The sequence below is a fragment of the Protopterus annectens genome, chromosome 15.part0 (assembly GCF_019279795.1).
Source record: "Protopterus annectens isolate FY-2018-M chromosome 15.part0, PAN1.0, whole genome shotgun sequence".
Taxonomy (NCBI): Eukaryota; Metazoa; Chordata; order Ceratodontiformes; family Protopteridae; genus Protopterus; species Protopterus annectens.
Genome location: NC_056749.1, coordinates 607,129,802 through 607,201,890, shown reverse-complemented (window position 1 = coordinate 607,201,890; position 72,089 = coordinate 607,129,802).

Genomic DNA, 72,089 nt, shown 5'->3' with positions numbered 1-72,089 from the left:
ACATATGCCAACCTGGTGATGTATCACTGGGAGAAACAATATATGTTCAGTCATGAGTTGTTCCAAAAGGTCGTCATCTACAGGAGGTTTGTAGATGACATACTGTTAGTATGGGATGGACCAAGACATGAATTTGAAACATTTCTTATTTATTTAGAAAGTACCAGTGATTTCCTCAGATTCACTTCAGAGATATCCCCCACTGAAATTAATTTTCTGGACGTAACCTTGTCCATACAGGAAGGTAGACTGGTCTCAACTTTATATAGGAAAGCATGTTGGAAAAACACGCTTCTATCCTTCAACAGCATGCACCCCAGACATACGTTTCCTGGTATAGTCAGGAGTCAATTTACGAGGATAGCTAGGTTGTGTAAGAATGAAACATCAAGGTATTTGGAAGCTAATTCAATGCAAGATTTATTTTTACAAAGAGGATATGATTCCAACATGGTAAAGAGAATTAGCTCTGAAGTTTTGAATGAGGCAATACCTGTTATGTCTAACAAAATTTTCAGTCAAGCACCAAAGATGAACTTGAAAGATAATACAGATGTCATTAGGATCACCATCACTTACACCAATGACAATAAGTCACTGAAGAACATCATATGCAGCAATTGGAAATTGCTGATAGTAGATGATCAAACCAGGAGGTTAGTAGGTGATCAACTTAACTTTGCATATAGGAATCACAGAAATCTTAAAAGATTGCTTTGTAATAATCCAAGAATAGATACTAATGTAGGAGCAATAATAAAAAATGTAAGTAAGACTGGCACCTACACATGTGGGAAATGTAATATGTGTAGGTATGTAACCACAGATCAGATCTTTGTGCATCCCTATTTGAACTTCACGTTCATTCTTAGATTTTATGCCTGCTGTGATACTGAAAGCGTCATATACCTGGCAAATTGCAATACATGCCCGGCGTTTTATGTAGGACTCACTAAGAGAAAATTAAAACAAAGAATTTACAACCATATCTATGACATCAGACAACATAAAGAGCAGAATGCATTAGCGAAACATGTCATGGAATATACTACACACATGTTTAACTTTAGAGTCCTAAAAGTAGTTAAACACAGTATTAGAGGGGGTGACCACATGAATTTATTGGAGAGCATTGAACTACAGTGGATCTTTAAGTTAAGGGCCCATCTACCACCGGGCATTAATCAATATGTATCCCTCAGATCAGTACTCAAGAGCAGGTAGCACCTGCTCTATTCACCCTCTATATTTTAGACCCTTAGTGGATTAGAAGGTATTTATTTGTTTCTGCAGCATGATTTTTATGCCTATATGGTCCATCATGTATATGATAGTTTTGTATTAAGTATTTGTTGATTTTATCATGGTTTTAATATAAAATATGCATTTTACTATTCATTTTTTAAACATATATGCTATGTCCATTGTTTGTAGTTTATATATGTCATAGATCTGTACAGTATATATATATATATATATATATATATATATATATATATATATATATATATATAGGCTTTGGGGCTGTGCTACTAATATTTAGCATTTTATTTATGACATCAATGTATGTTTGGTGTCTTTAAAACTAGAGCTTTCATTCAGCATTTAATTGTTTAATTGTTTAATTGCTTAACTAACTTGCATTAAAACACTGATTGAGTTTCCTTAGGGTATTTAAACTCACTGTTTTATTGTTAAAATAGATCTGAAGAAGCGTGTGTTACTACAAGCGAAAGCGCTTATCTCTTTGTGTGCTGTACTTTCAATAAAAGACTCTGAATTTTACAAGCTGGATTTTTGATTTTTATAGGATTGTTACAGGATTTTGTGCTGTGGTGAGCCTTCCAGTGTTTGGTTCCTTCATACTTGTACTTACTGTGGAGTGAAATGAGTGCGTGTGTTATGTCTCGGATTCTGGCACCTGATAGACAGCTAACTGTTACTTTCTACTTATTCAACCTAGTGAGTGGGACATCTGTGTGCCTTACTATTGAGTCACCTATGATTAGTGTATTTGGCAAGGTGTTTAGCCTTAGGAGCTTAGGTTGAGGGGCACATTGTGGAGGTGAGCTATGTGTCCTGTAGTTTGTGCTGTGTTGTGATGGCTGAATGCAGTTCTGTCTTGGAAGTCTCTGCTGTTTGGGTAAATTTTTACTGAGAGCCTCAGTGAAGGTGGGTGTGTGGTTTGTGTTTTTATGTGAGAGATGTGATGGTGGGTGTTCTGGAGGGCTATGTGTTCCATGTGGTGTGGTGCAAGTGTTGACCTTCTCCTCTTGACCAGCTAGTCCGGTCTTGGCTGGAGAGTGCATAGCTTCCAATTTGCTGATATAAGTGCATCTCTCACAAGTCTGACTGTAGTTTGGGTATTAGGGGTGTGGTGTCAGTGTATAGTGGTGCGAACTGATAACCTGGATACATAGAGGATATGAGAGGTATTTATCTACACCTCTTACAAATGGACAAATGGATTGTGTGTCTGGTAGCAGTAAAATGTTATTCAGGAGCATGGGGCAGACTCTACACTACCTTTTTAGTGCATTAAGCAAGTAAGCCTACCACACAAGGGGTACTGGCAGACTGTCATTCCACAGTGTCTAGAAGTCAAATGGGGTTGGCAAGTACAGCAGGCTCTATGTAGTACACTAGCTACAATGCATAACTGTAGATGTCAACTTTTACTAGGCTCTCTATTATTCATACTTAACTCCTAAGCCATTTCACAATTGCCAGTCAAGCTTATAAGAACTCTCCCACATACAACCTTAGGAATCACAATAAATCTGTTCCCTTCATACAAGCCACCAACACCAAGCTTTACTGCACAGACCACAGTTTCTCTATTTGTGGTCCCAGATTTTGGGAATCCCCCTACCTTAAAGAATCAACTTAATGCTCACCTTAAATTAGCAGCCAAATGCTATTGCCACATTTCTGACATTACCTAACCACTTCAAAGTCCTCTTACTATATACCTGGCTTCTCTGCTAAACCCAATCACATAACCATGCTGCATATTCTTAACAACTGTGTATGTATTTGTAAATAGCTGCATAAGCCGGCTATTCTGCTTACAATCACTATTATGCTTATACTATATTTTACTCTCACTGTATTTTGCTAGTAGGCTCTTCTCTTATTTTTGCAACTGAAGAGTTTTACAGTATTTTGCAATTCTGCTGAAGCTGAGGCTGAACTCGATCAATTATTGTCAGTGCTATACTACAGTTAACAAATTCAAGTAAATACATAACAGTAGCTTAGATGCTTAGCTGAGAGTCACAAGATTTAGCATTAGTAGTTTGGTGTAATACAGAAGATTACACAACCAGTAATAATGTCAGAACTATATTCCCAGAAACAATGCAAGTTATAGGAAAATGAGTTACACAATTGGCAAGTATTATATGTCAGTTATGACTCAAAAACTATTAACTCATTTATACAGGAATGCAACATAGATGCCACAGTTGTTTGCTCAGGATTACAGGTGTTTAGGGTTACAGGCTGCTGTCCTAAGCACTAGTAATTGAAAGCTGGAGTTTTGATTATGTGAATTAGTGAGATAGAACCAGGGGTTCAGTAGCTAATGTATAGCTTCAGTTGGTGTGGTCATGTTCATAGTGCCATGTGATGCAGCTCTGTAATAGAGCAATAAATAAAGCAAACCGAAAACAACAAACAGTACTATTATAAAGAACATAAGGAGTGCAGAACACAAGGCAGCACCCTGCCCAGTAATGCCAGCTGCAGCAACCTTCTGCAATGATGCAGAAACTAGGAGGAGATCACAATAAGTCTAGAGAACAGTATGTAAGGGACCAAAGAGAGCTATAACAATGTAAAAAGAACTTATTGTGACTAAGACCTTGCAATTTCCTGTTTTTTTATTACTCTAAAATGCAAGAACTGTTCTAAATGCATAAAACCTTTGCACAAATAAGCAGTCACAGGTTAGCAGTTTTTGCATTTAAATAGCATACTGATTGCACTGAATCTTAAAGCTATATAAAGCATGGAGCAAGCAGACCGAGCATTAGAAGTTCTCTTTCTCACAAATAAAGTAACAAAATGTTCTAAATTAATACAATTATCACAAATAAGCAGTAGTAACAAATAAGAAATATTTGCCCTTACCTTGGACATAGAAGGCAATACATCATAAAAGAGTCACTTTTATGATGTTTGGACAGGTAGAAGATCAAATCACATAAAATAAAGTAAAGTTTTAGTACTATATGTGTGAAACTACAGCCATTATAAGCCCAGAGAGTAGAAAACTTAGCAAGTACTATGTGGCAGTCATGACTTGTGTTACAGACGTGTGCCACAAAAAATAGCTACTGAGTGACACAGGCACAGATGCACAGAGTTGCAGGCTCTTGCTCTAAGCATGTGTAATTGAAGATTAGATTTTAGATGGTGTGAATTAGTGAGAGAAAACAGTCACTCAGTAGCGCTACTATGTAGTATTGGTAAATATGGTTGTGTTTGTAGTTCCATGTGGTGCACATTTGCAATAATGCAGAAAGTTAAACCAACAGAAAACAGCAAGCAAAGCTATTGCAAACAACAGGGAGTGTACAACCTAGTGCAGCACTGCCCCTGGTGCTGTCACCTGTGCCAGGCTTCTACAATAATGCAAAAATTAGATGGTCACTGAAATATGACTAAAAAATGTTAAGGGGGCTCCAAAGAAGGCTGTATCAATTTAGATAAACTGTGTGTGTTTTGAGCTTAGCAGTTTTCACTCTTTTACAACAAATGTTCATGAAGAAGAGGTAGTCGCAGATTAATAACATCTGCACTTAATTAAATCACAGAGACATTTCAGTGGATCCTAAAATGTAAGGCCTGGAGCAAGCAGTCACCCAAAACACTAGCAAATATCCTGCACATAAGTAAAGTAGCAAAAATTGTTCTAAATAAACACAGCTAGAAGAAATAAGTAGTAGTAACAGCTTAGCAATATTTATCTAGCACTTTATTATTATCTATCACATTATCTTAGCCATGTTTAACTAGCACACAGATGGCAATAAATCATACGAGTTACTTCTCTGTGCTGATTGGATTGGCAGAAGAGTAGATAATGTAAAAGTAAGTCAAAACTGGTTAACAACTGTAGCATCTATGTGCATCTCAGAACATCCTCACAAAATGACTGCTACTGAAGGACAAAAAGTGCTCCAGCCTTCACAGCTCCAGTTTTTATTCATAAAGCATTTAAAAAAAGGGCTGCACCTCACCATAATAAAAATTAATGGGCCAAATTTCAAAACATTAAAGCTTGGTTACTAGATGACTAATTGGGATCCTACCTGAGCACAGCAGTCCAACCATCGACTGACCATACACATCAAAATCTAAGGTGGTTACAACAACAGTAAGTTACTCTAGATATCAAAATTTCCACTATCAAATGACAGCATGAATTGCCCAGTATAGTACAAAAAAGCTCACCTAAAAAGCATTGTAGCAGGAAAAAAATACCATGTGTGCCCAACCCCCTAATTATTTTCAACTTAAATATACTAATTCTAAGATCAGAAATTGCGCAAACATGAAGAAAGAGAAAAAAATGTTGCTGTGTAATACCAGCTGTTCTACTTGGGTTGCAATGGGTGGTTCCCAGTCAGTAAGGGTTCATTGCATGGCCTCACAATATGATGCCTTGTTATCCTTTGTGCAATCCGCAACATGCTGTAATAAAGCACTGAGTGTATCCAAGATGGCTGCATTTCCAAAAGAAGTACTACAGACTCTTTATGTAAATGAAGAAATGCATAACCTTGTTTTGATGATCTAAAGATTATATGCAATTTTTTGATGATCTAAAGATTATATGCAATTCTCTAACAGTATAAAAAGACATTGAAATCTGAAGAAGTAAAAATTGGAAAAAGTTGCAAATATTTGAAGTTTTTCATAGAGAAGAAAAGCAAGAATGTTTACATTTGCTTCTACTTTGATAGTTGATGAATTTATACAACTTGCATCCCACTCAGCAACAAGGTGGTTCCCAGCAGGGCAGTACCAAAGAAAGCTGAATCAGTTCTCTGCACAGTCATAGTACCTGTACATCAAGCTGGCACAGATGGTTTGTCAAATAAGTGCAGTTCCACTTAATGGCACATATTCACACTAGAATCAGCAGTCTGTCTGTTGTGAGCACTCCTGCACCATATGGCTGACACTGCTGGAGTGTCTAAGTCTTTATATTTCCTGGATCTTGAACCACTTACTGGTTTTAACATGTGGTGAAGCAGGAAATAACATGAAGTTCCTAAAAACAGCATTTAAAATAACAGCCAACCATGAAATGGTTGGTTGAGGAAGTGAACCTCTCACAAGTAGTCAGTATGGATTATTAATTTAAGAGCAATTTGTGGTTTAGGGCTCAATGAAATGTTCTGAGATCTTACATTTATTTTTATTTTTATTTTTAGAGTGATGAATATCAAATGTTCTCTATATACATATACATTTCAATATATATCTGATTATAAATGTGCTTATGAAGATATGGGTTCTTTAAATCACTCCTTTGATGTTTTGAATGGGGTAATTTTTTGTAAGCATCATGCACAGAAGAAGCTGTTTTTAGATGGGAAACCTGGATTGCTTTGGTTGTGGAAGTAGCCCAATAAAATGCAATCACTGGTGAGATCTTCCCAGCGGGGTACATGTTTGATAAGATGCATGCCAATTGGAGTATTATATTCAATGAGTAGCTTAATTAGGGAGGAATATTGGGGGGACTAACATGTCTTTAGATCCTGAGGGCATACCTGTGATAATAAACTGGACAATGAATACAGATTTCCATACTCTAAATGATACTTGATGATTAAAGGACAATTCATAATTGACAAAGCATCTTGATCTCTAACAAATGTATTGCCCTTAAATAGGCTCCAGTCCATTAATATGAGAATCAAAGGAAAAGATCTGATATGATGTTGTCAATCTTGTCTTTATTCTCACTGGTGGATCAGATCTGATATACTGGATCCCTCTCAGCCATTGCATAAGCTAGAGGTCCTCAAGTAAGTTCGTGGGCATTTTTCACTACCCATAATGCAACTATCTTACCACCTCAGATCTTGTTTGCCTCTCAGCAAAGAGGTTCTGAATAGCTAGCTTTGGGCTAAGTATTTTCTAATTTTATTGCCTTTATAAACTTTTTTAGTTGCTTGTTAGTTGGTCCTTTTCTAATACCTTTCTGTTAGCTAGTATAGTAGAGTGAGTGTTCCCTGCCCCCGTTATCACCTGTTTAAGACAGAGGGTGTATAACTGTTGTCTGTTTTACTTAGAGAATGTTATTTCCCTTTCTCTTTTTTCTTTATCATCCATTTAAGTTAGAGGATGATTACATATAGATATATGTATATATATTTTCCATAATTCTCTGTTTCACCCTGGCATGTTTGGTTGTGTGTGTCCCCCTGTATTCTTTCTTACTGTTGATTCCCTTACCATGTCACAAAAACAGGAAAGGAAACACCTTGCATTTAAAAAGTGCGAGGAGTGTGGGAAGAAGATGCCCCTTAGCGATACACACACTTCGTGTCTGTGTATTGGTTGGTGCCTATTCATCTTCAGGAAATGGCTTCAATCAAAGAGCGCTTATGGAGCACAAAAACAAACTTATTTTAATGGGCTTACTAAAACCCCCTTTTTTCGGAGGCAATTTTTTTCAGAGTCCTTTCGAAAAAGTTCTGACCAGTCCTTCAAATATAGCACACAATCCAAACTCATCGCAGGTACGGCAAGTGCCAAAAACAAGCAAATTAAAAAAAAATAAAAAAATAGGGCTAGCACTAAGGGGATGTTGCCAAAAAATATAAATTTATTAAATACACGTTTTCAAGCAACTAAAGGTGTCAAACATCCTTAGTAAGGCACAAATGCACTCCAGAAAAAGCAAGCAAACCAGTTTTGGCTGTATTAGCCTTCTTCAGTGCACAAACAAAGTCAGTAAAAAGAAATGACATCAAAGCAACAGTATTTATAGCATCTTAATTACAAATCAATCAATTCATTATGTACTTAATGGATTCCTATTGAGCATATATTTAAAGATGTTCATTCAAACCAGGGCTAAAAAGACCACCCAATTTAATTATCCATTTCCTTTCCTTATTATTTAAGATTGTGTGCCAACCACTTTTGAGAGACCTATCTCCTATTATTCTGTCAACGACCGTAAAATAAAAGGAAGCAGAAGGGTGCTTAAGTGTGTGTTTATAAAGTGCACTGGCAAGTTTGTGATTCCATATGTCACTTGCGTTCCAAAATCCTGATCCGTAATGGTCTGGATGTCTGACCCACATAAAAAGCTGAGCAAGAGCAAGAACCCAGATACACCATCCAATCTCAACCACAATTGGCCAGAAACTTTATGTCAAAAACTCTATCAGTATTGGGCTAGTAGATTCCTTGATTTTAACAACTCTAGAACAATGTGTGCAATGGCCACATGGATAAGTACCACACAACTTGTCAGTGATAGCATTTGTTGTATAGATCCAACTGAAACCTGAAAAGAATGTTTATAATGGCTCAAAAGTGAGCCTAAAGTACTACCCCATTAGAAGGAGAAGAAGCATCTCTGACCCACCTTAGAGGCTGATTTCTGACCTGACGACAAAATGTTCCCAATATTTCTGGATAAAATTCATGAAAGATTTGGTGTTGCATCCATATGTAGTGACCATTCTCAAAACATCATGGTCCTCTGATGTTTTATCCTTGTTTTTATATTGTAAGAGATCTTCCCTAGCTTGTGTAGATGCCCAATTACTAGCCATAGCAATATTGCCCACTTTATAATCCCTATTTCGAAATTGATTGGCTAGGTCCAACTTATATTTGTGGAAGGTATTATTGTCAGAACAAATGTGTTTCACTTTCAGGAATTGAGATTTTGGGATGTTATGTGTCACGTGTGGTGGATGAAGGCTGCTGGCATGTAGTAAGGAATTGTACTGGGGATATTTTCTATATATTTGTCTACTAAGAGTATTATCTTCATTTCTCATGATGGTCACATCCAAAAAGGTAATTTTCTCCAAAAAACTGTTTGACTGTCTGCTCCAACAGAAACCCCAAAGCAGACAGTTGTTGCCAGATCTAAGACAATCTTGGTGCCATCCCCTTGACTCTAACATCTTTGGTGCCTACAGAAATTCAACATCAGAGCCTTTCTCCCTCCCTAGAATGAATAACATCACAGCTCCCTTCTCCACTGTTAGCTAAGTCAAGATCTCCAGCACTATCTACTAGGTCAACCAGGAGCTTGTCTGATGAAGATGTGAATAGGGTTGTGCAGAGGCTACTAAAGTCTCTGGCCATGGCTAAACCTTTGCTGGATTTGAGCCCAAAAGAATCGGACCAGATACAGCCCCCCTTCCAGTACCTGTTCCTCCTCTGATCTGTCCCTCGGTTTCGAAGCCAGAAGACTCCGATCTCCAGATTGTCTGTGTTGGCCCCAGGACCTTCAGTTTCCTTGGAGCTGATATCTGTCCTGAGGGTTTCACTGCAGTCAGAGCAGGACACCTCTAGCAGCCAACACTCTACAGTCGGGTCCTCAGAGCTGGTTTAGATCTCAGATCCAACTCTACCTCTGGAGAATTCGACATGGGTAAGTTTGGCTCATACCTCGGTTTCAGAACTTCTGTCCCCAGTGCCACAGATATTTTTGGCTCTGACGACCTCTTTGTCATTTCTGGAGGAGTCCTTGGAGCAGGGACAGTTAGCTTTCGAGATTGTGAGGAGGGTTTTGACTCCTTCCCAGTCTAACACAACCTCTGTCAGATCTTCCTCTCTCTGGCCAGTTGTCTTTGTCTTCTCAGGTTAACCTTCCACAGGATTGCAGAGATCCCAGACCTCAGGATGTGCAGTAAGGGACTGCCCCCTTGGAAAACCTCCCTGGAGTATCCCACTGAGGAGGTCCCTTTGGATGAGGACCTACAAGAGGAAACATCTTGACTTCTCAGAGGAGTCTATCATGTCAGATACTGAACTTGATGAATCAGAAGGATTCCCGTGGTCACCTCCTGAAGATGTCTCCTTTGAAGACATCCTCAAAATCTTAAAACAGAGACCCCCTTTGGCTGAAGAGTCAGTTTACCTGAAGGCTTTCGGGTCTCACCCTTCCACCTCTTGGGTGACCCCTCCTTCCAACGAGCTTATGGACTTAATCTCTCGGAAGATAGAAACAACTTTGATCCAAAACAGTACCAAAACAGCAAAATCTTCAGAAGTCAGGAATCGAAAAACAGGAACCAAAGTCAGATCCAAAAGCAAACTCTTTATTCTCCAGCGCCTCGGTGTAACCACCTCTCGGAAGGCCTGAAAGACACCAGACTCAATAGAGCCCACTCCTAGAAGGCCAAGCAAATACATTACTGCCCCAAAAGATAAGGCTTTTTTGACTAAGGGTGTAGCAGTTGATGCCATGATCGTGGCGACGGCCACTAAAAAGGAGCTATCTGAGACCAGCTCCTCTATCCATCCTGCTAACAAGGACTCTAGGACCATGGATAGATATGGGAGGCATGTGTTTTTGTTAGTGACCTTTGCTTTTTAGTCTCTGAACTACCTTACCCATTTTACTAGGCTACAGAAGGACCTGTTAAATGAACTTACCGACTCCCTCCAAGGAGTGGTAGCTGATGCAGTAGCAGATAAGGTTAATGCTCAGCTTACCACCCTCAATTTGGTTGTAAACTCTTCCCTGAGGCTCATATCTTATGCAGCAGATGGGATGAGTAGGGGTGTGGGTTCAGGTATTGCTCTTTGGAGACAGGCCTGGATGCATCTTTGCAGTTTCGCGGATCCCTTCAAGTCTTCCTTCGTTAACACTCCTTTTGATGGCTCTTCTCTTTTTGGGCCTAAAGTGAAGGAAATGCTCACCAGATGTGAACAGGAATGCAAGGCCTTGTTTGCCATTAGAGTACGTTTTTCCACACCTACCAGACCATTCAATAAAGGTCAGAGAGGTAGTGGGAAGATGTGATTCAGAAAATCCCAGAGGTGTTTCCATTATACACAGGGTGAAAGTTACACCAGAGGTAGAAGGGGGGAACAATAATGGAAGATGCCACTCTCACAGCAGGGGAGGCCTGTACAATCCAGGCTGCAGAGAATTTTTCTTTGGAGGGCCATTTCAGCACTCCTGAGGGAGTGTCCGATTGCTTGCCTATGGAGGCAGTTGGGGGGGTGATTGTCTCTGCACTGAGAGACCTGGCAAAAGATAACTACTGACAGATGGGTACAGGACATAATATCCAGGGGATATGTCTTTCCCTTCTCTTACCCCATTCCTGTAAACAGATCAGTTCCAGACGTTCCACTGAGTCAAAAGGAACACGCAACCTTAGAAATTCAAAAGTTGCTAGAAAAGAGAGTAATCCAAGAAGTCTCTGCAGACCAGATAGGAACCAGAACTTACTCAAGATTATTTAGTTCCAAAAAAAAAAAAAACAGGGGACTGGAGACCCATTTTGTATCTGAGCAATATGAACAAATATGTCCAGGAATCCAAGTTCCAGATGGTGGCACTGCAGTTGATACTTCCATTTCTGGAAAAAGACAATTGGATGTGGTATATAGACCTTCAGGATGTATACTACCATATTCTAATGGGCAGGTGATCCAGAAGGTTCTTACACTTCCGGCTAGTAGCTAGTCACTTCTAGTTTTGAGCTCTGCCCTTTGGTCTCACTACAGCCTCCAGAGTGTTCACCAAGTGTATGGCAGTAGTGGCAGCTCACCTGAGACACAAAGGATTCCGTGTGTTTCCATGACTGGATGACTGGCTCATTACCGCCCCAACCAGGCATCTTCTTCTGCAAGCCAGGGATTATACTCTACAACTCTCTTTCTCCCTAGGAATTACCATAAATTACAAAAAATCTGCTCTAGAGCCATGTCAATCCTTGGTATTCATAGGAGCACATATAAACACAACAATTATGTCAGCAAAACTTCCTCAAGACAGGGTACACAACCTTCGATGTTATGTATGGATACTGATCAGAAAGGAACAGGCTTCTGCCAAGCTAGTTCTACAGGTTCTAGGGAAAATGGTAGCTTCAGTTCTAATCCTGCTAGCTCTGTTTCATATGAGGATTCTCCAGTGGTTACTTTCAACACAATGGTCATTTCTGGGTCTTCCAATGACACACAGGGTTGTAATAACAGACTCATGCAAAAGGGACCTTCAGTGGTGGCTCAACTCTGCCCAGGTGTTTCAGGGCCATCCCTTTACCTCCCTCAGCCACAAACCATGGTGATCATGGATGCTTCCCAGATAGGGTGGGGGGAAAGATAGTTTAAGGTACTTGGCAACAACATGAGGGCCATTTGCACATAAATGTTTTGGAGATAAGTGCAACGCTCTTGGCATTACAAGCATTTCTGGGTTCCCCTCCCTCGAGGAATGATAGCAATTCAGTCGGACAACATGTCTGTAGTCTGGTACATAAACAGGGGGGAACCAGATCTTATCCCCTATGTTGAGAGGCCTTGAGGGTCTGGCAATAGGCAGAGGCCTCCAACCATTTTCTCATAGCAATGCACATCCTGTGAATATCCAAAGTGCTTGGAGACAAACTGAACAGATCCATTCTATGGCCGCACAAGTGGTTCCTCAGTCAGAGAATTGAGGAAGAGATCTTCTGAAAATGGGGGCCAGCCTTGCTGCGATCGCATGTCACCCATCAATGCCAAATGCAGCAGCTACTTTACCCTGATCCCCCCAATGGGGGAGTCACCAAGGGCTGCACTTGCAAACGATTGGCCCCCGGGATTTTTTTATGCCTTTACATCAATACATCTAATCCCCAAAATCTTACAGAAAGCAAGTTCATTGGAGACCACAATAGTCCTAATTGCCCCTATTGGCCTCAACAGATAAGGTTCCTCTTTATTCAGCCTCATATGCGGGAAGGACCCAGTTCCAGATCTACTGAGTCATCAGTCAGGAATGGTTCATTCCAGTCTGAACAGTCTGAAACTAACAGCTTGGCTTCTCCAGCTCCCATGATAGCCAGCTTTCCACTCCAGTTAAACACATTTTGCTATCTTCCCATAAAATATCTACTCGAAAATTGTACAAAAGCAAATGGGGAAAATTTGTGGCTTGGTCCAATATTAATCAGATAGACCCATTCACAGCTGCATTCCATTCCATCCCAGAATTCTTAGTCAAGTTATTCAACGAGGGAGCAGCTGCAGCTACTATTAGGGTACAGTTAACAGTGATATCAAATTTTCACATCAGAGAAAATGGTTCTGCAATCATTTCAAACAGACTTTGCAAATCATTCCTCAGAGGAACTACTTTAATTCAACCCCCATATAGAAACCCATTTCCACTTTGGGACTTGAATTTTGTGTTATCAGAGATTATCTCCCTTCCATTTGAACCATCTGCTGTAAGTGAATTTAAATATATTTCATTGAAAATGCTCTTTTTAGTAGCTGTTAATTCAGCAAGGAGAGTTTTGGAGTTACAGGCCTTGTCTTCTAAGCCTCCATGCATAATTTTTCACAAGATAGATTATCTTTATGCACTAACTCTTCCTTTTTACCTAAAGTAGTTTTGGAGAGTAACCTCAGTCTATTGACTTACCAGTGTTCTTTCCAAATTTTCATAACAAAGGGGAGTACACTTCGCATCTTCTAGATGTTCACAGACAGCTATGTTTCTATTTGCACAGGACATCAGAAATTAGAAAGTCAGATCAACTATTTATTTCCTATTCAGAGATTAAGAAAGGCCAACTGGTCTCTAAGGTAACATTATCCAATTGGCTTTTACAATGTATTTCTTTCATATACAATTCTAACAACAAGACTATAGCTAATCCTATCAAAGCTTATTCCACCAGGTCAGTATCTGCTTCTGCAGCTTTCCAAGCTAGATTACCTTTGGACAACTCTTGAGCGAAAGCACTTATCTTTATTACTCATTACAAGTTGGACTTGGCCTCTAGGAGTAGAGCATCTTTTGGTTCTATTTTCTGAGGAATATTCTCCCATGAGCCACCCAAGAATCAGGTAACTAGGGATGCGTTCCCACCAGTGAGAATAAAGACAAGATTGACAACGTGTACTTTCCATAATGTTCCATGTGTGTTGCCCTTCTCATCCTTGATTCTTACAACCCACTCACCATAACCTCCTACCTACTCTTCTGGGAGACAGAGTAGTTCTAATTGGATCTTTAGAGGAGTCTATAGACTCAGAAATCATGTGGGTTTTTAATATAATAATAAAATTATTCTCCTTGTACTTGAAGGCAAACAAGATCTGAGGTGGTAAGGGAATTGCATTATGGGTAGGGGAAATGCCCATGTGCTTAGCTGACGACCTCAAGCTTGTGCAATGGCCAACAAGGATTCGATGGATCAGATCTGACCCACCAGTGAGAATAAAGGATGAGATGGACAACACACATGGAACATTATGGTAAGTACATGACTTCTTTTTTTCTAATTACAGCGACATTACAATATTGTGCATTAAGTCTGTGTCTATGATTAAAAGATTAGATGCCGACTCTGTTGATCAACTCTTGAAGAATATGAATCTCTGGAGAAATCAGTAATAACACCAATTTTCCAGTCATCCATAAACTTGGTCAACCACAAACATTGGACATCTGTCTTCACACTAGAGAAGTAGATGCCAAAGAAAAAGGAGCCCAGCATATACTGTAGCCTTATGGGATACCCATAGAGACTAGTACATCATCCTGTGTGTACGATCCTAAAGACAGAAGTCTCTTGAATGATATGGAGGTTAACTATCAAACTGGTAAGTTTTTCAGCAGTGTTGGGGGGAAATTGCACTGAATGTCTTAGCAAGGTCGAGATAAGTAATATGGACAGAATTACCCTATCAATGACATCAGTCCCAAGGATGTCAACCAAATTAAGCAACCAAAACCTGCTCTTCATATAACAGTATGGTCTGGGATGGATACCTATTATGTTGTCAAACTTTTACAAGTTCGAACGTCATATGGTTGAACCCATATGTTCGAACTTGTAAAAGTTTGAAAACATAAAAAATAAAAAAAAACAGAAACAATTTACCTGACGGTTGTAAGCAGGGGGGCAAGCACCCCTGCACCCCCTGCTCTTGAAATATACCAACTCCGAGATCACACTTCAATGCAGTACGGTGTGGAAAGGGAAGATTTCCCTTTACTGCACTGTAGTGCGATCTCACAGTTGGTATATTTAAAGAGCGGGGGGGTGTGGGGTGCACAACCCCACCACGTGGGGGTGCAAGGGGGCTTGACCCCCCTGCTTACAACGTCAAGTAAATTTTTTCTTTTTTTTTTACGTTTTCAAACTTTTTCAAGTTCGAAGATATGGGTTCAACCATATGGCGTTCAAACTTGTTAAAGTTCGACAAATTAATATGAACTCGTCTAGGATGAAATATGTGTAAGATGCCAGTCTTACTGCTAGTGAGACTAGGAAGATCCACTCTGTTATGCTACAAACAATACTAGTGAGGCTAATAGGGCAATAATTTCTGGGTCAGTTACCACACTGTACATATGTAGGGGCACAGCAAACACCACACTTTAGAACTCACTGTTGAAAACCTGAAAATGAGCAAACAAACTGGCACAACAAGAGGTCCTGGTCAAAGCAAAGCCCAAAGCACAAAGTAATATTCCTTAACGCAAATTTATTGTGGAAAGACAACAAGCGTTTTCGCTACTCCTTTTTTTGGAGTAGAGAAAACGCTTGTTGTCTTTCCACAATAAATTTGCATTAAGGAATATTACTTTGTGCTTTGGGCTTTGCTTTGACCAGGACCTCTTGTTGTGACACTTTAGAACTCAGACACATAACCTGTAGAGACGCTTAGATTAAAAAAAAAAAAATACTTGAGGAGTTCAGCAGTAAGCTGTGTTGTGATAACAGCAAAGATATCCTGATATATTGTCCAGGTCCATGGAGCTGTTATTTATAGTTTTGTTAATAATGTCCAGAATTGGACCCATACTAGTAATTGAAGAAACAGTATTAAAACTTTCAAGAGAGGGAACACTGGGGTGTTTGGGAAGGGAAATAATTGTGCTAAATTTGTCAGCTAGGACATTTCATACGTCTGTGGAAACAAAATAGATAGGGTGGTTCACTTTTACTTTGGTGCAGTGTTGGACATTAGATATAATACTTCTAATATAGCTGGAAAAGACTCAGCATATGTATCATTGCTTGACAATTCTAAAATAACATGCTTGGTAATACAAAAATAAAAAAGCAGCTTGCTTGACTATACTGTTCAGTATTTTGTGGACTTTGTCTTTTTCCTAGTCTTGTTCAGTCATGTAAATGGCATATATAAGCTAGGGTAGGGCAAAAGGGGTAGCTGCCCTGGGTACAAGGTATGAGGGTGTGTGATCAGCAGATGCCAATCAGGTGGCATTGTAAAACTGGCATTCAGTTTTGAATGCTAAAATTGCATTTGTGGTCAGAGCTAAGGAGCTTCAAAGTTCTAAGTGTGGTCTTAAGTTTAGTAAGGCCCTTACTATATTTGCAGCAAGTGATTTGCTACTGCTCAGATTGTTTTTTTCACTCCTGACTTTGAAGGAGAAGCCCTTTTGTGTTTTTGCTCCACGCATTAGAGTTGGGGTGCTACAACATCTAGATATGGTTCTGAACTGCTGTTTGCTATTTTGGGACTGTCTCCTTTCCCAGTATTGTACGAGCATCTAATTAGCTGAAATATGTTTAGAGGATGTGGAGGTCACCCTCCAAGAAACACTTGTTTCACATATTTGTATTTTCAGTGCTGTCTGCCTATTTGTTTATTCATAATCCTTTATTAATCAACCGATCAGGTTAAAATGATTAAACAACTAATCCAAGTACATTATATCAGTGTCAATTATAAAAAGAATGCATCAAAGATAAAACCAACTCACACAGAAACCTAATGAGAGTTGATTAACAGAAATTGTGAAAGAGTAGCCATCATTAAAGATAAAACAGAAAGTTCCTGAGTAAAGGAAAAAAAGAAATTCATAATCCAATAGCTATAATAAAATTGACTTCTATTCATTCCATCGTTTCATATCTAAACGTTTAGAATTCTAAAGCTAAAATTTATATACTAACAAATAGAATTTATGAACCAGTGGTCTAACTGTGGCTTCCAGTGCTGGAATAATAGTGCTAAGGTCATTGCTCCAACATACCTCATCGACTCTTTTTCCATCACATTCAGCCCTTCACAACTCTTAGGGACACCGAGTAAGCAAAAGTTCCCTTCCTGCCTATCAGGAATATTAACTCTCAGTACCCACTGAACACCCTCCACTACCACATCCCATATCTTTGCTACTATGGGGCATGATCAAATTAGGTGCAGATAATTTGCTCTCTACCCTTCCTGACATTGTCAGCAATGTTAATACCTCATCAGTCTATGGTGATGAATCCAATCTCGTCTACAGTGCCAAAGTTACAACAATTTTGCTACTGAAAAACCTGTGAATAGGGGCCAAGAACTGTAATCCACCAATTCTATTACCAACCACCCTCTTCCTCTGACAGGGATTTAATCAGCATTGCACACATTTGTGAAAATAACAGTCTAAAAATTGCTTGGGTTTGTCCAACACCAGGGGATATAATCCCACTATTTATACCTCCTCCTCCTAGAATTTCTTTATCATTAAGCTTGAACTGGTCCACTCTTGCTCTTGCATATCCTAGACTTTCCCAGCAATGCATGATGAAAGCTGTTAATATTGCCACCAGCATAGCGTACCAGAAGTAAAAGTGTTGCAGAGTTAGATTTAACTTTTAAGCCTCCTGCACATAAATTTCCACACATCAGGAATATAATCTACAACTGATGGTAGCCAGTCTTTCTACCAAAGCATTATATCATAGATAAGTAATAGTGGACTATGCCAAAGGAAGGTTGTGGGATCCAGCTTCCTTTTCCTGCAGGTAGAGGGAAGCAGTGATCTAACCCATCAGGGTCCCATACCATGCTTGAGGGAATGAGTCTCACAGAATTCATGGAGAGATCAATCATCCATCATAACAGCTTCAGAGACTGCCTAAACTGGCTAAAATTCAAACCTAAAACTGATAGACCATACTCCTAAAACAAGGGTAAGCCGAACCCACCCTCACTAGTTTGAACATACATTTTCCTTTGGCTTATCTTCGGAACTCTACAAGCCCACACAAAGTTGGAGACTTTCTTCTCTAGCTTACTGAGGTGTGAGGAGAAGGCTGCATGAGGGAGATGTCTCACTATGAACAAAATCTTTGACAGTACCAGCGACTTGACCAACTGTATCCTGGACAGAAATTCTAGATGCAAATCCTTTCATTTGTCCAGTCTGTAGTACATATCCACTACTAGGGGGATGCAGATTACTGTCTATCTCATCCTTTATCCTTATAGTCATCCAGATGCCTGTATATTTTACCTTACATGAGATCCAAATGGGAAAAATCAACCAAAGGACCCCAGTGTTCCATACACTCTTCCAGTAAGGGAAATAGGGATGTCTTAGCTTAGTTAACTGTGTACCCAGTATACTGCTGTACCTGTTCAATTTTGTGCAATACAACCTGGGCTTAGGTGTGTGGGTCCTCCAGCCATCGCATGCAATCATCCGTGAGCTATGTCATGAAGGTGGCATCACCATTACCCACAGTGATGCCAGATCATCTACAATAATATTAATACCTGTCTGTCATTGAAACTGCTAATATGAACAGCAGGAGGTTGATGGGATATTCCTGCCTGGTATGGGGGGGGGGGGGGGTTGATAAATTCTGGCAGTTGATTTAGAATACAGTATGCAGCACCAGTCAGTAAAACTTTAGAAATCCCATACAACTGCATCACTTTCCAGATGAATGGTCAGCATAAATTATCAGGTCTATATCAGATCATCAAAACGGCTCATTATCGAATGCTGTAACGTCAAACTGCAAAACTCGAACCCTAACAATATTGAAACCTCAAAACAGTGAATTTTTTCCCAGAGAAAAAAATTTGCTGTTCCGAGAAACACACACATACACCACAAGCACACTAAAAACCAGCAATCCATACACATACATTAAAAGTTACATCTAACCCTACACTACACTGCACATACGCTACTATTTATCCACTTACCTTAACCCAGACCCTAACCCTAAGGTCCATCACTATCGCACACTCACCTCACCCGCGCCCTAACCCTAACTCACTTAACCCACCCCAACCCCAGATTCTCACTATCGCACACTCACCTCACCCGCGCCCTAACCCCAACTCACTTAACCCACCCCTAACCCCAAATTCTGTCACAATCACACACTTACCTGACCTGCGCCTTAACCTGAATGTCCGCACAATCACACACTTACCTTAACCCAACCCATAACTTTTAACCACATCACTGAAAACAGCGAAGCCACAACAACGGCTGTTTTCAGCATTCATGATATTGGGTTCGATATTAGATCATTCAAAATTCTGCCATTTTGATGATCTAATATAGACCCTAAATTGTCAAATGCCTTATTAAAATCAATCAGCAGGGTCCTTCCCTCTTTTGGTTATTTTTAAATACTTCTGAAGAGGCAGCCGTGCACTCATTGTATCTCCCCCCCCCCAATTATTTCCTTAATGAAACCCAGGTGACTTGGTGGTATCACCTTAGGAAGTACCTTTTCGAGCCTTCCAGCTAGCAACATGGCAAAAATTTTAAAATCAGTTCTCATTACTGTGATAGGTCGATAAGTAGACCTGCTTGAGCAGGTAAATAACCTCAGCTCTACTCATTTCAGACACAAAAGTCCCCACTAATTTATATAATTATGCAACACAAATAATGTGTGGGTCAATGTTTCCTTCAACTTTTTATAAAACTCTGCCAAAAAAAGGTTCAGGCCAGGTGCTTTCCCATTAGGGAGGTTATCTGTTGTACTTTCAATTTTTCCAACAGATCACAGTCTGATCAAACTAGTGGCCTCCTCCAAGGCAATGGTAGGGAATGAAATGTCATATCATCTTAGGTTGTCCTCCCTTGTACCTTGATATGGGTCATCCCCCACCATTTGACTATATTTTGAGACTAAATAATGATTAATACACTGCAGGCTCAAAATAACATTGTCCCCTTCATCTCTCAAATCAGCAGTAGACACCATCTGTCTTTCTTTACATTTACGATCAAGCATGTTTTAAGAGGTAATGCCTTTAGCCCAAGGAAGCAGTTTTATTCTCTTCCAATTCTCCTGTGTGTGATGGTACTGCATTTGTCTATATTCTTGTTTACAGGCTCAAGCCAAGCACACCCTGGACTGGAAACTGCTATTTTTCAACTGATCCAACAACCTTGACAGTTTGTTCTCCAAATCCTTGAGTTTACTGTCCCTCATAGCTGTGATCTCCATCACCCTTCTTCTGATTATACCTCTACAGTTTTGTAAGAGATTCTCGAAACCTCCCACTGCCTTTGTTACATTATTCATACTGTCTTATTGGCATGTCTTAGCAACTGTTGTCATTATACAGTAAGGGGTCGAATCCACACTGAATTCCTTTGACCAACTGTACTGGCGACTGACAGTAGAGGTTTACCTTATCATGATTAGAAAGAGCTGCAGCAACTATGGATATGTCCAACACTCCTTGCATACAAGAAGCATTCACCAATCAAAAATCCAGCCTAATGGCCACCCCAGCAGCATGAAAAGTGGTCAGTTTTGTTTGAATGCAGAGCCCTTCAGTCATCAATCAGAGCAAACTCATCTATCGGCATAAAGGTTTCCTTAATACTTTGAGAAGGATATTATTACCAGTTTGGAGCCCTGTCCACCACTGGGTCAGCTACAATATTAATGTCCCCTCAAGTCCATAATAGCTGGCCTGGGTGATGACATTTTCTGATGGCTGCTCTAAAACTCTGCCAGGGAGTAGGATTATCCTCATTGGGACCATAAAATTTGCTAAAATACCTACTGCATTACCCATTTCAGCCATAAGGACTATATAGCAGCCCTCTTTGTCAGTGATAGAGTGGGTGACCTTCCACACCATATTAACATCCCAAAGTAAAGCACTAAAATTCTTAGAAGATGTGGCACTTAAGAGCATTTTAAATATTCATCATAACATGCTTCTTTTTAGTTTTAGTTTTTTGCAAAAAACAGATTTGAGCCTTGATGTCTCTCATACTGTGAAAAATAGCCCTAGCCTTGACCGCAGTTGATATTCCTTCAACATAACACGAAAGAAACTTCTAACATGATCCTTTGGATATATTCAAAGCTGTGTTGTTGCCCAACCCATTCAAGCAGCCAGTGGGACCCCATTCAATATTCTTTCATTCCCTAAACCTCTGTCTTCACCTTCCTCTACCATTATGTATGTACGTCACAGAGCAGTGGGTATAGAACACCTTTTCCTGTGAACACCCACTTCAGTAAAAAATAATAAAGCCTGTGGGAAGGAAAGCAAAGAAGAAAAAAAACAGTAAAAATATAAAAATAAAATAAATAACATAAAAAAGAAAACAGCAGAAAGAAGAACTATGCTTTAAATCACCATATTTGCCTATAATTATTAACAAACACACAGTAGCCAACCCCCCCTCCCACTGGCTACACTACTGTGGGGTGATGCAAAGAAAAGACCAGAGTGTAGCCCTTCTGATTAATGAGTGATCATATTAACACACTGTAACCATATGACCTGTCTGGGTGAGTTTGGAATACTGCAGTACAAAACATGCACCTGAAAAAAACAATCCTGAGACAGGTGCGCAGTCACTGTACTTAGCATTGTCTTTAAACCCTGGTTCTAGAATCAGCTACAGTCACTCAACACAGAGTTGAACCAATCCATTACGTAAACTCTCATGATCTCCCTTCTTCCTGGATCACCATGTCATGTCATGATTTCACAGAAACCTCAACCTGTTTTGCTGGAATTTTAAGGTCAACAAACTGCTTATCCCCTATCAAGTCCTGCTCTTCTTCTGACACATTTGCTAAAATGTCAAAGCTATTTGATAGTGGGACAGGGTCTGAGAAGACTTTCTGTTGTGAGGGTTGCTGAATGATATGCACCTAGCCATTAGTTCCTCCTGCATCTCTGCCCTTATGTACCACTGTTTTCAACGGTGAGAAAGACTGAGCATGATGCATCTTCTTTACAGAACCCCCTACGACTGCAGTATAGCAGGTTACATCTACATTGCAGACATTAGCAGATTCTTTTAGAAACTGGTTCACTTCCTGACATGACTGAATCTGGTATTTCATATTGCCCTCAGTAATAAATAGCTTTACAGGGAAACACAGATTTAATGGGAAGCCCAGATCCCTACAAGATCTAAAGAAGGGGCCCATCTCTTTCCTTCTTGCATACAGGGTAGCACTATAATCCAGTGCTACTTTAACAGGAACCCCTGCCAGTTTACAGTTGTTTCCCAGTGCCCTTGCCTTGTGAAGAATTGTCTGCCTCTCATTATAAGTAAGGCATTTGAATATGAAATGCCTGGGCAGGTTACCCATCCTGTTCCTATGCATAATCCTGTGGAACCTTTCGATTATTGACAGTGTTGTCACCCCCCAACATGCCGCAATGCACTTTTTTTGATAAAACCAATTGGATTGCACCTTGTACATTCTCAGGCAAACCAGTGACCCAGAGATTGTTTTTGTATGCTCAATTCTGCAAGCTCTAAATTCTGCCGGAGTGGTTTGCTATAGTAGTGTGGTGATCTGCTAGTTCCCTTTGCTGTTTCTGAAACACTACCCCAGTCAGTTGTAGCTGGGCATCACAAGAGGTTGTCACAAGCTTAGTTTGTTGAATACCTGCAGAAAACTCCTTACTATATTGGACAGGGACTCTAGCATAGCTCAGATGGCCTGAAGTTCCTCTACCACCTTCTCCACTGGGATCAGTTAAAACTGGAATATGATATGCTGTCAGCAAGTACTGTGGGATATGTACAACTGGGTGCTACCAAAATTACTCACAGTTTAACTCATCTGGGGGTGGGGTTTAAAGAAATTTAGAAAAAGTGTGCATGTATCTATCCAATTAGTGCTCCCACCATATGTCACATTCCCAGCAAGTGTTACCTTTCTGAAGAAGTTTACCAGGTTCTTTAGACAGGATCTACCTTTTACAAAACCAAATTGCCATTGATCTAGCCTGAATAAAATGTTTAATCTGTATGTTAATTAAGTCTGTTGTTGTTTATTTTATTTTATTTATTGTTTGTTTACTGGGAAAGTCTGACTTGTAATAGCCAATTTTTACAGGAGGCCCAGGAGAAATGCTCCAGACCATACCTCTCAACCTCTAAGAGCAGGAAATCTGGACAAATCCACAAATAATGGAGAGGCAAAGGCCCAAAAATAGGGACACTTTTTAAATATTGCTATAACAAACTTAGAAAGTTGATAGTCTAACAGGTTTTACATTAGCATGAATTTTCTGAAGGATATGTAGTCTGAAACTTAAATGTCTGCAATTATTTTCTGACTTCAGTCCCAAAACCATGAATGGCGGTTTCCACACAGAGAAACAATTTGTTTGGCTGTTACGCAGATTTTTCTCTTTTTGCAGTGATTTTACAAAAAAAACACAATTGTATGCGAATCAGACCAAAAATACAAGGCAAAAATCTGGACATTCTGCAAAAAATCTGGACAGCTAAGAGGTATGCTCCAGACGCATGTCTTTGTAATGTGGGAAGAAACCAGAGCACCCAGAGGAAATCCACACGAATGCAGGGAGGGCATGCAGAATCCACACAGAAGGCACCTCAGCCGAGAATTGAACTGGAGAACCTCTTGCTGTGAGGAAACAATGCAAACCACTGCACCCCTGTGCCGTCATGAATTGTTATAAGTTATTATGTGTCATTATCAGTTCCACAGCCTTGCAAATGAGACTTATCAGGCAGATGAGCCTATAGCTTTTAGAGCAAGGCCAAGTATATTTTCCATGTTGTGGAAATAGAGTAATTCAATCTAGAATGGTGATATTAATCAACTCTGGGAAATGCGTGGTGTATTTATTGCTAGTAGTATAAGTCTACTGTTCAACAGATGAATAATTGAAATTGGTTAGAATTCACACGTTACTATCTGCAGATATGAAATCCTTCTTGTTACTATACTTATGGTGATTATCAGATGGTATTGTAGAGACCCATAATTGTCAGTGATATAGAAACTGACTTTATTAAATATGAGCAATATGTTAAGGAACTGAAATTCAGAATCTTGCCTTAGTTGCCAGAAGTTAATACTTGTGCAGATAAACACCCCAACCATCTCCAGTCAGTCTGAAAGAATGAAAGATGATGCACCCTGTTATAGATGGAGTGTTTCCGGAGGATTGAAACTAAGTTTCTGTAACAACATATATGAAAATACTCATGTGTTAGAAAGACTCCCAAATCAAGCAATTTATTTTTAGACTCTAAGCATTGAGTAGATATGTCTTTATGTATGTCAGATTATAATTGACTAGGTTGGAAATGAAACAGTGAACTGTGTCTAATAAAGAAACTATGGGGCAGAAATGTTCTTAACCAAGCTATGCATTCTTTGAGGAGAAAGATGAAGGTCATGCTTATTAATGAGACAGGTTTATATTATATGATCAAAACTTTAGTTAGTTGAATAACTAAAGCCTGATCACTAAATGTCGAAGTCCCAAAACAGTGAACGGCACTTTCCACACAGGGAAACAATTTGTTTGTCTGTTACATGGATTTTGCCCTCTCTACAATATGGAGCGATCTAGGAGTTGGTTTAGTTAGGTGGTGTGTGTGTGGGGGGGCACAGGCCCCCCACTTAATTTGTATTTAATGTTTTTTTTTTTTTTTAGTTGGGACAACAACGGCATTGTTTCCCTGTGTGGAAACTGCCTTTCGTGGTTTTGGGACTTTGACATTTAGTGATTGAGCTTTAGTTATTCAACTAACTAAAGTTTTGATCATATAATATAGACCCAATGAGACCAAATTATGAGCCATCACATTGGATACCCCTGGAATAAATCCAGTTAAAATGTCAGTATTTGAAATCTATCATTTTTGTTTGAAACTGTGGCATCTTTCTCAAAGAAGGCAAGACACAGCTTAAGAAAAGTAACCTACCTGCCTCAGATGCATACATATATAGAGCAGCTATATTTCTTTGCATCTCCCCAAGTGTAGAGCATCTAAGTTCTTTCATCTGTGTGTAGGCAACATTAAAAACTTACTCATGCTTGGAATGACGAGACCTAAGGGCTGTGGTCACATCCTGACTCCTGGCATCAGAGAAATAGCTGACCGTGACCGTATCTCCACACAACCTGGTCAGCAGAGAATCAGTCTGTCTAATTATAGATTCACCTGTTACTAATGCACTACCATATGTGGATACACCCTCATCATGGGACATGCTGGTTGACTTTAGTAGTGGATGAAGTTGCAAGTAAATAAGTGTTAGAGTGAGTTTTTTTTTTTTTTTTTTACGAGGCCGACGTTTGTTCAGACTAGGTCATGGTGGTTTAACAAGTGGGACTGTTTTAGTTGGTTGTAGTTTACTGTTAAGCTGCTTATTGATGCATATAGAATATGAGAAATTATGGCTCGAATTTAAGAGGTGTATACACCTTTCACAAGCAGTATCAGTAAATGATAAAAGTGAATGATTGTCAGTAAGCATGAAGCAGCTACCGCATTGCTTCAGAGAGCCTGAAATAAGCAGTCAGGAACAGAACAGGACAGAGCAAACTGTAAACACTTACCAATACAGATCAATACATGGACAGATGTTAATGGCTATCTAACTGGTGAACTATTGCAGAGACTAGCATTAGTTAAAACATTAAGAAATTTAAAAAAAAATTCTGTCTGTACTGTAGTATAATGCCACCCAGATAAATCAGGTAAACTAGATAAAACCCTTTGCCACAGACACCATACGCAGTTTCTATGTTAATTTGAAACGGGTGGAAAAAGGTAACCCATACTGGGAAAAAAATGGATGAAGGAAAATAAATAGATAAATAAATAAGTGAAACATCCTGTAGTGTAGGACACTGGAACACATTTCATAATTCATGGCTTCAACGCAGATCACGAGTACAGCATATTGTCCCATTTCTCACACAGCAGATCCCTACATATACCAGGTAACATGCAGTATGCCCTTGCAACAGCATAGTGCAGTATTTATTCCATATGAACATTAATGGCACTGAAGGGAAACTGATTAAGATGTGATACAGTACAATCTTACAGTGACTGCAACCTTTATAACAATGTACAACCTACGGAGTGTGTTGCAATGTGCAATCTTATACAAAAACAGGTAAGCAAATTCAGTCCGTTTGGAGCACATTACACAAATGCACAGAACACATTTGTGGATTAACTGCTGTCATCTCCAGTGCCTTCTCATCTTTAAAAGTGTTAGGACTGCTTATGTGCTGCACACTAACTGTTAGAATGGTACCAGCTGACTGACTGGACATCTAACAAAGGTGCAGCCTATTCTAAACATTTAGGACACTTTGTCCTTTCTCTTGCTTTCAGTGATTACAGCAACACCTTAAAAAGAGGACTGAATAAGTTATTCTTTACGTGCCATAGCTGTGACTGCCACAGCTGGTTAGTGGTCCTTGGCTTGTGATGTACTGCTTGTACAGTGTGTTAATTCTGACAGGTGCCTGCGTCTGTTTGAGGATCATGCACTATTCAGACCTAAGGTCCTTCTTGCTTGTACACTATATCTGGTTCACAGTACAGAGACAATTTAAGAATTCAACAACCCATCTTCTTAATGTCTTAGAAGTCTGGGGTGTAGCTTCTCCCTTCCACAGAATGCCTTCATAACATCACAGATGGTGTAATAAATAGAAGTTGTTATATGATAGTTCCAAAAACATCCAGCCAGTCTTCAAAGAACATTGGCAATCAAACTTAAATTATTTCTTTGTAAATGACAGTCTTGATCAGAAAAGCGTGACATTTAAGTGTATATATTTTCAGGTAAATATATATTTTTAGGTAAATATCAGTGCATACTTAAATATTTAGTACCCACTGCTAAAGCATTTAGTTTTTAAACTTTAGAACCTGGAGAAGTATTAAAGTAATGCATCATTAGAAGCAACCTTGATGTTAAACTAAAAATGTGAAGGCAAGAGGCAAAATTTCTGTTATACATGTATGTAAGGGACTTGTTGAGAGTTTTTTTGTTGTTGTTGTTTTTCATACCGTTATTGAAAAAAAATTAAACTAGCGTCTGGTACGTTATACATATCTTTATTGCAACAGGGCCTGTAATTATACTCATATATTGTTTATTATGCTCATTAATATGCTTTCATTTGGTCATTTGGTTTCTGCCATCTAATTTAGGAGGATCACTAATTCATCTATTAGTAGGCCCTTCCAAACTCCAACATGGACACAAGGAAGGCACACTGGCTCTTCACAGAAGGAGTATGTTTATGTCATTGTGGCTTAATATCAATGAATATTCCATCTATCCTGGCATATTGAGTGCCCGGACACTGAATGAAAATTAAAGCAAAACAACACCAATATCAAAAGGAAAGCAATTTCCTTTTGCAGTCAGTAGCACATTAGCAAAAACACCCAGATCACATGTTTTATATGGATTTTTTTGCTCACACACCACACTCCCGGATGTGAGAGCTTTGTCCACACACCCTACTTAAATATATTGTCTGTGGTCACACACAGATATAGCCAAAAGGGAAACTCCATCAGTAAGCATAAGTCACTCTTGTGCGATTCAAACACTCCTGAAGTCAATTACAAGTGCATTCTTTAACTTGTGACAGGGCTATTGACTTTTGACATGTGCAATCAAAAAGTGGCTGAAAAAACCCACAGAAGGAACTCCAGCTGAAAACTAAGCATAGACAACTATAACCATAGTGTGACAGCCCCTTCTCTAATACTTTCAGTATTTTACAAGTAAAATGTAAACTTTATGTACTTTGTTGCTTACTATACTTATATTAAGTATGTCTGCTTAAATGCATGCTGTTTAATTAGACAGATGTCGATAATACTTAGTCTCACCTTGATTATATTAATAATATGACATTTTACTGAACTTTGATGAATGTACTTCATGTATGGAGTTCTGATTCTCTGTTATATTTGCATGAAGGGATACTAGGTTATTTACCTTTGTTGTATCATGTCAGTTTTGTCTGTAAAACAGGAGCTAATATGTAGCATGGTATAAGGCTTCAAATTGGGAGAAAAGATGAGGTTGTCAAGCACCTTTCTGATGCCAGAAAGGTGCTTAACAAGATGTTCATCGTGCATACAGCTGCAGTCATAACAGATGACTTTTCCTGCCGTCAGGCGGGTCCTCGGTCGGCCGAATTCCAAAGTCTAGGTCCGGCGTTGGATGTCGTCGCTTCTTCCCTGACATCAGTGCGACAGCGGTATAAAAGAACCAGCCAATGCCATTTTCTTCAGTCTTTCTTGCCGCACGGTGCCCGAAGCAGAAGCAGTTCGCAAGTGCCGGTCGGCCAGCTCCTGAGATTACGAATATTTTTCAACCGAAGTCTTCTTGAAAGCTAAGTACCCCGTTGGGGAAACTTTTCTTGCCTCAGACCGATGTCAGACAAAGTTAATAATTGCATTTCATGTGGGAAGCAAATACCACATAAGGATTTTCATTCCCTCTGCATTCCTTGCTTAGGCCCAGACCACGACGTCTCGGCCTGTTGTTTTTGTGCTACATTCAACAGACGCACTATTAAGCGTCGGGCGGAGTTCGCCCACACTATTTTGGCAAAAACTTTAATTACATTATGTCGTCGGATACTCCGACTCCTGTTTTGAGTAAAATACGCAAAGATAAGGACCGACGCACGAGGTCCGTGACTTCTACCGACATCACGCCAAAGCCGACTACAGGTGGTCCGGTTCTCAGCGAGGCACCTACGCAGCCCCTGACTACCGATGACACTTCATTGGCGGTGTCTTCTGTGCCCAAGGTCGCAGGTTCTTCGGCCCACACCCCGACTACAGATACCGAAGCCACTCTTGGCGGTGAAACTCAGAGTTTAGACAGGCCTGCCACCTCTCAAGGTGTCTTCAGGCCTTCCTCTTCTTTTTCCATCAAGGCTTTCACTAAGTCTAAAGCAGCCATGCATACCAAAAGACAAGCTCCACAGGGCCCCTCTCAAGGCCCCATGCCTAAAAAGCAGATGCTCAGAATGGCTGAGGACTTAATTACTCTTATCAGGGGTTCACAACATTCTGAAGACCAGGAACATTCATACTCCCCTTTTGAAGATTCTGATGCAGAGGAGTCCATTCCCTCTGTCTCCCCCCCTGAGGATTACTCTTTTGGGGAAACCTTACATACCTTGAGGGAACACTTTCACTGGGAAGGCCAAGAGTACTCAGACTCCAAGAAAAGGCTTAGGGATTTCCTTTTGCTCCCTCAGCACAGGCCTCTAGCTATACCTCCTGTCTTAGACATACTAGATGATGTGTATTCGGAGGCCTGTCTTAACCCAGATTCTTTACCTCCAGCTCCAGTCAAGCCTGACAGGTATTACCGGGTTCCTGATTCACACCAATTCCTATACAAAAGCCATACGGCTGACCCAAAAACTATTTCACAGGGTTCCAAGGGAATTAAGGCCTCCACTGCTAAAAATCCATTACCTTCAGAGAGAGATTCCAGAGCTTTAGAAAGGTGGGGGAAAAAGGTATACACCTCGGCCACCTTAACCATGAGGGCATTAAACTGTCAGTTCCATATGTTAAAGTGCCAACAGTTTCTGTTATCACAGTTGAAAAGCAAAATGTCACAACCAGAACAACCAGACTTGAAGGAGTTGCAGGATGTGTTACATAGTGCAGAACAAGTGGGTAAACATACCTTGCAATGTGGTTTTGATGCTTTAGAGGCCTCATGTAGAGCTGCTGTTACAGGATCAGTCATACGTAGACATGCTTGGCTCAAAGAGCAAACCTTGCCAGATCATGTCAAAGCTAAATTACTAGATGCACCTCTGCAAAAAGATGTATTCTTTGGTGTTAAAGCTGAGGAGGTATTAAAGAAAATGGAGGAAAAGGCAAAATCAATGCAAACAGTGAAAGATTTCCTACAGGTACAACCTCCACGTTTCAGTAGAAATTGGCCTTCAAAAAATTGGTCCTTTCCAGCCACGAACAAACCCCAAAGAGGTAGATACAGGCGCCCGAGGGGTAGAGGGCAATCTCAAGGATCGTTTAGAGGCAGACAATGGCAAGCACCTACTCAAAGAGGTGGTGAGGATAGTTCACAGCCATTCAGAAAGCAGAACCAATGACTTTTCCCTTTGCATGCCAAGCAAGGCTCAAATGGCAGCACCTTTAGGTGGAAAACTGGCATTATTTTCAAAAAATTGGTATATTGTCACAAAAGACAAATGAATCCTGGACGTTATAGACAGAGGCTACAGATTCCACTTTCACACCCTTCCAAAAATGCGAGGCATGCCAAACCTGCCACACAATCAAAGGGCAGAGGCACAAAAACAAATTTCAGATCTCATGGACATGAAAGCTATTCAAGAGGTACCTGCACAAGAACAGGGTCAAGGTTTTTATTCCAGACTATTCCTGGCACCAAGGAAGGGCAAAGATTGGAGACCTCTTTTGGACCTATCCATCCTAAACACATTTTTACTCGTGCCAAAATTCAAGATGCTCACATTACAGCAGCTTCTTCCCATGCTGGGCAAGGAGTCTTGGCTGGTAACATTGGACCTTAAGGAGGCATACCTGCATGTCCCAATCAGACAAGATTGCAGACGATACCTCAGATTTCCTGCAGGTTCAACACATTATCAATTCTCTGCATTGCCCTTTGGCTTATCTACTGCACCCAGAGTGTTCGAGAAATGTCTGGCATCAGTAATTGCCTACTGCAGACTTCAAGGGATACAAATATACCCATATTTGGATGACTGCCTGATCCAAGCGGACAGCAAGCACATACTTCTGAAACATCTGGCGTTTGTAATAATGTTGTTGAATTCTCTGGGATACACAGTCAACAAAAAGAAATCAAGGCTAATACCCTCTCAAACAATAATTTTCCTGGGTGCCAGCTTGGATACCAACACCCAGATGGCCTACCTCACGCCAGAGAAACAAGGGCAACTAACTCAATACTTCAGAAAACTGGCAACTTTCACCAGGCTGACTGCAAGGAAATTCCTGCAGGCTCTGGGATTCATGGCATCTTGCATCCTACTAATCCCATGTGCAAAGCTGCATATGAGGAAACTTCAATGGTACCTAAAAAACCTATGGTCTCAACACAGCCACAGTTGGGAAACAATAATACCACTGATTCCATGTCTTCAAAAGGAATTTCTGTGGTGGGCTCAAGCATGCCAAAGAAACACAGGTCTCCCATTCTGCAAGCCTCAAGCAAATCAAGTCATCACAACAGATGCCTCGGACTACGCCTGGGGGGGTGCACATGACAGATCGGTGCATTCAGGGCAAATGGTCCCAAAAAGAAAAGCACCTACACATCAATCAAAAGGAAATGCTAGCAGTAACAAATGCTATTATAGCTTTCAAAGACCTACTGCATCCAGGCCAGCTATTGATAAGGACAGACAACACCACAGTAATGTGGTACATAAACAAACAGGGAGGAACCCATTCATACCCCCTATGCAGGCTAGCCATGTCTCTTTGGAACATGACTCTGGAATTACAAATCGAACTTCAAGCACAGTGCCTGCCAGGTAAGGAAAACACACTGGCAGACAACCTAAGCAGAAATATGACAGATCCACACGAATGGAAGTTGCATCCTCAAGTTTTTACAAAGATAATTCAAGCATGGGGAAGGCCAGACATAGATCCCTTTGCCTCCCACAGAAATCACCAATTGGCAAAATTCTGCTCAAGGGCCTTTCATCCACAGGCCTGGAAAGTGGACGCACTCTCTTTCAGTTGGACAACAATGACAGTTTATGCCTTTCCACCTCTTCCTCTGCTGCTCAAAGTTCTATTAAAAACCAGAGCAGACAGACCAAAGATGATTCTCGTTGCTCCAGACTGGTCAAGACAACACTGGTACCCACTCCTGAGGAGCCTGACGCATTCCCCACCATGGATCCTGCCTCTAATGCCTCTTCTACTGACTCAGTACAACTTCAAAACTCTTCACAGTCAGCTGAAAACACTCAATCTAGCCGAATGGAAGATTCCTTAAAATCACAACAGACCCTACTCTCCAAGGAGGTGCAGGATGTCATTTTGGAGGCCAGAAGACATTCTACTAGAAAAGCCTACTCCGCAAAATGGAAACGGTTTTGTGCCTGGAATGAGAAAAAGGGCCAGAATCCTGGAATACTGAATTTACCTGAAATATTACAGTACCTAGCTGTGATGCTAAGCAGTGGACTTTCATTCTCCTCCATCAAAATCCATGCCTCAGCCATTTCTGCAGAATACAACACTGATCCTCCTTTATTCTCTCACCCCCTCTTAAGACAGTTCCTCAGAGGGGCTAAGAATATAAAACCCCCAAGGAAACAACCAGTACCTGCTTGGGACCTCAAATTCATTCTAGAAAAACTGACCTTGCCTCCTTTTGAGCCAGTTGCTTCAACAGAACTGCAATATTTGTCCTGGAAAACAGCCTTCCTGCTGGCTATCACCTCAGCTCACAGGGTTTTGGAACTACAAGCCCTCATGGCTGTGCAGTCTTTCATAATTTTCCATCAGGACAGAGTTTCCTTACGAACTAATCCTTCCTCTATGCCAAAGGTAGTATCCAGGGTAGCCTTGAATCAGGCTATCTACTTACCTACCTTTTACCCTAATCCTCAAAACAAAGGGGAGAGACTACTACATTCCTTGAACATTCACAGACAGCTACGTTATTATTTGGACAGAACAAAGCCTTTCAGAAGGCAACTCTTTGTGTCCTATGCTACAGGAGCTCAAGGGAAGCCTATTTCCAAACAGACAATCTCAAAATGGATAGCCCACTGCATACGCTTTTTTTACTCTTTTCATGGTAAATCTGTACCTACAGGCATCAGATCTCACTCCACAAGGGCCACAGCTACCTCTGCAGCTTTCCTCAGGGGGGTTCCTACCAAAGATATTTTGGAAGCTGCCACTTGGAGTTCTGTACATACTTTCTCCAAGCACTATCACCTACCATTATACTCCAAATCTAGAGCAGGCTTTGCCACTGCAGTCTTGCAGGGCATCCTGGCTCCTCCTAGTTCCACCTAGTGCCTACCACCCCTTTTTTAGCTTTGGGATTCTACCCATCTGTTATGACTGCAGCTGTATGCATGATGAACATAGTACAGTTTTGTACCTACCATAAATGTAGATGTTCGAGTGCTTATACAGCTGCAGTCCAGGTTTCCCTCCCTCCTTCCCCTCTTGGGACAGGCCTAATGGCTAACACCTCCTCATACAACCTGATTGGGGTATTCTTTTATGGTGTATTTGCTTGCAACTACTGTTTTTTGATTATATTGCATTACATTATTACAGAATTTTATGTATTGCCTTCCTTCTGGGGGCACCTGACATCTGGGGCAAGAAAAACTGAAGAAAATGGCGTCGGCTGGTTCTTTTATACCCCTGTCGCACTGACGTCAGGGAAGAAGCGACGACATCCGACGCCGGACCTAGACTTTGGAATTCGGCCGACCGAGGACCCGCCTGATGGCAGGAAAACCCATCTGTTATGACTGCAGCTGTATAAGCACTCGAACATCTACATTTATGGTAGGTACAAAACTGTACTTTTGTGTTAAGCTCCCCTCACCACTGTTCTGATCTTATGCTGCAGCAATAACAGTAAGCAATTGCGATTGCAGAACACAGGGAGAACCAGAAAGAAGCAACTGCGAGTGCAGAACACAGGCAGAACCAGAATGGCCTTTAAAATCTACCCAAGCACTTAATTTAGTATGAAGTATTTGAATATGTTTTGAAACTCTTCCTGCTTTGTGAACGGTTTTGTGGTGGCCTCCCTCCTTGTCTCTGTGGCTTCAGTTAGGGGGTTACAGGTTTAAATCTGTAAAACACTTACAGCTCCTAGCCTTTTCCTCTAACTTTTATAGTACATAAAATCAGATGAAGAACCACAAACTGCAAATAATTATGATCCTGCCTTTCCAATCATAGCCCTGATTATTGTTTGTTCTCATAATGAATGTCAAGAGTTGCCTTTTGAGATTCACTGCTAAAGTGAATCTTTTGACGTCTATGCGTTCGAATTTATAACAAGGTGCTTATGACCTGATCATAATCCTGTATGTTATGTTCAGGGCAGAATTCAAAAACAGTAAGAGGAATGTTCTATTAGTGTTCCTTTGCAAAATATTGCAGGGTTACAGTACAAAAGACTTTCGTGACTGGAAAGGAAGGAAAAAAGCAACAGCAATCATCATAGAGACGGAAAGAGTTGCATTTCAGTTATTAGAAAACAAAAGGTTTGGAAAAGGAGGGGGCAGAGAAGACTGAGTGCAGACAGTAACAGAAGATAAACAGCATCAGTGAACGACATTAAGTAGATAATTTAGGCTACATGTGGACAGGCACAGCAAGATCCAGTCCAAAAACAGTTTCTTCCTAGCAACTGATAAGGTTTGGATAGTTAAATACTGTATTGAGTGACTGGTGATAACAACAAAGGACTATGGTTTAATTTAGAAAGAAGACTGGCTGTGAATCAAGATTCATGAGAATGTTACTAATACAGTAGCCAGATAACAGATAAACAATCTGAGAAATAGCTATTCCAAAACAGTATGAAAATCAAGTGTATCTTTATCCTGCTGGTTACTGGACACAGCCCACTGGGTAGAGATTCTAGCTTTTTTAGAGCTGATAATCACATACTGTGTAACTGTGTAGGAGTAGCTACAGGACAGCATAGAATAAGGTTGCAGAATGAAGCACAGCTCTAAAAGTGTAGCTTGTCACAAGCCGTAACCCGACACTTGACTGCACATGCCAAACCATGGTACAATTATTTGGCAATGTTCATTATTAATTACATTTTGGCTCCACTGAAGAGTTATTATTTTGTGTAGCATGGATGGAATTGTAGAGAGGATAACTTACCAGGCCATGTATATGATGACCTGAATTTAAATAGTATTAGTGCTTGTGTGCATATTTTCTTACATTAATATTAAACAACAGCATTGATCTTACCTGCTCTTACTAGATAAAATGGTTTGTGATATCCCAGAGTTTATTTAACTCTTAGGGTATAAGAAATTAAAATCATGCATAGGGAGATGCATTTTATCAGTATTATTTTTTTTAATGTTAAAGAAATCTGCGTGAGTTGCTGTGTTAATATTTTTTCAGTTAATAATAACAGTGCACATGGTTACTATTTAATTATTATTAACCGTAGCACAGTGGCTCATTTTCGTGAGCTGAATTGGAAGTCATTGTTATATACAAAGAAAGCCTTTTTAGTACAATGATTACTCTCATACAAAGGAAACATGTTGGTACTGTAACTCTTGCCTAACAGTTCATTATAGTTACTCCATAGCTATTTAAAGAAGCTCATTTGCTGTTAGGTAGTTCATAAAGTACATATGCCATATTGTCAGTAATGTGACCTCATAAATTCCTCCAAAACTACTTGTAATGGCTGGTTTGCTAGCATGTATTTCCAGTAGTAAAACCCATCAGGCAATAATGGGACCGCAGAAATGTCCTGCACTGTGCTCTGTGTGTGTGTGTGTGTGTATATACGTATGTATGTGTATATATATATATATATATATATATATATATATATATATATATATATACATACACACATATATATATATATATATATATATATATACACATACATACATACATACATATATATATATATATATATATATATATATATATATATATGGGTCCCCTTCAGTTGATCGACACGCCGAAACACCGACGCTAAGAAAACTGACTCGAGGAGACAGATGATCGACAAGGTGAAATCCCGGCAGCCGAAACACCGACATGGGCAACGTGTGAGCGCGAGTCGGTAAGTGTGCGATAGTGAGGGATTTAGCGTTAGGGAGCGGACAGGTAAGTGTGAGATAATGTGGGATGTAGGGTTAGGGTGCGGGAAAGGTGAGTGTGCGGTAGTGTCAGACTTAGGGTGCGGGTGAGGTAAGTGTGCGATAGTGACGGACTTTAGGTGTAGTGGTGGGTTAAGTGAGTTAGGGTTAGGGTGCGGGTAGGGTAAGTGTGCGATAGTGACGGAATGTAGGTTTAGTGGCGGGTTAAGTGAGTTAGGGTTAGGGTGTGGGTAGGGTAAGTGTGCGGTAGTGTTGGACCTTAGGGTTAGGGTTTGGGTTACGGTTAGTGCATGTATAGTTGTGTGTAATGTGTAGTTTACATTTTGTGTGTCGGTGTTTTGGGTGTCGGTGTTATGGTGTTCGGTTTTGAGAGTTGTCGGTTTTGTGCGTTTTCAGTGTTTTGGTGTCAGTGTTTTGAGTGTCGGGTTTGTGGCGTGTCGGTGTTGTGATAGGGATCCATATATATATATATATATATATATATATATATATATATATATATATATATATATATAGATCTACTGCTTTTAGTTGAATTACATTTGGTTGAAAATGATTTCAGACAGCCCACTTCACTGAAAGCATATTTGACTGAAAGCTCATTTGGTCGAATCACATTTGGTCGAAAATTGAATATAGCCCCTGCCCCACTGCAGTGCAATCCTGGAGTGAGAATATAAAGTTGGGGGGTAGCCCCCACATTTTGTAACTAGTTTTTACTGCCGTGATATGTTTCAATGCATTTTTAATGGATACACATGTATGTAATAGTGCATAAGCTGCAATTATGTGGGGGGCTACGCCACCACACCCCCCATTACTTTATATTCTCACTCCAGGGTTGCACTGCAGTGTGGCAGGGGCTAAATTTCATTTTCAACCAAATGTGATGCGACCAAATGAGCTTTCAGTGAAGTGGGCTGCCTGAAATCATTTTCGACCAAATGAAATTCGACTAAAAGCAGTAGACCCCCCCACACACACACACACACACACACACACACACACACACAGCTATATATAGATATTTAGATATAGATATTTGTTTATATCTTTATCTATCCATCTCTCTCTCTCTATACATATATATATATATGTGTGTGTGTGTGTGTGTGTGTGTGTGTGTGTGTGTGTGTGTGTGTGTGTGTGTACGTGTATTCATGAAATGCAAGTTCTTTTGCTGAAATAACAATAAATCTCTTTTCATTCCACATCTCAGGAAAGTATTAAAAGTCAGGATTGCATGTATATAAACTGCATCTGGACAATGAAGGCTACTCTCATACAGCTAATGATTCATGCATGATCCTCTGATATTGTATTGAAATGAAAATGTAAGCAGAGTGTGTGTGTGTGTGTGTATACACACACACACACACACACACACACACACACACACACACACACATATATAAAATGTATTTATTTCATTTATTTATTGACATTTGATTACCAGAAAAGCCTGACTGGGTTGGTGCCTGTTTTCATTGCAGGCTCAGTAAGAGAAGCTTCGAAGTATTACAAAATCATTTTAAAAACAGTAATTTTACAGTCTTAAAAAATAATACAAAAACATCTACAGTTTAAATAATTATATCAAATCTGACATAAAGTGAAAATTTGGTTAAGAGCAGATATAACTTATATTTCAATGATTTAATATTTAGAGACATTTTAGCCAGTTTACTGAAGTTAAAGGTAAGTTAGTATAATATAAACAGGAATTGCTATATGCTGCTTTTAATAGATAAATAGTTTCCTCTTACTTAAAGAAGGATTCATCCATTGATGATTGCTTGCATTATGTGCAGCTTTATGCTAGCCGAGTTGCAGAACTTTAAGAGCATCTGCAGCTCTGGTCATCCAGCTCTCCACAGAACCAAATGAAGAAGCATCAGCATGTTTTCCTGGTGTGGCTATATTTTTCTGAATTGTATTTTGCAATGGAATTACAGGCCTTGTCACAGTCCAGTTAAAAAAAGAAAGAAAAGCTTAGTGGACAGATGGATGCAGGTAACAGCTTGCAGAAGAAATGTGTGGTTTTGTTAATGGATGTTTTATTGAGTCTGTAAAGATCAAAAATATCAAAATCTAAACCAAGGGGTGAAAAGGTCACACAGTAAACCCAAGCTAGAGTCTTAACTGTACCTAAGACTTCATGTAGTGGAGTCCTTTGGGACATATGCAAATGGCAGTCTTTCAGCTACATCCTTTTTATGTGCCCATGATTTTATACTTTTTACATTTCATAGGTAGGTACTAGGCTATGGCCCTAGGGCCTATATAAGCCTAGCCAAAAAGGTACCCTGGCTTTCGCCACCCAAGAAAATTATTTTCCTGTGCCCCTGTCTAGCAGAGCCACAGAGGTGATCCCCGAGGTGAATTTCCTATTTCCCATCCAATCATCAAGATCTCTCTTGAAGAGTGCTAATGAAGAGCTTTGTTTGATATAGATAGGCAGTCTGTTCCAGAGTATGGGAAGTCTCTGGGACAGAAATCTATCCCTCCATGTCCTGTTTATTGTGGTGACAAGGTTTAGGTCCCGAGAGCGTGTAGCTCAGAGGGATTGGGATTTCTTTAAGTGGAGCATGTCCAACAGCTCTGGGTTTGACATAGCTTGGTATGTAAGGCAGAGATCACCTCTGAGTAGGCGATATGCGACAGAGTAAAGCTGGAGTTTTTTGAGACGGTCTGGTTAGGGCATCTGTTTGAGGCTGTAATTCTTTTTGTGAGGTATTTCTGTGGAATTTCCAGTTGTTGTAGATGTCTTGTGAGGTACATACCAAAAGGGATGCTGTACTCTATAATGGGTCTAATGAGTGATGAGTAGAGGGGAACAATGACCTCTTTTTTCCTGGATGAGAAACCCTTTTGTGATGAGGTGTGCCACGTAGAAGGATTTCCTGACCACTGTAGCGATGTGATTATCAAAGGAGAGACTACTGTCCACCTGTGTCCCAAGGTCTCATCACACTTTCGGTGTTAAGTAGACTACCGCCTATGTGGTAGTTCACGAGTACAGAGTTTTTACCAAAGGGATGACAATGCACTTTTTGGCATTGAGCTTGAGGCCATGGCTTTCACACCAGGTCAGGAGTTTTGATTATGGCTCCTAGTTTGAAGTCATCTGTTAACTTCATTAGTCAAATACCTTCTGTGTTCACCTTTACTTCAGAGAAGTAGATACCAAACAGAAGAGGACCAAGGACTGAACCCTGTGGTACTCCACTTGTCACTGGTCTGAAGTCAGATTTGAAGTCTGCTACTTTCACAGTGTGGGTTCTGTCAGTGAGCCAGTTAGCAACCCATCTTTTGACATAGGGATTTATGCCTAGTTTAGTGAGTCATTGAAGTCTATTTGGGTACATCCAGGTCAGTTAAGCCAAAAAATACTGTGTGTGCATCACTGTTTCAGATATATTTTGTGGATATACGATTTTAGCATTTATGGTCTCTCTTGCATATGTTTTGGAGCTCTTTCGTAAGGGAGCAGGGGGCTTTATTTTGCTGTCTTTGACTTTTGTTAGCAAGTGCACTTCAAATGTATGTATTTATTTGACATTTGGTTACCAGGAAAGTCTGACTGGGTAAGAAACCCATTTTCAGCAGAGACCCAGGGAGAAAAGCTCCAATACAAAGAAAAGGAAAAAAAATATATAGTTTTTACATAATTAGCAACAGAAACAAAAAAAGAAAAGAAAAGTCAACTTACAGAAGAACCCCCCCCCCAAAAAAAAAAAAACACATATACATTACATTTTTACATGGAAAGATAAACAAGCATGTCTAAGCATATCTAACATACTTCATTTTTTACAGAGAAGATTAACAATCATATCTGCAGACATACATTTTAAACAGGAAGAAAACGTGGCAGATAGGACATTTTTATGGAATTGCATAGATAGGCATAAAGGCAATAAAAGAGACTGTATAATTGTTCAGGTTATTTAAGTAAATACAGAGATCCCCACTTATTAGCAGAAGTAGCAGAGAAACATAAAACAGGAGACGGGGTGAAGGATGGTAGTGTGGGAAGGAATGGAAGAATTAAAATGGAGATTAGATAAGAAGGTAGGTTGATTCAACAGCATAGAAAGTTGGTGATTTGAGAGAGTAGAGTAGGGGATCTAAGATGGAAGAAAGAAGGCAAAAATTAGTAGAGGTGGTAGTTACAATTCAGGTAAAGGAGGATGAAAGGAGGAAAGTGGGGAAGAGGTAGGATAAAGTATGTATATAGGTAAGGTAAAGTAGAGGGGGTGGGAGTCAGCTTGGTTTGGAACAGGGACAGATATGTGACTTGAGTAGGAAGTCTTTTAGTTTAAATTTGAATTTCTTGAAGTTAGAGAAATTTCTTATATCTAAGGGTAGTGTGTTCCACAGTTTGGTTACTGAGTAGGATAGACTTTGCCCAGCAGTTTGGTTTATATAGAGTCAGAACTTGTTTGCCTTCAGAGCAGAGAGCCTGGCTAGGTGTATAGATTTGAAGTATTGATTTTACGGCAGGGCAGACTTCAGATTTGTAGATAATTTTATGGGCAATTGTTAGTTGGAAGTAGTTTAGATGTTGTTGGAGTTCTAGCCAGTTAAGGAGGATAAGGGGTATAATATACTTTTTATTGGTTTTAATTGTATTGTTTTTAAAGACAGGCATGTTTTATTAGTCAGGAGCTGTATATGGGAATTGTGGACACTTTTTTTTTTCTATTCTGTGGAGTTAGTAATTTCTTCAGGGTTTTGTTGTCAGTGATTTAGTATATTTAAATAATGAGGTATGAGAATGAAGCCCCTAACATTGAGTGTAGGGAAGGCCCCCCCCCCCTTGAAAAATGCTTGTTTCATTTATGATGTCAATACTCCAATTTAGCTTATAGTGTTCTTGTTGTTACTATGGATGATATAGTGACATAAATCCATTTTCTGCAACAAAAGGAAAATCTGCAGGTGATTATTCAAATACATGCTTATAGTAATTGTTATGATATACCAAAGAGAGACACTGGTTTGCCAGCCATTTAAATGACCTTTTGAATTGCATAGTCTGAGTAAGAATACTTTTGTATATATTAAAAACTTAATGGCCTAAGGATATTTTTTCACACAGTAAGAAATTGTGAACTTAAAATATAGTAGAGCATCCTATATTCTTTTTCACAGAAAGCAGATGCACAATAGTTATCTAATTATATGAGTAACAACCTTATGCTGTGTGTGTGTGTGTGTGTGTGTGTGTGTGTGTGTGTGTGCGTGCGTTTGTGTGTGTGTGTGTGTGTGTGTGTGTGTGTGTGTGTGTGTGTGTGTGTGCTGTGTGTATGTGTGTGTGTCTGTGTGTGTCTCTCTGTTTATGGCTTTTCCCTTCAAAACCTGAGAACTACAAACATTGCAGCTTTGTTTTATGTCTGAGCTGGTTATCTACTTTGGAAATGTGAACAAATGTCAAGCAAGAAAGTCTGGTACAGAAAAGTTTTTTTTACATAAACTGCAAAGGGAGATAAATGTTTGATTGATTTAATAGTGAATAACTCTACCCCACCTTTGTTACAGAACATTTCTTTAGTATACTGAAAACAGTTTTATTTTGAAGACTAATTTTTTTTGCATATTTTCAAAATATAAGGGACTTCACACATGGCAGAGAATGAAAACAGTTCATGTCCTCACATTCACTGCTGCGGTATTCATTACGTATAGAATTTTCTATTGTGGAAGCCCGATGTCCAGCCAGTCTACCAAATCCTACTGTTGCTTTAAAGTACATTGAACATCACCCAAAGGTTCAGTGTGTAGCATAGGGAATAAAGGTAACATCAAGGTGTACCATCCTCAGAATTTCTTTGCTGCCAGTCTGAACGCTGTTTCAAACTGTCAGTCTGTTTGCCTACATCTGTTTTCTGCCTTTTTTACTGCATTTTTGCATTCTGGTGATTACTTCTGTTTTCTGAAGTTCTCACCATTGCAGATAAGTATCTTGTTGGGGGGTTGTTCTTTTTTCTTGAATTTGTTGTGCTGTTTGGGGTTAATGTCATCCATGAAGGGTAAATACCAGTGTGGGAGACAGACTCCCCATAAGGACTGCCACGTTAAGTGTCTACTTTGCCTAGGAGCTTCTCACGACCATATGTCGTGTTTGATTTGTCAGACATTCATCCTGAAAACCTTCATAGTAGGTTTTCTTCCCTTTCATTGTATCTTGAGAACCAGTGTCTTAAGCTTCTTGCTAAAGATACAATGGAAGGAATGTCCTGCCCCGAGAGTTAGCCATCAGAGAAGAAAAATGTAAGACCGGAATCTTCTGCTGTCCATTCTCTGCCAGATGTTTCTCCTGAGTTTGTTACAAACCAAGAGGCTCACCTGGCTGTGTTGTCAAATTTCCCTGCCATGACTGGGTTGGATGCTTGTGAGGATTTGGTGGGCAGCACATCAGATGAGGCTTTGCAGGCATCCATTTCGGCCGTTCAGGGGGAACCATGGTTGATTGTTTCCAAGGGGGGTTCTCAAGATTCTTCTTAGGGAAGTAGTTCCTACTATGGTTGTTGAATGCCGTCTTGAGTCAGAGCCTTCTCAGTTTTCTAGGGGGGATGTTCCCTTAAAAAAAGAAACATAAAACTAACCATGTTGTTTCTGCTCCTAGGGATCCACAAAGTAAGTGGCAGGCCTTTACTCAGGAGTTATTTAATGCTTTACTGTCATTAAGCCCTCCTCAAGGGGTTTCGGCTCCTGCTCCTCCTTCATCCTCTTCTCCTCTTAAAAGGCCCAGAGAACTGAATTCTTCTGAGGAAGACTTGGATTCTGATGAAAAATCCCTTACTTATTCTACTCAGATTCCTTCTCATTTGGACTATGGGTCTGGGGAGGAGGAGGAGGAGTCTAATAGTCCAGATAGTCTTTCTGAGGAAATTTCCTTTGGGGACACAGTCTCTAGGAAGATAGAATTTTTAAGTGGGATTGTGTCCAGTTTTCTGATAAAGAAAAGAGGTACTATGAGTTACTGCAGATGGACTCTCCTAAACCTGTGGCCATTCCTCCTGTTTTGGCTGCTTTTCTGGATGTTCTTTCCAATGCCTCTAAAGCACCTGATTCTCTGCCTCCTGTTCCCAAGAAGCCTGATAGGTTTTATAGGGTTCACGAAGATTGTTCCATTTTGTTTAAATGTCCTGCTGCTGACCCCTTTGTGGTGTCTGTAGCCTCGGATAAGCTGTCTCAGTTGCTTCCTTCATCCAAGTTACTGCCTTCTGACAAAGACAGCAGAACCATGGACAGGTTGGGTAAGAAGGTATATACTTCTGCTACCTTAGCTTTTAGGGTAATTAATTATCATACCCATATATTTAGGTATGTGTTGGTTCTTCTTTCTCTAGCTTGTCAGCATTTTTCTGATCTTTCTGACTCTGAGAGTAAATCTTCTGCTCTTTTCTTGTTAGAGACATCTTCTCAAGTAGTTTGTCATTCTATGAGATGTAGTTATGATGCAGTGGATGCCTCTTCTAGGGCTGTTGCTTTTGATTCAGTACTGAGGAGGTATTCTTGGCATAGGCTTCAACCTTTATCTGAGGATATTAAGGCTAAGTTGATGGATGCCTTTCTGGATAATAAACTTTTGTTTGGGGAAGCTGCTGCTGATTTCTTTAAGTCTCTTCAGGAGAAGGGGAAGGCCATACAGGAGCTTAAACGTGTGTTTATTTATCCTGTGCCGAAATTTCAGAGAAACTACCCTTCGTAGCCATTCTTTGTTCGTAGGCAATCTCGCCCTCCTGCTGAAGGTCAAAAGGGTGGTAAACAGGCCCATCCTGCTAAGTCCACTCAGACTGCAGGGATTCAGAAGTCTTCCTTTCCTGACAAACCAGGTGCTGTCTGACTATCTGCCTGTTACCAGCCACATTACTCTTTCTCTTCACCTTTCTCTTTCTTTTCCTATTTGACTTTAAATCACTCAGGATTCTTGGGTTCTGTCAATCATTCGTCAGGGGTACTTCATGGTGTGGCTATCCCATCCTCCTTTTATGGGAATTACTCAGACTCTTCAGGAACAGCTTCCATTTTTTCCAAGAGGTTCTTCAAGATCTGTTGCCTCATGGTACTATTCAAGAGGTGCCTGTGTCCCAAAGGGGGTAGGGGTTTTATTCAAGAATGTTTCTAGTGCCCAGAAAAGAGGGTATTTGGAGACTGATTCTAGACATTTCTCATCTAAACACTTTCCTGAAGGTTCTTTCCTTTTGGATGTTGTCCCTTCAGTCTCTGTTTCCTCACTTGCTCCATCAGGCCTTTCTGGTGTCTCTGGATATCAAGGATGCCTATCTCCATATTCCTATCCATACTCTGTTCAGGAGGTTTTTGTGCTTCTCTGTTGCTTCTTGGCATTTTCAGTTCTGTGCTTTGCCCTTTGGCCTTTCTACTGCCCCAAGGGTGTTCACCAAATGCTTCACTCCTGTGCTTGCATTTTGCCGGCTTCAAGGAATCCAGATATTTCCTTACTTGGATGACCTGCTGATTTAGGCATCCTCTCCAGAGATTCTTTTGCAAAATCTTCATTTTGCCATTTCTCTTCTTCAGAGCCTGGGGTTCACAATAAACTTCAAAAAGTCTTCTCTGACTCCTTCTCAGGATCATGTCTTTCTGTGCTACAAGATTCAGATGGTGTCAATGCTGGAATCCCTGCCTCGTCCAAAGCCCTTAACTCTCATTTGTTACTTTCAAACTCTTCTTCACCTGGCCTCTATTACAACCAGGGAATTTTCTGAGGGCTCTGGCATTCATTGCTTCCACCATTCTGATGCTCCCTCTGGTCAAATTCCACATGAGAAAGTTCTAGTGGTTTCTGATGTGGCTTCAACAAGTGCATCCCCTAGACCATCTCTGGCAGATTCAACAGTTGTCTCTGAATCCAGGGCTCCCTTTTCATCCCCCTCTTCCCTCTCAGGATCTGTTCACAGACACTTCAGATGTGGGATGGGGAGCAACTTTTGGCTCCTTGAAGGCACATTGAGTGTGGTCGCCTCGTCAGCAGAAGGAGCACATCAATGTAGAAGAAATGAGAGCTCTTATGCTGGCTCTTCAGGCTTTTTATCCTCTTTTCTCTACGGGGCCACTCAAGGTATTTATGAACAATATCATAGTTATGCAGTGTATTAAAAAATGGGGGAGGGACAAGATCTTACCTTCTTTGACAATTGGCACTTCTGGTATGGGATCTGGCTGGTAAGTATCACGTGACTCTTCAGGAAGTTTATATCCCTTTCAGATGATAATATTGTGGTAGACACACTAAGCAGGTCCTTCACTCAATCCCACAAATGGATACTTCACAGGGATGTGTTTCTGGACATTGTTCACTAGTGGGTATTCCTCAAGTAGATCTCTTTGCCTACCCTCTGAACAATTAGCTTCTGTTTTGTGCCAGAGTCCCAGTCCTCTCGTGTGGAAAGTGGATGCCCTCTCATTTTCTTGGAAGGGGATGTTACATTATGCATTCCCCCCTTCCTCTCATTCCATAAGCCCTGTTCAGGATTCAACAGCATGCTCCCAAAATCTTGTTGGTGACTCCCTTTTGGGCACAACAACACTAGTTCCCTCTAATTCTGCATCTAGCCAAGGGCAATAATCACAAGTTACCTCACAGGGTGAATTTACTCACACAAAACAAGGGATCTCTCATCCATTCCCACCTGTCCATGCTTCAGCTAGCATTGTAGATGATGGGGTTTTGATTCCTCATAAACACCTTTTTTTCTGAGGATGTGCTCTAGGTCGTGCAGGAGGCCAGCAAACCTACTACTAGGAAACCCTTATCTAAATGAAAAAAGTTTTCTATTTGGTGTCTGTTTCTGTCAGAAAAATATGTATTAGTATATGTATTGGTAATATGCTTAGTGCATTTAGAGCTTGAAAAAGGTTAACATATTTATTCTATTTTACACTGCATAAATCTGTACAAATTGCAGAAGCTTTCTGACCTTGTATTGTCATGAAATATGCGCAGCTAAAATCTTTGCTTATGCCTTGGAAATTTACTGAGAAGCAGATGATTTCTGCTTGTGTCAGGAAAATAATGAATAGAACAATATCACTTTTATAAATGTTATGAAACTTAGACAAGGAGTTCCGCTTGTGCTGTGAGAAAATACACAGCTGCAGAAGCTATAGATAATTAGAACAAAGACTGCATGAAAATATGATCTGCAATCAGCATTTGCTTGTGTCTGAGCTAGAAAAGTACCTTGAAATGTAACACATGCATTAGAACTATACAATAGAAGCTTGTAACGGGCTAGTGCCCACCAAGGCCAGGTTGTTTTTCTCAAAAAGTTTCTCACAAATCTAGTCATGTCAGCAGAAAATCTGAGTAACATCTGCTATAGAACAATACTGAAAGTTGTGTTTGATTATGTCAGCTATAGAAGGCCATGTCTTGTAAAACAGTATAAGAATAGCATGCTTCCTGTTAGTAGTTAGGCAAAATCCTGTATTTGCATGTTTTTGTCTCCTTGCTGCAAGTTATTAAATGTGCCTTAACTGAACCTTACGTGTATTGGTCTTTGAAGTTTTTTCCTTTGACAGATTGGTCTTTCGGACTGGAAACCCTCACTTCGCCTCGGATCAGACAGGCCAGGTGGCTTGAAACCGTACGGGGAAGAAACCACATTGGTTCTTCTTATTTGAAAAGCCCTCCGACTGAATTGTCGTACAAAAGAGGCCAGCCACTTTCTGATCTGTGACTGAAGGACGGGTTTACACGAATCAGGTGATCAATCACAAAGGCTCAGGTAAGGTGAATCTACCTATTTTTTTCTGTTTTAGATCAGGGACTAGATTTGTATTGTTTTGTTGAAACTTTGTTTTTACAAGTCAGGGACAAAAAGATTACTGTCTTGTCATAGATCAGGGAAACAGAGCAGGTAGGCAGTTATTCTGTAGAGACTATAACAAAATCCGTGGTACCACGTTAAAAAATAAGGAGTTATGTAACGATTAAAAGGATAGAACAAAATGGGTAATAATTGCACAAAAAGGTCCCAAAATCCGCCGTTAACCGAAGACGCGAAATACATGCAGTCACAGCGTGCTGATAATATTAAATACTACTCAAAATGGGTTAATAAGTATGAATTTGATGGTAAATTAGAAAAATCCTTGCTTATCAAACTTGTCAAACAGCATAAAACCAATTCTAAAGGTCAGGTAAAAAAGCAACGTCAATTAGGAATTCCTCAGGCACACAGGTGGATTGAGGAAGTAAACCGTAGGGAACAAAAGAATAATGATTCAAAAGCAATGTTTCTAGATAAGGAGGACAATAACTTAGTAATAGCATCGGCCCCTCCGCCTCCCTTACTAGAATATGAAGCAAGTGAACAAGTTAGTCCACCCCCGCGATATCCTGCTGTCATTGTAAATAGAGACACTAGAAAAGTGAAACAGTTTATTAGAGATCCCATCGAGACCAGATCTCGAACACGGGCAGGTAATTCAAAAGGGGACATTGAGCTATATCAGATGGGTAGGAATTCACGATCTATGAGTGAAGAAGAAATATGCCCACTCATAGAAGTGCCTAATCCTCAAGCAGGGCAAGATTGTCAGTTCCCAACTATCCTAGTGTATAGAACCTGGACTCCAGAAGACATCCGGAAAGCCACTGAGGGAATTCCCCATCCAAAAGTTAATTTTTGAAAGTTCTTAGAAGATTTGTAAGGAATGAGGCTAAGTTATAATTTAAACAGAGAAGAGGTAGAAAAAGTAGTCAGACAAATTGTGGGACCAGATTGGCACATGATTAGTGGCAACTGGAATCCCCATGATGCTGCGCTCAGGCCCCTCCCACATAGCAGTGCAGAGCTAGACAACAGAGTGAAAGTTCTTACAGACCGTATCTCTGAGAAATGGAAGCCTAGAGCAAACTGGTCTTGCATTAATCAATGCATCCAACAAGAAGGCAAAACTGTTGACAGATATTATGCCAGACTGTTAGAATGTTTTAATAACCATTGTGGAATGCAGGTTCCTGAAGATCAGACACAAGATTCCCCATATGAGCAGCAGTTAAATAATGCATTTTTGAAAGGCAGTATTGCACCCATAAGCAGTTTTATTACAAAGCACATGGTAGATCATCGTAAAAGCAGATTACAGTCATTACTTGAATATGCTAGGCATGCCGAAAGGCATTTTAATAGCAAAAAGAAAAAGAAAGCCCAAGTATTTTCTGTAGAAGATGGAGCAGAAGTTTATGCAGTACAGTCCGGGAAAAAGAGCAAGAGAAATGCCTGAGGAAACAAACAATCTGATCAGCGATCAGAGGACTTTGAAGGGCGAAAGAAAAGGGGTGAATGTTTTAAATGCGGTAAAAAGGGACACTTGGCAAGGGATTGCAAGAAAAACAAGAAGGCAACCAAGGAAGACAAGGAGGGTGAGGACTGATTATATGATAGTCAAGAATCACTAGAAGGGGATAGCAGAGAAGGGACAAATGAGGATGTGATAGAAGGAGTAGAAGATGCGACAGAAGAAATGGAGGAATTGCAGGAAGTTATGGATAGTGAAGAAAATGAAATATTGGATTTAGCTTTATTGAGCTTAGAGCTCTATTTAGCAGACATGAAACCATAATTACACTCCTGGTAGAAGGGAGGGAAGTCAGATTATTGTGTGACTCAGGGGCATTACGGACCCTGATACATCCCTCCAAACTGCCAGAGAATTCAGAGTCACCTGATTACATACTTTTGAAAGCAGCTAATGGACAGCTGCATCGGGAGCCCCTCTCCCATAATATTGCGATAACTGATCCTGTTTCAGGATTGACCCAGAAAAGCAAAATTGTTCTTTCTGCAAAGTGCCCAGTGAATCTCTTGGGCAGAGACCTTATGCAGCTATTTGGTATAGCAGTAGTTCCGACTATGCAGGGTATGGAAGCACAGCGACAAATTGATACCTTTGCAGTGCAATCGGGGGTGAAATGTTTTATTGGTACAGCCAGGACTTGGTTATGACTGGTCCAGGGGCAGTAACTGAAGAGTTGATGAACGTAGCCATCAGCAAGTTCCCCTCCCTTGACATTGATAAACAGCATTTGTTGCACTGTATTATTGTAACACACCAGGACCTGATAAGGAATATGAGCAAGAATTGTTTAGAAATTGTGCAAACAGATTGATATTACGTAATCTGTACTGGGACACAGAAGGGAACAGTGTAGCCAGCTGTTCATTGCACCAGGAGTTCTTTGCACTTTATAAATCTAATTGATTACCACATGTTAGCTTAACTAAGGATAAGAATGTAAAATGGGTAGACTTAGGAGAAAAAGTCACGAGATGGGAAAAACAGACAGAGTTAAAACTGTCAGAACAGGGAATACAAATGGAGAAGTTGAATTGGATAACTCAGACCCACCCAGCTGTACACTTGCAGTCTAGCAAGGACAGCTGATTAGCACTCCTATTGAAGGAGGAAGAGAATGCCTTACAGAATATACCAGAAACTCTTTGGTCAACAGGAAAGTCAGATGTAGGACTTATTCGTACAGCGGGACCAGTTACTATTACGCCAAAGTCAGCATTTAGACCACAGAAAAGACAGTATTCCTTAAGAAAAGATGCAGAGGTAGGAATCAAACCTATTATAGCAGCTTTACTTAAGGAAGGGGTGCTGGTGGAATCTCCTGATTCACCATGTAACACGCCCTTATTTCCTGTTAAGAAAGCAAATGGAGAATGGCGTATGGTCCAAGATTTAGAAGCTGTAAATGACGCAGTAATACAGACCCACACACCCTGTTGAATGATTTAAAACCTCAACAGAAATATTTTTCTATGGTAGATATCAGCAATGCGTTCTTCTCGATACCGATACACCCTGACAGCCAGTATTGGTTTGCATTCATATTTCAGGGGAAAAGGTATACATATAAGCGACTACCACAGGGATATTGTGAAAGTCCGACAATATTCTCAGAAGAAATGGCAAGTAACTTGGTGGGATTTACCTCACCGAGAGGTAGTCAGATTTTACTTTATGCTGATGATATCCTGCTGGCGGCCCCCACCCAGCAAGATTGTAAAGAAGATACCATAGCGCTATTACAATTTTTAGCCACTGAAGGACATAAAGTAAACAAAAATAAACTGCAGCTTTGGAAAAAACAAGTTAAATACCTGGGATATGTAATATCCAAGGAGGGTAGGACATTAGATGAGGACTGAAAAATAGCGATTTTACAAGCACCAAAACCCACTACCAAGAAGGAAATGATGTCCTTCCTGGGTACGACTAATTTTTGCCAGAGCTGGATTCCAAACTATGCTTTGGAATCTGCACCGCTGACTAACCTGATTTATAAAAAGCCTATGGCAGCACAGGATTTTTTACAATGGACACCAGAAGCAGAATCTGCTTTCTGCAAACTGAAACAGTTAATAGCGTCCTCATTAGTTTTAGGATTACCAAACTATCATAAATGTTTTTTCCAAACTGTAGATAAGCAAGGTTATATGACATCAGTGTTAACACAACAGCATGGGGACAAGTTCCTTATTACTCATCACAACTGGACCCAGTGGCACAGTCTTTACCTCACTGTGTGCAAGCAGTAGTTGCAGCTGCAATGGCAGTACAGGCTTTGGCCTCAGTAGTTTTGTTCCACCCTCTCACATTGAGAGTGCCTCATGCAGTCGCAATTATTTTACTGCAAGAGAAGGTAGCATATCTTTCCCCTGCTAAGCATCTTTCCTGTATGACTATATTGTTGAGCCAACCTCATATGACAATTGAACGATGCACGACTTTGAACCCTTCTACCTTGCTCCCAACCCCTGCAGATGGCACACTGCACAGCTGCCTGCAGGTGATTGAACAAAAGACACTGCCTAGTAAAGATCTCACGGATGTCCCCTTGGATGATGCCGAGGTGACATACTACGTGGATGGCTCGTGCAAAAGGGGTCCTGCAGGACAGAACCTAGTAGGATATACAGTAGTTTCTGATACTGACACTATAGAAGCGAAATCTTTACCACACAATTTATCTGCACAAGCAGCAGAATTGATTGCCTTGACACGGGCATGTACCTTAGCAAAGGGTAAATGTGTGAACATTTTTACTGACAGTCAGTACGATTTTCCTACTGTACATGTTTTCTTGCAACAGCGGAAAAATCGAGGAATGATAACATCTACTGGCAAACCAATCAATCATGCACAGTTTATTTTAGATCTCTTAGACTCTATTCAGTTACCTCAGAAAGTAGCTATTTGTAAATGCACAGCTCATACCAAGCAACAGGATAGGATTTCAAAAGGTAATGCGAGAGCTGATACAGCTGCAAAGCAGGCAGCTTCAGAAGTATTTCTTTTGAATGAGGAATTACAACCCTCTGAGATTTTAGATGTAGAAATGTTAAAGACAATGCAGACACTTACTATGCAAGCTGAAAAGCAAAGATGGGTAAAACGAGGAGCAATTCTCGAAAAGGGGCTATACATGTCTAAAGAAGAAGAAGTATTGCCATCTAATTTGTTTAGATATGCAGCTTTGTTGAGCCATGGGCAGTGCCGTGTCTCAACAGGGGGGATGGTACAGCTGGTGAACCAAGTGTTCATGACATACGGATTCTTAAACTACTCTAAAAAAATTTTGTTCGATGTGCCACGTTTGCAATAAACATCATGCACAAGGGGCATTAAAGCCCAATCAAGGGAGTTTCCCTATACCACCATATCCATTTCATACTATCTGTATGGATTTTATAGAATTGAACAAATGTGAAAATAAAAAGTATTGTCTTGTCATTGTAGATATGTTTTCCAGATGGGTGGAAGCCTTTCCAACTAAAAATCCAGATGCGGCAACTGCGGCGAAAATTCTTGGTAAAGAAATCATTCCTAGATTCAGCATTCCGGAAAGGATCTACAGTGACAACGGCACACACTTCATAAACCAGACCATACAACAGTTAAGTAAACATTTTGGTATTTCTTTAAAAAATCATTGTGCATACCACCCACAATCTGCAGGGCTAGTGAGAGGCATAATGGGATTTTAAAGAGTAAGCTATTGAAGTTAATAGTAGAAACACAGAGGAATTGGGTGTACTGTCTGCCCCTGGCACTGTTGAGCATGAGAACTGTTCAGAATGCAAAAGGATTGACTCCTTTTGAAAAACTATTTGGAAGGGCTTATTATATACCTCAGTGGAAACCTCTCATGCCCGCAGACCAGTAAGCTAACTGTACACTAGCTGAGTACATGAGAAACTTGTTAAATTCTAAACATCTGTTGCAGTCAAATTCTGTTTCAGATAAAGAACAAACCAGACTGTCAGAAGTGGCAGTGGTCCCAGGTACCTGGATCTGGGTGAACACAATAAAGAAAAATAATTGGGCATCACCAAAGTGGGAAGGTCCATATGAAGTGCTTCAGTCGACACCCACTGCAGTCAAGATAGCAGAGCACACCTCCTGAATCCACCTGACACATTGCAAACTAGTTAAGAACTTTGAACTGGACAAAAATCTTGTCACATGCCAAGAGTAAAAATGATAGAGTCCAGAAAAAACAGGAATGCAGAACAACCCTTTCCTCAGAAGTATTGCATAATCATCCTATTAACTGTACTAGTGATAATAATCTTTTTGCTGTGACCTTTCCTTTTCCCAGCCACACAGACTGAACTGAATAAACGTGAAGCGTTACTTATAGACTGGCATCCAAACTTTAACACTTACCAGGCAATTAAATATGTGTATGCTGAGACTTTCAATGTTTCGAATTGCTGGATTTGCACAGCTTTGCCGACAGTATACGGGAGGTTATTAATTACTACGGTCCCCCTTGGGGTCAATGAGACCTGAGAAAATTTGATTTATGATACCTCAACCATTACATCACAAGATAAAATAGCATTGCACTTGTCTGTTCCACAAAAGGGAACTGTGTGTTTTTATAAAAATGATACTGTTCAGGTGGGTTGGAGCAATTGCAATGTGACTGTTCCTTATAAATGTTACACTGAAGGTAACAATGCAGATTTTCATTGTAATGCAAACTATGATTCATTTCTTGGATTGATGCACAAAACAATTGATGAAGTAAAACATAATTCTGTTCTTTATAAACAACTGTCTGTAATTGATAGAAAAATGTTTCATGCAGGGCAAGTGTATATTCACAGTAAGGTTACTACTAAAGTAGAGGACTGTTATTTTGTGTGTGGCAGAAAGACATACAAATGATTACCTGAGTATTGGTCTGGCAGTTGTTTTTTGGGTTACCTGGTTCCGGCCATACGACACACTGCAGTTTTGCCTCGAGAAAAAATTCTAAATGTCCGAGAGGTCGTCAAGAAACCTGTAAATCCAGTGGGACAAATCGATGCACGTTGAAAAAAACATCATTCTATAGGCAATGGACTGACACATATGGACTTGAGTGATAGTGTTATATCATGGGCAGGCATATTACCAGCATATGGAACAGTGAAATCGATCTGGGAGCTGAGAAAACTGTCTAAACTTCTCGAAGTAATGAGCAATGCAACTTTTTCCGCTCTTGAATTGGTGACTGATGAACTGAATGCCATGAGAACTGTAGTGCTTCAGAACCGCATGGCTCTCGACTTCAACCCTAGTGGCGAGAGGTGGTACTTGCGCTTTAATCCAGGAAGAGTGCTGTTCGTATATTACTGACCATAAAACACGAGATAGACAATCATCTTGAGGTAATTCAGCAAGTGTTGGCCATGACCAAACCAGGCCCAAACCCACTGACAGACTTTTTCCAGAAATGGTTTGGGGGTGGGATACCATCCTAATGAACATCCTGATTGCCATTTGTGTAGGAATGCTCCTACTGGGAGTATGTGTTTGTTGTGGCATCCCCTGCATGAAAAGACTGATTAAAGACTTTATAGACATGTCAGTTTCTGAAACCTTATATCAAAGTATTGAGTTTGAAGAACTGTTAAATGATTGAAAATGCTTTCATAAGTTTAAACTGAATGACTCTCTTAACTGTAAATCCTAAGTGGAAGAGGTTAAGAGAAGAAAACAAACTGTTTATGCTAATTTTGAAAGTAGAATAAAAGTATTAAAAGGGGGAAATGTCAGAAAAATATGTATTAGTATATGTATTGGTAATATGCTTAGTGCATTTAGAGCTTGAAAAGGGTTAACACATTTATTCTATTTTACACTGCATAAATCTGTACAAATTGCAGAAGCTTTCTGACCTTGTATTGTCATGAAATATGCGCAGCTAAAATCTTTGCTTATGCCTTGGAAATTTACTGAGAAGCAGATGATTTCTGCTTGTGTCAGGAAAATAATGAACAGAACAATATCACTTGTATAAATGTTATGAAACTTAGACAAGGAGTTCCATTTGTGCTGTGAGAAAATACACAGCTGCAGAAGCTATAGATAATTAGAACAAAGACTGCTTGAAAATATGAACTGCAATCAGCATTTGCTTGTGTCTGAGCTAGAAAAGTACCTTGAAATGTAACACATGCATTAGAACTATACAATAGAAGCTTTTAATGGGCTAGTGCCCACCAAGGCCAGGTTGTTTTTCTCAAAATGTTTCTCACAAATCTAGTCATGTCAGCAGAAAATCTGAGTAACATCTGCTGTAGAACAATACTGAAAGTTGTGTTTGATTACGTCAGCTATAGAAGGCCATGTCTTGTAAAACAGTATAAGAATAGCATGCTTCCTGTTAGTAGTTAGGCAAAATCCTGTATTTGCATGTTTTGTCTCCTTGCTGCAAGTTATTAAATGTGCCTTAACTGAACCTTACGTGTATTGGTCTTTGAAGTTTTTTTCCTTTGACACTCTCATAACCTGCACCCATTAACTGTGAATGTTCCTTTGGTTCTCTCTTATTTGTGTGAGCTGCTTAATGCTGGTTTGGCTTATTCTTCTATTAAGGCCAACTTATCAGCTCTTTCTGCTTCTCTGCCTTTAACTCCTCCTTTAGCTTCTAGATTTGAGGCTAAGCAATTTCTTAAACATGTCCTTAATATTAGACTCCCATGAAGCTTGTTCCTTCTCCCTGGGATCTTAATTTTGTTCCGGAGAAATTGAGTCAGGCTCCTTTTGAGCCTTCTGTTTTAGCATTGTTCTTGGAAGACAGTTGTTTTGTTAGCTCTTAATGCTGTCAGATAGTTGTCTGAGATACAAGCCATTATGGCTTGTGTGCCTTTTTTCATATTCAATGAGAACAGGGTGTCCTTGCGTACTACTACTCCTTTTATGCCTAAGGTGTTTAATGAGTTGTCACTTAATCAGTCTATTAATTTGCCTACTTTTTTCTCCACTCTGCAGTCTGACAGTGAGAGGGTGCTGCATACTTTGAACGTGCATAGACATCATAGATTTTATTTGGATAAGATTAAAGCTATCAGAAAATCTGATCAGTTTGTTTCCTTTCATCCTAGGTCTTTAGGATTAGCTGTTTGAAAGCAAACTATTGCAACTTGGATTCCAAAGGCAATTTCTTTTTGTTATTCTTTTCGTGGCAACATCCTTCCTTCTTCTGTAAAGGCTCATTCTGCTAGAGCTGTGGCTTCTTCTAATGCTTTTTTCAAGGGCTTAGACATCAAATTTATTCTTGAAGCTGCTACCTGGACTTCTGTGCATACCTTTGCCAAACATTACCAGTTGGATGGTATCTCCAGAGCTTGAGCTGGCTTTGCTGATGCTATTCTTCATGGCTTCTTGGAGGGCTCTGCTGCTTCCTCCTCCCAAATTTCTTCTTTAGCTTTGGCACTCTCCCATAAGTAATGAGTACTGCAGCGGTGAATGTAAGGCCATTGTACAGCTTTGTAAAATCTTAGCATAACAGTAGATGTCCTTGTCTTCACTTCTGCACTATTCACTTCCTCCCTCCATCCCCTTGATCTTTTTCCCTTCTTGGATGTGCAGGTTCTCTTTGGTTTTACTTGGACTGCTGTTCCTACTGGGGCAATCAGTTCTGAGGATGGTATGCCTGAACATCACCTTTATGCCCTATGCTGCATGAAGAGCATTTTGGTGACTTGTAATGTACCATAAAGCAATAGTAGCCTTTGGCAGACTGGCCGGAACGTGGGCTTCCATGGCAGGGAATCCCATATGTAATGAATACTGCAGAGGTGAAGGCAAGGACATCTACTGTTATGGTATGATTTTACATAACTGACTTTACTTGTCATTCAGCTCTCCCTATGGCCAAAGGGTAAAAAGAAAAGACTCTGAACCTTTCTAAGCAAAAAAAAAAAAAGCTCATAGCCCTAAAGGATAGAACAAAAACTCCTTGTGTAAAATCAACCTCAAAAGAGTTAACAAAGAATTCATGAGCAAGATCAAATGCTGCAGAGCTAATTATGCACTAAACTGTTACTTCAACAAAGGAAAACACAAAGACCTTCTTTAATTATGTAAATAACCTCAAAAATAATATCTGCATTGTGACAAGCTTATCTTTACCCAAGGTTAAAGCTAACATTTCTGAAGTTAAACTTTGTTCCAAATTCTCCTCTCTGTCACCTCCAAACTACTGATTACAAAGCATTTAGTCCATACTCCCCTGATAATTACCTTTTGACAGATAATAAAAAAGTAGTTTCCTGGCTAATAAACTGCAGCTCTGTGGGTCCAGATGTCATGCTAGGCTGTTCCTGGTTAGTATGACACACCCTCATCAGACTGCTTCTTAATGACTCCAGATGGCTGAAGAACAGCTGGAGCAGTTCCCCTACACAAGGGAGGCCAAATACAGACCCTGGCAACTATGACACTATCAGCCTTACCAGACTCCTTTGCAAGTTAATGGAAGGTATCATCATGGACATCATAAACAGAGACATAGAAAACCTGAAATGTCTAGAATTTAACTGAACTTTGTAGAAGAGATTATGCCTGTTAAACTTAGATGATTTTCTTGAAAGAGTCACAGATGGTCTAGATAAAGGTAACTCTATGCACCCAACTTACCTCAATTTATATAAGGCTTTTAACACAATAACCTACTCTAGAATCATAAACAAACCTGGGTAAGATAAGCATAATATAAATCTGTATGTAACCCACTAGACTGCCAAATGGCTCACTGATAGGCACCATTCTATGAGACTTAATGGCACATCGTCCTTTAAAGGGGCATCTCCTCTTAGACAAAAGAGGTTATCATTCCTCTCTTGTCCCTCATCAGACCCCACATTAAAGCACAATATGACCTTCAGTATGTACCTGTTCAAACACCTAACCTAACTTGGGAATTCCAGAGCACTCCCACCACTAAAATCTCAGGAATGAGTTCCTTGAGTTACCCAGAACATCAAAAATCCTTGCTTCTTTTCTCTGTTTCCTGCAGATTCTTATGGGACAATATGTGCCTGGGCTATAAAGCTGTAAATAGCTCTCAACTGCAAAGAAAAGGGACATCAGTCTGTATTACAATGAAAATAGGAATTGACATGACAGATTTCTTGCCAAGAATCCCCCACCTGTGGAACAAACTTCTGCTTTCTGTAAAGCATCACATGTGCCTCACTATCTTCATATCTAAATTAGACAAATGAATGGGAAAGTGCAAGTTTAGTTGTGGCCTAGTCCCTTACCCATAATGCACAGGGGGAATACATAGTTTGGCACACCAGTGGGATTGCTGTGGTTTCAGAATGCATGCCTTGTCTTTTGCCTGTTAGCAACCTGTGCATGTACAGGCATTTACAAAAATTGTGAGGAGAAGCTGTGTACCAAGAGGTACATGCAGTCTTTAGCTGGAGCGAGAAGGAGACTGAGAACTTACAGGCACTTGAGAAATTTGTTTTGGTCTATTCAACTTGGTCATATTTTACACTGGAGGAATAAGGAAGACAAATAAGTGGCTAGAGGTTGCATTTGCTGCTGTCAAATTGGAGAAACAATGGAGCAGTTAAAAGGGACCACCCTAAGATGAAGCTATGTCAGTCCAAAAGGAACTTGAGCATGCTTGTTCCAAAGTCAACAAACTCAAAAAGGATATAGCAGACATTTGAAATAATATACATAGATGAGAGAAAACAAGTCTGGTCCCTGAGTCAAAGTGACAAAAAAGGCCAAATTCAGACCTAAGTTGACATTTCGTAATGAGAGAGTAGTAAAGATGAGTTGCTACAGCAGTTGTAGATTTTCAAGAACCCCAGTCTTGATCCGATAACCAAGTACCATAAACCATGAAACAGAACCTGCTTGAAAGATATTAAGTGATTATAAATGTGACTTAGAGATTGTGAACAAATGAAGGATTATGAAAAGTTTTTTGCTAATCACAGTGAAATGACTAAAAAAAAGCAAGATAATTTGGCTCATCTTGTACAAGAGCAAAAAGAAATCATATAGAAACATGCAAACTCCTTTTCTGCATAAAATGCATTAGACTGCACTTCATCAAAAACAGTGTGCAATGTGAATATTAAAAATGAAAGAAGCCTGTATGTGTATGAGTTAAAGGTACACCTCAGCAAAAGCAAAATTTAGATAAAATGTGTAAAATGAATGAAAACACTATTAGTTTGCTGCATAAAATGAAAACATAGAGTTAGTCCTGTAAGGCAGATTAACTTACTGCTAAGTGTAAAAAAATGACAATGCTGAGAACAGGACTCAAGACAATGTCCAGTAGGAAACAATAGCCCATATGGAGGTTGATAGGATTCAGAGCAAGGTCCACAGGGGAAACTGAACCCATCTGGAACCTGAACAAGGTTCATGAGGAAGCATTAGTCCACCTAGCAAAACAGAAAAGCTGAAATGAAGATGAAGCTAAGAAAAACATATCCAAAAGTCTAGTGTCACTAAGACAGGATAGCTTTACGGCACTAGACAAATAGACTTCAAAATGAAATGTCAACAGCAGATCTATTGCTTGAACATATGCAGACACCACTCAGGAAAGAAAGGGTATGTAAATAGCTCAGATGACTAAATAAGCCACTGACAAGAAAACGGAGACAGTTATGAAATTAAGTGAAATAAAAAGCCAAAAGACACTAGGGTTGTTAACAGACGCAATTATATTGAGCTCTTATGTGGCTCTGATCTGATCTAAAAGAGTTGGAGCTTATTTAAAATGCAGAAACTTAATACAGATTTACGAGACTATGATGCAGCATTGACACAGAATCTGCACCATAGCACAGCTGGAGGGGGATCTTTTGGGTATGTGGAAAGATCCTACCCCAGAGGCTAATGAAATGGACTGTGAAGATGAGTCTGGCAACTTGCTGGAAGAACTGAAACTTGTTGACACCCTAACTCAAGCAGTTACTTAGTCTACTAGCCAGCTTGGTGCACTGACATTAGGAAATGATAAACTCAACAATATACTGGGGAATGAAAAGCAAAATATGGAGAAAGTAAAGTCCTCATTAGATTCAGCTTGTTCAAAATTAAGCTCTGCTGTCCAGAAACTAGAGAGCTGTTACTCAGTGCAAGTCAACAGTGAAGATTCTTTATAGAAGAAGCAAGAACAAACAAATGACCTACAGGGTAAAAAGTGTCAGGGACTGTGAAACGCAATACAGGTTGTAAATTCATAATACTGCAGCCTCCAGGTTAAATGCCAGATCCTGTTATTATCTTGGTGGTGCTGCAGTAGCGTTGTCGCCTCACAGTTAGACGTTGCCCGTTCGATTCTCAGTTAGAGCGTCTTCTGTGTAGCGACATGCGTGAATGGGCGTTCCTTCGTTGAAGGTTGTGCGGTAGGCCCGGCAAGCCAGTACGTAAAACTCTACTGCCAATCATTAGCGGACCGGAGTTCCGCTGTGGCGACCCCTAACCGTGAAAAGCCGAAAGACCCAAGTCTTATCATTCAACATCACACACACTGGCATCTCTGCTTTGATTATAGTCTTTGAAAAAGTATCTATATGTTCATTCATTCATTTTCTGATATCTGTCTATTTCAGTGTTGTATGAGAGTCGAAGTATATCCAGGAACTCAGCCATGTGTTTCAAAATTTTGAGTATACAATATATTTTTTTTTCTGCTCTGTATCTTCACAAAGCTATATTCTCCAAAGTCACAAGTTGCATATATTTTAAAACTGCTTTAGATTTCTCTTATTTGACATGATATATAGACATGACTAAATAAAAAATATAATTGAGGGTGTTTAATTTGGCTTTTCATTTTTAATATGTATAACAACATATGTTAATTACATTGAGGCTATATTCTCTGACATATCCTCTAGGAATGGGCTTTACTTTGGCCCAATGCATGTCCATTCTACTTGGGAATAATATATATTTTAAAACTGCACAATCTGTTAATCATTTATTGCTAAATCCACTTACATAATTTGTGTAGTTTTGGTGCATCATTAGCAGATATAGTCTCTTGAGGCCCTGTTGACAGAGTATTGTGGTTGACGTAAAACTGTATCACTTTACTTAAGAGAATGTGAAGAATCAATATGTTATGCTTCTTCCAAAGAGTCAAAGATTTTAGTACTTTCAGGTAAAAGCATTTTGATTCTTGCCGGAAATAACAGGGTAACTTTGATGTCTTTATTTTTAAGCTTTCATTAAAAGTAGGTATGCCTTTCTTTTGTTAATCACCTTTGTAATCATTTCAAATCTCACAGTATTTTCTCTAATCCTAATAGGAGGGTTGGACCAGATTGATTTTAATACTTAGTTTTTCTCCATATTAGACATGAACATTGTAATCATGGAGCATGGAGGTGCATTTTTTCCCATTGGAGGTGATACTAAAGATCTGTGTGCTCTTTTGGTACCAAAAGACAAGGCTTCAGGTAAGACCAGATTTTTATCTAACCATATTATTAAGAAATTATAAATTATGATATTGTTTCTTGTGATCCTGTTTTCCACATCATCAGGTTTTTCAATAAGCAAATTTTGTTTTAACAAGAGCTTGGGTTTTCTAGCCACAGAGTCATCTAAGGCATCTTCCATACAGCTGATTTGTATACTTTGTTGATTTTCTAAATTTTGCTGATTTTCTAAGTTTCCTATTAAGTCTCTTTGTGCTTTTATTCTTATTTTAAAGTACTCATTTTAGAGACAATTTAATCCATCTACAGAGAAATATCCTGTACACTTGCACATCTCTCTCTCTCTATATATAGTGGATATAAAAAGTATACACACCCTCGTTAAAATGTCAGATTTTTGTGATATAAAAAAATGAAACCACAACAAATATTTCAAAACTTTTCCCACCTTTAATGTGACCTATAACCTGTACAATTCAATTGAAAAACAAATCTGTAAGGGGAAAAATATAAAAAATAAAAATTGTGCAATAAGCTGATTACATAAGTGTGTACACCCTTAAACTAATACATTGTTGAAGCACCTTTTGATTTAATTATAGCATTCAGTCTTCTTGGGTACACACCTGCCATCAATTAAAGAGACTCTGATTAACCCCAAATAAAATTTAGCTGTCCTAGAAGGATTTTCCTGACATTTACTCAGTTGCCTGCTACAGCAAAAGCCATGTTTCACAGAGAGCTTACAAAGCATCAAAGAGATCTGATTGTTGAAATGTATCAGTCAGGAGAAGGGTACAAACACTTTTTCCACAGCATTTGATATACCATGGAACACAGTGAAAACAGACATCAAAAAGTGGAGAAAATATGAGACAACAGTGACGTTGCAATGAACTGGACATCTCTCCAAAACTGATGAAAAGACAAGACGAAAACTTCTCAGCTTGGCTGCCAAGAGACCTACAGTAACACTGAAAGAGCTGCAGGAATTTCTGGCAAGTACTGCTTGTGTACTACATGTGGCAACAATCTCCCATATTCTGCATATGTCTGGGCTGTGGGGTAGGGTTTCAAGATGGAAGCCTTTTCTTACACAGAAAAACATCCAGGCCCAACTAGAATTTGCAAAACAATACATCATGTCTTCCAAAATCATGTGGGAAAATGTATTATGGTCTGATGAGACCAAGGTTGAACTTTTTGGCCACAATTCCAAAAGGTACGTTTGGAGCAAAAACAACACTTCACATCACCAAAAGAACACCATCCCCACAGTGAACCATGGTGGTGTCAGTATCATGCTTTGGGGTTGTTTTTCTTCAGCTGGAACTGGGGCTTTAGTCAAGGTGGAGGGAATTATGAACAGTTCCAAATGCCAATGACTTTTAGCCCAAAACCTTCAGGCGTCTCTAGAAAGCTGAAGATGGAGAGGAATTTCACCTTTAAACATGACAATGACCCCAAGCATACATCCAAATCAACAAAAGAATGGCTTCACCATAGGTTCATAGGTTGGTACTAGGCTATCGGCCTTAGGGACTATACAAACCTAGCCATAACAATTCCCTGGATATTTCTTCCCACAATATTTACTTCTCTGGACCCCTGTCTAGCAGGGTGACTGACATGATCCCCAGGGTGAATTCCCTATCTCCCATCCAATCGTCAAGTTTCCTTTTGAAGAGGGCCAATGAGGCACTCTGCTTGGCATGTATGGGCAGTCTATTCCAGAGTATGGGGAGTCTCTGGATCAGGAACCTATCCCTCCAGCATGTTTTGTTCATTGTGTTGACAAGGTTTAGATCCCTGGAGCCTGTGGCTCTGAGGGATTAGGATTTCTTTAAGTGGAGCATGTCCAACAGCTCAGGGTTTGACATGGCCTTGTATGTTAAGCAGAGATTGCCTCTGAGTAGACGATATGCCACAGAGTATAGCTGGAGTTTTTTTAGACAGTCAGCATATGGCATCTGCTTTAGGCCTGTGATTCTTTTAGTGAGGTATTTCTGTGGCCTTTCCAGCTGTTGCAGATGTCTTGTGAGGTACATACCAAATGGGGCATTATACTCTATAATGGGTCTAGTGAGGGATGAATACAGTGGGACAATGACCTCCTTTTTTCTGGATGAAAAGCCCTTAGTGATGAGGTGTGCCACATAGAAGGATTTCCTGACTGTTGTGGTGATGTGGTTATCGAAAGTGAGACCACTGTCTACCTGTGTCTGTAAGTCTCTCATCACACTTTCGATCTTTAGTGTACTGCCACCTATGGGGTAATTCATGGGTACATGTTTTTTTCCAAAGGGGATAACTATACATTTCTTGGCATTATGCTTGAACCCATGGCTCTGGCACCAGGCATCAGTTTCTGTAAGGCCCTTTTGTAGAATATCCACATCATTTGGAGATTCACTAATGGCTCCCAGTTTGCAGTCATCTGCGAACTTTGTTAGCCAGAGTCCCTTAGTGTTGGCCTGTACTTCAGAAAAGTAGATGCCAAACAAGAGTGGTTCCAGGACTGAACCTTGAGGTTCTCCACTTGTCACTTGTCTGGAGCTGGATTTGGAGTCAGCTACTTTTACAGTCTGGGTTCTGTCAGTAAGCCAGTTGGCAATCCAATCGAGTGACATAGGGATTTATGCCCAGCTTAGTAAGTTTATCTATGATTCCAGAGTGGGGGATGGTGTCGAAGGCCTTGGCGAGGTGCAGTTAGGCTGTGTGGACCACCTTATCCTTGTCCACATTTCTGGAGACTGATTCAAAGAAGCCAATCAGATTCAGGAGACAAGATCGGCCCTTCACAAACCCAAACTGATTGGGGTCCAGTGTTTGAAGCTTGCCAATGTCTTTGTTTATAAGTTCCATGCCCTTGCAGATCAGGCTTGTCAGACTGATGGGGTGGTAGTTCCCAGGATCCAAGGTGGATCCCTCCTCGTAGAGTGGGATAACTGTAGCTGTGTGCCACTCAGTGGACACGAAGCCTGAGGCAAGGCTATGATTAAACATGACACATAGGTGAGGTGCCAGTTCATTTTGTAGTTCATGTAGTACACAGCCTGAGATGTCATCTGGTCCCATGGATGCTGTATTCTTAGGTTTGGAGAGTGTGATTTCTACCTGTGTGGCCGTAATTACCAGAATTTGGCAGTCTTTTGTTATTGAGATAGGCCCTTTTGGGAGTGAGAGGGGGGTGAAGTTGGCACTAAATTGATCTGCCAGGATATTGGCAATATCCTTGGGATCAGTATATTTAATGCCATTCTGTTGTAACTCAGAGCAGATCTGAGCATTACCATTTAGATGCTTGACATAACTATAGAATGCCTTGTGGTTGTCTTTGGAATCTTTGGCAATTTTATTTTCGTAACTAGCATTTGAGGATTTTATGAGGGATCTCAGCTTCTTAATGAGGCTAGTGAGGGTGTTTTTTGCATCCTGGGATTTTCCGCTTTTCTGCAACAGTTTCTTCCTTCTGTTGTATAGTTTGTTTATAGCAGGGGACCACCAGATTGGCTTTCTTTTTTTGGAGAAGAGCATCTTGCTATTTGGGATGGCACGATTCATGCACGAGTAGATATGCTCGTGCAGTGCCTTAGTGTAGGATTCTGCAGTCTAACTTTCAGATCCTGTCTGCGTGGGTATTGTGAAGTTTGTCACTTCTGACTTCAGTAGCATGAAGTTGGCTTTGGAGAACTTTTTTAAGGAGGTTTCCTTACTGGGGGGGTGGAGGTGGGATGTGGATGTCAAGGGTGATTTGCTTATGGTCCGACCTGACCAATGAGGGGGTGACCAGTGGTGTGGACCATCTATCTCCCATGTTGGTAATGACCAGGTCTAGGATATTGGAGCCCCTGGTGGGACAATGGATTAGTTGATCCAGGGTGTTGGAATTTATGAATTCCAAGAACCGTTGGGAAAAGGAGTTGGTACCCGAGTAGTTTTCCCATTTAATGGCAGGGTAGTTGAAATCACCCAGTATTAGGGTGTTTGGTTGTATCTTAATATTTTCCAGTATGTTTAGAAAGGTGTAGTGAGAATCTTGGGGCATGGTGGTGGATCTGTAGTAAGCTACAATTTAGATTGCAGTCTTACATAGTGTTAGTTGCACCTGGAGAATTTCAGATGCATTGAGTTGGGCAACTAGCCTGGAGGTGTGAATATCCTTGGTGAATATGGACACTCCTCCACCTTTAGTGTTTCGGTCTTGGTTTTGTGGCTGAAAAGTGTGTTAAGAGTTGTAGCCTGGTATTGCAGGGGTGCTCTCTGGAGCCTTGAACCAGGTCTCAGTTACTGCACAGATATCAATGTTCTCAATTTTTGGGAGTGCCTCGAGAGAGTGCATTTTGAGGTTTAGACTTCTAGCATTGAGTAGCATTACCTTCAGATTTTGCATGCTTGCATCTGTTATGGTGGTGGTTTTATCCTTTGAACCTTGCCTAAAAAAGGCACTATAGGAGTGGCAAGAGCTTTAGCCAGTAACCTGAATCCCAGGGGTGACAGGTGCAGACCATCTCTGGAAAAGCATCGTGGTTTGTCGATCATGTCTTCCCAGGCAGACATATACTGGATCCCCTTTGAATGATACCAGAAGCTTAGCCAATTGTTGAAGTCAGTAATTATGTCCTTATACTGTGGTATCATTCTGGGCAAAGGCAGGATGCTACTCAGGGCTAGGGTCATACCTGCCTGGGCCACATGATCCAAGAGCTCTTCCATGTCTCTTTTCATGTAGTCCAGGGAGGTACGTCTCAAGTCATTCACTCCAGCATGGACAATGACAGAGTCGTATTTGTACTTGTTGTGGAGTGACTTGAGTGCATGTTTTATGTGGCGGATCCTGGCACCCAACAGGCAGCTGACTGTAATTTTCTCCTTGTTCAGCCTGGTGAGTGGGACATCAGTGTGCCTGACTATAGAGTCACCTATGACTAAAGTGTTAGGTACATTGTCTTGCCTTAGGGGCTGTTGCTGGGTGGCACACTGGTGTTGTGAGCTATTTGTCATTTTGGTTGTGACTGGTGTTTGTTTGTCTTTCAGCTTCGGAGGTCCTTGTTGCTTGAGCAGGTTAATGTTAAGGGCCTCCGCATATGTGGGTTTAATGTTGCTATGTGTTGGTGTCGATGGTGTGGGTTTTGAAGAGCTATGAGTTGCTTGAGGTATAGTGCAGGTGTTAACCTTCTCCTCTTGACTGTCTAGCACAATCTTGGCTGGAGAGAGCTTTGCTTACAGTTTGGCTATGTCAGTGCATCTCTCACAGGTTGTAGTGTTGGGTGGTAGGAGTAGAGTGTTGTCTGTGTACATGAGGCAGTTGCCGCATTGCCCCAGTATGCCCAGATTCACCAGGTGGACAGGAGAAATCACCGGAAGCTGACCCTTGGACATGCCTGTTTAGGTGCTTTTTTTGTAAAGTTTAAGAGCTGTTTTCCCTTACCTTTGCAAGGTACTTTGCAATCATAGGCTGTTTAGTGCCTACGATTAATTTCTCCTTATTGACAAGGAGAGTTGAGTGCTTGTATCAGTTTCAGGCTTCCTAGTGCTTTCCAGCAGGTTCCAGAGCAAGTGCTAGTCACAGGGGTTCAGATTTTAGTGCTACTACTGAGAAAGGGAAAATTTGAAGAGCAGACTTTCTGGCACCTGGAATAGTTGAACTGTAGCCTTGCAGTGCTGCACGATGCGAAAGATGTGCAAACACACACGTTTTTAAGCCAGAAAGTTGAAAGGGATAGAAATCAGCCCAAAAAGGCTAATAAAATTACGATTTCAGAGCTGTAAACTACTCTCTAGCATTGGATAGGCAGTGCAATGCTCACCAGTCCCACTGGTAAGCAGTAGGACTTCCCTCTAACACAGCAAGGTCTGGATAGCTCTGAACACAGAAAATAAAGTCCTGAGACAAGCAAAGCCTGGGATATGGACTGGCTAGGAAAGATAGGAAACGAGCAAACAAGATAGTGTTGTTTTTTGTTGAAACAGGCTAAACAATGCAATAATACTGTAAATAACCACAGAAAAGGCTAACACACTTGAGTGTGTAGTCCTAAACAGTAAATGCAATTAAAACTCTACAAAATTAGCAATTTAAAACTTTTTAAATGTAGCAAGGCAAGTGCACAACTGAAAAACGATTTGAGGCAGTAATACAACAGAATAAGTAGCTAGTCTACATATACAGAGAAGTCTATATATACAGAAAAGCAGCTAAAACACACAAACAATTCAGATGCAGTGCAACCTAGAGCACATGAGTTGTGGCAATATTAAGGCAATTACAGTTATAAAAAATGCTCTGAAATATACTCTATATTTCCAAAATGTTTGAGAAGCACAGTCAGAACACAAGGAGATTCAGGCAATTTTTTTTGAAAGGGAAAAAGGAGAAACAGAAGGCCTTATCAAATGTTCTCTCTGTATTAGGTAGAATGAGCTAATGACACTAGACTTGGAGGAGTGTCCCAGATCAGATTTACAGTAGGGGCGGGCAACTACAAAGCCACCAATACTAAACCTATTAGCCTACAGACAGTAAACACTACAGAAAGCCACAAAATGAAAGTTTTTAAACAGATAAAGGAGCAAAGAGACTCTACAGAATGCTTTTAACTGCAAACAAATCAGTTACCTGTGCAGATTAGTTAATAGCAATAAAATACACTGAAAACCATGCAGCAGGCAATAAAAAGCACTATATGTAAATTGCTAGAAACAATAATCAGTATAAATAATCCAAAAAAACAGGATACTTATATATCTCAGATAAGAGTTGTAGTTAACACCCCTCCTCCACTCTGCTCAGTGTGTAGAAAATTAAAGTTTTGGAATGGCCCAGCCAGAGCCCAGACATAAAGTCATCTGTGGGGTGATCTGAAGAGGGCTATGCACAACAGATTCCTTCACATTCTGACAGACTTGGAGTGCTTTTGCGAGGAAGAGTGAGCAAATATTGCCAAGTCAAGATCTGCCATGCTGATAAACTCCTAGCCAAGAAGACTGAATGCTGTAATTAAATCAAAAGATGTTTCAACAAACTATTAGTTTAAGGGTGTGCATCCTTAAGCCACCAGATTATTGTACATTTTTGTTTATATATATTTTTTCCCCTAACAGATTTGTTTTTAAATTGAATTGTACAGGTTATAGATCACATTAAAGGTGGGAAAAGTTTTGAAATGATTTATTGTGGTCTCATTTTTTATATCACAAAATCCTGGCATTTTAACAGGGGTGTGTAAACTTTTTATATCCACTGTATGTATATATATATATATGTATTGATTCACTTTAGAAGCTCAAAATACTGAAATGTCGAAATTCAGTATTTCAAGCCCATAAAATGGAATCCTGAAAAGAGCGAAAGCCCAGAACCGCAAAATTCAAAACGTCGAATACCGCAGGTTTTGAATTTCGCGCTTCTGAGGTTCTGCTGTGGTTATGGATTCAGGTAAGTGTGTGTGTATTAAGGGTTTTGGGTAGGGGCTGTGGTGTGTGTGTTTTGTTGCTGTGATGTGTGCGTGTGCGAGCAGAATGTAGATTATGTGGTGGTATTGTGTGTGTGTAGTGCGACCTCGGAGTTAGAATAATTAAGTAGGTGGAGTGTGGGGGGTGCAGGGGGGCTAGCCCCCCTGATTTTATGTAGTAGAGAGCTTGTGTTTGTGTGTGGGAAGGATGTTGTGTGTGTATGCAGTAGTAGCGTGAAATTCAAAATCTCCAGTGTGCGAGATTTTGAATTTCGCGCTTCGGAGTTTTTTATGTGTTAAAGATTCAACTTTATAGCTTCGAAATACTGAATTTTGGGGTTCCTATTACAAGACCGGAGATGCATTCTTTCAAATGCATCTTGGTTGAAAATAAAAGACTGAAAAGGCAAAATATTGAAGCGGCTTTTAAGCAAAATCTTTCCCAGGGAAAGAATTTGCTTGGCTACTTCATTACTTTGCCATTTTCGGCACTGTAGTGCAGTCTCTGAGTTTGTATATTTAAGTAGGGGGGTGTGGGGAGAGAATTCCCCCCTTTAATGTAATGTTTTAAAGTGTTTTCTTTTTTTTTTGTTGGAACAGCGATTTTTTTCCCTTGGAAAAAAATTTGCTGTTCTGACAGTTCGACATTGTAAGCTTTCACTTACATAGGATTGATTAATCACCATTCGCTTTTTTAAGCATTCGGTGATATAATATAGGCCTGAATTTTGACATTTCAATATTTCAAGGATATAATGTGACTCCACAGACACACACATATATATACATATGGGTGTACTTCATTTAGTTGAAAACTCATTTCACTTAAAGTCAGTTTCCTGCGACCAATTCACTGAAAGTTCACTTCACCAAAAAATAATTTCACTGAAACTCATTTAATTGAAAGTTATATATGGCCTTTTCCCCACTATAGTGCAATCCTGGAGTTAGTATATAAAGTAAGGGGGTGTGGTGGTCGTAGCCCTCCACATATTGTTGACGTTTTAAAGCATACAGATGGATATTTACAAATGCAATGAATAACTCTTTCCAGAAGAAAACATATAACCAACCTATGTGGGGGGGGGGGGCTTTGCCCCCACATCCCCCAATGTGGGGGGCTGTGCCCCCCACCCCCCTTACTATATATACTAACTCCAGGATCACACTACAGTGGGGAAAAAGACCATATATAACTTTCAACAAAATGAGTTAAAGTGAAATGAGTTTTCAGTGAAGTGAGCTTTCAGTGAACTGGTCCCAGTCATTTGAGTTTTAATTAAATGAGTTTTTAATGAAATGAAGTAAACCCATATATATATATATATATATAGAGAGAGAGAGAGAGAGAAAGAGAGAGAGAGAGAAGGAATTACACACTTTCCCCGAGACCGTGTGATCTCAGAGTTAGTATATATAATTAGCAGGGGTTATGAGGTGTGCACCCCCTACATTGGGGGTGCAGGGGATCTTGCTGTCTTCAAACAAAATTGTGTTTTATTATTTATTTATTTATTTTTTAAGTTTAAGTTTTACATGCGCTGATATTGTTGCTTGGTGCATGCTTAGTAGTGTGCCAGTGTTTGCAAAGTTGACTTTTTGTGGTCAGCTTTGTAAACATTGATCCTTGGGTGTTTCATTTCTGTACACACATACACACACACACACACACACACACACACACACACACGTGTGTATGTGTGTGTGTGTGTGTGTGTGTGTGTGTGTGTGTGTGTGTGTGTGTGTGTGTGTGTGTGTGTGTGTGTGTGTGTAGGTATTCTACATCAAACACTTAAACATCAAAAAACCGTTGACAGGCTACTGTGTATGCTCTAAGGATGAACCTTGAAGCATGCAAAATAAAAGACAAGTGTTTTTTCTGGGGGGCTAGCTTTCCTGCACCCATACCCCCTACTAATTATATATACTATCTTCATGTTTGCACAGTCCTTGGAAAAACGGCATATTCCCCTACATGGGGATTCACTATCTTGCACAAATGATGACCATATGTTCCTGTTGACCAGTGCATGTCAACTAAACATGTCTACTTTTCAGAGTTTTGTTTAGAAGTTTATATAAATATATATATATATATATATATATATATATATATATATATATATATATTTTTTTTTTTTTTTTTTTGCTTCATATTCATACAGCTGTGGGGAGAAGTGAAAAACTCAGAATCATACATTAACATTTATCACTGCCAACACACTAATAGAAACTGCACCAGTTGCCTAAACTGATAGAGCTGTTTTCCATTTTACCTACTCTATTTTGTTTTCTGTTTTTAAGAAATCTGCTTGGGCTCGTGTTTTTATTCTGTGTGGAAGAATGGAAGATAGACACTTAAATTATCTCGGATGCACATTTCACGTATTTTTTCATTGGTTAATGTGTTTCTTGAGTGATACTTAAATACACAAAGAATCTCTGGGACTTTGTTTTTTCTGGTAAGACTCAAAGCCTGCAAAAACTACAAGCACTGTTGGTGGCTTCCTACTGCGTGAGGAGAGTAAATCTGTATTTTTTTGTCTGTGAGTTGCTTAAACTGATAGAGCTGCTTTCTGTTTTAACTGCTGCATTTTGTTTTCTGTTTTGAGAAATCTGTCTGCCCTGGTGTTTTTGTTCCATGTGGAAGATAGACACTTAAATTATCTAGGCTGCACATTTCATATGTTTTTTTTTCCATTGATTAATTAGTTTCTTGGGAGATACTTTAATTAATATAGAATTTCTGGGTCATTGTCTTTTCTGATAAGACTCAAAGCCCTCAAAAACTACACGCACTGAGGGTGACTCCCTACTAGTTATTTTTCCCACTCATCCTCCCTTTTCTTGATCTGCTTTCTAAACTTGGTGATTTTAAGCTGCCCACCCTTACTGTAAGTTGAACTTTATAAGCTCCTCCCTTTCTACACTGCTGCTTATATATTGAATTATTTATTTGCCTTTCCTTGTGCTTATTTTGAAAAAAAGTGCATTTGCCTCTCATTGACTGTTCCACTGTACATGCTCTAAATTCATTGCCTAGCTAGCTGTTGGATAAAGCACGTTTCTATGTTTTTACATAAATCTTTCAGGGGATTTTTCATCTAGTGGCCCTGGGTGGTATCCTGGTCTGTATAAGTTGGGGAAATACAATAGAGATTCCTGCATGTAATTGTTTTATTGACTATAGGATTATTAATCAGTTTACCTTGTTTTTAGTGCCTTTATAAATTCTATAAAATTGAGTGGTTCTTGGCTCATTTCTACAAAGCAAAGCAATTTTATAAAACAATCACACTTTTATAAACTGCTCAAAGTACACTGCCATATCTGTACTTTTAGGTTTGTTTGTGGTAGCATTTCATTCTGAACATACTTTTACTGTGCTTTTACATTAGGAGAACTAGGATTATTCATCTAGTGACAGTAGGTGTTTATCTGGTGTATCTGAGTTTGGAAGCACACCAAATGGCTCTAAGTGTAATCATTTTATTGGCCAGAGGTCTCAGTAGCCAACTTTCTGTATTTCCAGTGCTGGTATAATTTCAACACATTTGCATGGAGCTGCTCACATGCCAGTGCCCTGTACAGATGCAAACATCAGGAAAACTTGCTTATTTTCATTATACTGTGAACGTTTATTGTGCATTTACCTTATTGTAGTACCCAGGATGTTGCTATCTGATATCATGCTAGGCAGCATCACTGGTTAGGTTAGCTG